This window comes from Sorghum bicolor, chromosome 9 (assembly GCF_000003195.3).
Source record: "Sorghum bicolor cultivar BTx623 chromosome 9, Sorghum_bicolor_NCBIv3, whole genome shotgun sequence".
NCBI lineage: Eukaryota > Viridiplantae > Streptophyta > Magnoliopsida > Poales > Poaceae > Sorghum > Sorghum bicolor.
Window position 1 is genome coordinate 14,772,291 of NC_012878.2, and position 71,436 is coordinate 14,843,726.

General features: G+C 42.6%; 4 protein-coding genes across 15 annotated transcripts; 3 read left to right on the top strand and 1 right to left on the bottom strand.

Annotated features, from left to right (window-relative positions):
• Positions 19,808–23,116, bottom strand: LOC8058284 (NADH dehydrogenase [ubiquinone] 1 beta subcomplex subunit 8, mitochondrial). Of its 11 annotated transcripts, none has more exons than XR_002447643.1 (6): positions 22,684–23,114; positions 22,423–22,608; positions 22,305–22,357; positions 21,793–21,879; positions 20,966–21,684; positions 19,808–20,162 (listed from the first exon to the last, which is right to left on the bottom strand). XR_002447643.1 is itself a non-coding variant. In XM_021447774.1 (6 exons), exons 2-6 carry the CDS (start codon positions 22,541–22,543, stop codon positions 20,130–20,132), a joined length of 390 nt encoding a protein of 129 aa, XP_021303449.1. In that variant the 5' UTR covers positions 22,544–22,598; positions 22,684–23,116; the 3' UTR covers positions 19,808–20,129. The 11 variants fall into 11 exon arrangements, 8 of the variants coding, with proteins under 8 accessions (XP_021303449.1, XP_021303445.1, XP_002440834.2 ...); XM_021447774.1 differs by having other exon boundaries at positions 21,589–21,684; positions 22,423–22,598; positions 22,684–23,116; XM_021447770.1 differs by having other exon boundaries at positions 21,589–21,684; positions 22,305–22,349; positions 22,423–22,598.
• Positions 34,795–41,056, top strand: LOC8066643 (DNA replication licensing factor MCM6). Its single transcript, XM_002439444.2, has 18 exons — positions 34,795–35,000; positions 35,096–35,248; positions 35,663–35,803; positions 36,013–36,175; positions 36,257–36,450; positions 36,533–36,725; positions 36,819–36,896; positions 37,255–37,484; positions 37,860–37,974; positions 38,363–38,437; positions 38,530–38,670; positions 38,794–38,997; positions 39,090–39,251; positions 39,452–39,507; positions 39,591–39,715; positions 39,800–39,922; positions 40,392–40,522; positions 40,628–41,056. The coding sequence occupies exons 1-18, from the start codon at positions 34,924–34,926 to the stop codon at positions 40,760–40,762; spliced, it is 2,496 nt and encodes an 831-aa protein (XP_002439489.1). The 5' UTR covers positions 34,795–34,923; the 3' UTR covers positions 40,763–41,056.
• On the top strand, positions 48,284–52,072 carry LOC8058285 (cyclin-A1-4). Its single transcript, XM_002439445.2, has 11 exons — positions 48,284–48,514; positions 49,275–49,632; positions 49,728–49,861; positions 50,354–50,446; positions 50,545–50,678; positions 50,774–50,849; positions 50,923–50,999; positions 51,077–51,110; positions 51,182–51,331; positions 51,466–51,600; positions 51,694–52,072. Exons 1-11 carry the CDS (start codon positions 48,338–48,340, stop codon positions 51,763–51,765), a joined length of 1,440 nt encoding a protein of 479 aa, XP_002439490.2. The 5' UTR covers positions 48,284–48,337; the 3' UTR covers positions 51,766–52,072.
• Positions 53,987–56,386, top strand: LOC8058286 (serine/threonine-protein kinase RHS3). 2 transcript variants are annotated; one of them, XM_021447312.1, is made up of 2 exons: positions 53,987–54,204; positions 54,438–56,386. In XM_021447312.1, exon 2 carries the CDS (start codon positions 54,486–54,488, stop codon positions 56,193–56,195), a length of 1,710 nt encoding a protein of 569 aa, XP_021302987.1. In that variant the 5' UTR covers positions 53,987–54,204; positions 54,438–54,485; the 3' UTR covers positions 56,196–56,386. The 2 variants fall into 2 exon arrangements, with proteins under 2 accessions (XP_021302987.1, XP_021302986.1); XM_021447311.1 differs by having other exon boundaries at positions 54,444–56,386.

A 71,436-nucleotide genomic window follows, 5' to 3' on the forward strand; every position in this document is an offset into this window, starting at 1 on the left:
CTTTGAATCATCCATGCATCCACTTCATTTAGTTTTCTCATCCACATCATGTTTTGTTCCTTGTATGCATACAATTCATCTGCATCTAAAATAGAATAATATTTCTCACTGCGATCATACTCTTTCATCACTGTTGAGTAAATCTCTATAATGCTCTCATGCTACCCTTGTTTGCTATAGTATATGTTTAGGCTTGGAGTAGTTTCATACATCTCTTAAATAAAGCATGGTGCCTAGTTTAGGAGTGGTGATCTTACTCTCAAAGACTTTTAATTACACGTGGTTAAAATGCCTTCTTGAATCAAATTAGACATGGTGTCTAGGTTGATTTTTGAGCTGATAGTATGCTATAGTACATATTGGAATATTTTTGTTGGACTAACCCCTACAGGAAAATCTCAAATACAAATTGGGAAAGTCCTGATATGAACTTGTACCGGAGATGAAGGGAGACACAACTCACTCGTAGCTATGAAGAAAGAAGGGAGCCACAAAACATGATCCATGATCAAAGCACTTACTCCATGGAGTTGCATTCTCTTGTCAACCACTAATTATCAAGAATTAAGAAAAGATTGACAAGAAAAAAGCATGCAATGTTTTGCACTCTCACCTTTGAGGTTGAGAAGCTGAAACATGAGGAAGAAGGTCAACTCCTCATCGCTCCACACGCTGGTTTGCAATATCTAAATTTACTATTACATTATTTCTATGAGTTTGAGTTGATCCACAATGCCTATATTTAAGAATCAAAACATAAGTTATAAAAATAAAATCAATCCTTTAGAAATAAGTAATTGTGAATAATAAATATGCTACGCTAAGTATGTTAAAACAATTTTTATTGTAGCATAGGAAGTGACCCTTAGCTTTGTGTTACAACAATGCCCTTGTCATTACTTGTATACTCCTTCGGGTATGTGTTGCCCACTAATGATTTGCAGGGATAAAATAATAAGAAGAGCTAAAGGTCCAAGCACAAATAAGACAGAGAACAAATAATGGCAAGAAAGGAGTACAACAAAGGAGACAAGATAGCCAAGCAAGGAAAGTTTCCACAAGATATTACGACTTCAACATGCTTCAATACTAAAGGTAACATCTCTTGGTAAGTGATCATCACTTTCAAAATATCCTCCTTGTTTTTGGCATTCACATAAGTAGAGAGCCCAACATGTTTTGAGTTACAACCTTATTTGATCTAATCTAATTAGCTCAACATGTTTAGTTCTTTATGCTTGTTCCTAAGAATCACTTTCTTGATTTTGTAGTTTTTAATTCAATAATATAAAATATTGCACATCCTATCTTTGGAAGATGATAGTCATAATTATGAAGTTAAATGCATAGATAGACCATCCTTCCATAATGTTGAATAATCTGATCAGCCAAGTGTTTTAATGCTACAAGCTTTCCAATCATTTGTTCCTATCACCCATGTTTAGATTGAGCAAAACACATAAACATCAACTTTATCTCGTTCAATGTGCCAAAGGCTAGAGTTTAATGAACAAACCTTTTGGTTTTGTTGGCGTTTTGCCACCAACAGAGCCTATGCACTTGATCTCTGCCTTGTCTCTATGAGCAGGACACACTTTAGTCAACTCCTTGAGAATCCTACAAATGAAGATCCTAGACCTATGAACATACACACTGAGCGAATATCTTGCTAGCTCCCAGAACTAGTGCTTGACTCCAAGCCATTGGAGAAGCAATAAACATAGGTGACACCATCTCAAGAGGTGCAACTATCATGGTCTCCACCTTTGGGACCAGATAAAGCACCTAAGAATTAACATGGTAAGAGGTCCTGTTCGGAGGACTTAAAATCACCAAACGCCACGCCAAGATGTAACTTGGTATTAATCTACATCTTCCTTTAAGCATATTTGTCTTTCTTAACTGCATTAGTAGTTGCATCTTTATTGGTTATGCATTAGAAAATAAAATAAATATGCATTGCATTGCATTCAGAAAACTACTAAGCCCCATGTATTCAATATGTGATGCAACAGCTTACATATTTATCTATTGTGGTGGCACAAAAATAAGTTTTAGCATATTTGTTTTCCTGTCTGCATACTATAAATATGAAAAGTAAAAAAATATATATATATATATATCCTGCTAAAATATAAATGGGTATAAAAAAGTTCTAGACTCTCAAAGCTTAGAGGTTTATTACGAACGCTTGATCAGTTCCACAAGCTTTGTCGTCTATTTGAGCTTCATAGGCTTCAAAGGATCAAAAAGAACTAACAGGCAGAAGGACGTCCTGTGCCCTGTCGGAGTACTGTTTGCACGAGGCAAGTGTTGTTTCTAAGAGCAAGTACCTACGATACTCTAGGAGGATCAGTACTGTTGATGCAAAAATAGATCTGCAAACACAAAGAGCTAACACCCAATTTCGATATCTAGATGTGCCAGTCAATTTTACCTAATAATCGACAAGGATAAAGATTTGAACACTTTGGTCCCAACAACAGCGATGCGTCTGGATGTCATAGCCAAGAGGTGCTCACGCGGAACTTAAGAATCGTCGAGTATTACACTAGAATGTGCAACTCGCTGAAACAATGAGAACTCGTAAAAAGAAAAGTATATGAATTGATGAAGTCGCCGAAAAGTAGATGTAAACTTGTATTTGATATTGATTGGTCTCTTTCTATATTGCTACTGGGTCTATATTTATACCCTAGCCCAAAGAGTTACAACCAAATACGACTAGGACTAAATCAAGGTAAACAAGACTCTTACATGTAAGGCATACTCGAACAATTATAGAAAAAGAAACAATAACTACCTATTCCTATGTCTACCCTAATTACGATAAAGTCTTCATCGGCTTCTGCCTTAAGTCCTCATTGGCCTCTGCCCCATTGGCACATACAGGCCCTTTCAGCAGCAGTCTCCACGCCCTTCTCCATCGGCATCGGCAACCATAAGGTTTATTGGCAATAATCAGCCAACATCATTTTTGACCTTATACCAATCCTGAATCAGAGGAAATCTCCTACCGATCATTCCCTATCATCAGCACTATCTTTATTGGTTGATCCTCGTCGACATCCTTCTACCACAATACAATAACCTTTCTATCATCAATCGGTCTGTCTCAACTAACTTGACCCGTTCCAAAAACGGTGTCAACACACATGCCCTCCAATTTCGGAGTATTAAATCATTAATGCTCCAAAATTTCCTCCAGATAATGATTGTCTTTGCATAATTATCTTCTCTTTCTTTTTTAACAAAAATCTATTACCAAATCTAGACAAACCCGGCCTTAATTTTTGTATCTCAGTAAACACCATACATCTCTCAACCACCCGTACTCCAATCAACGCTCATAGGGAAAACCGCCCATCGGCAAAGACTTGATATCAAGATACGCTGCTGATGGTTCATTAAAATATTGCGCACAGTGAGATATCCTCAAGATCATGATTACTTGCCATCAAATCACCTGCACAATCCCTTGATTGTCATGCAAACAGTTACCATATCCATCTGAACAACCTTGAATTTCATGGATGCGGCAGAGAGATAAGTCAAAAATGCCCTTACTCTTCTCAACCTATAAATGCATCGTTCCCCGGTACTCATCTTCTACCTTGCCATTCCTCCATCTCCAAGACTCACTCCTCCGGTGGCAATCTCATCAAGCAAGAACTCGTCTCCAACCAACAAGAAGTCCCACGGCAGAGCCCTCAAGCCCTCGGCTTCATCTTCTTCTCTTCTAGGAGAAATGGCAATCAACTTTGATGTCCCCGAGGTTAATCCTGTGTTTATCCTCTCCTTTTGTTACTGTAGCTCCTACTATTCTTGTAAGTTCATATACTCAGTATTTTTTCTTTCTTTTCTTCTGTCCTTTTTTATTCCCCAAACTTAGGAACTGAGTGATAAAATAGTTATTCCCACCGAACAACCGCACATCCAGTGCTTGGGTCTGATGGGCAATCTGGATCCAACCGATATAATATACGCAGAAACCAACAGAATCCCTTTCAGAGCTGAAAGCTTTTCTTTAGATCTATGGAAAGACACCTTCCGATCCTGGCCCAAAACCACTAAGGGATGGAAGGATTGGTTTCTGAGAGTTAGTGGGGCCAATGAAGTATACTGGGCAGAACGCAAACTGGACCAATGCATCAGACTCTCCATTGTCGATATGGAGAAAAATGAGTCGATGATGATAGCAGCCGCTTATTTCTGGTCAGATACCCTGAATGCTTTCATGTTTGGCCATGGCCCAGCATCCCCTAGTCTTGCCGATGTGCTTATGCTTACGGGTTTAGACATCTCAACTGCCGATGATGGTAGACTCTTCAATAGAAAATGTGATTACAAGGTAGACACCTGCAACATCGGCTCTTGGACAGGATATGTCCAGAAGTATCGGCAAACTAGATCAGTCAGCTAGAGAGAACATGCTATCTTCTTCAATATGTGGCTAGATAAATTCATCTTTTGCGGCCGATCGGTAGGGCCGACTTGTGTTTACCTCGCAGCTACCGAGCAATTGGCCAAAGGTTCCTAATTTCTCCTTGGTCAATATCTTCTGAGTTCTCCTTACCATCTTCTCCATCAAGTGACTGAGAAACTTCTACTGGGTGAACCCATCGGCAATTTGGGAGGCCCCTGGTGGTTCATTAATATGTGGCTAAATGCCCATATGCACAAGCGCATGCAGTGGGACTTCTTTGCTCAATAGTTTCCACGAGACATTGCCGAAGATCATGAGTTGGTAGAGGAAGAATCGGCAAGCCGCTCGCCCCTCAACTTGGCGAAGCTATCATAGTTCTTCCCGGGACCGAAGCAAACGAGAATAAAATCGGCAGATTTTTCAAACCTTTTACAATGGCCTTTCTCGGGAACAATGGGCCTGGATGCCTTATGTCGACGAGGAATTCAGATTCCCTCTTCTCTTTCATCCTGCCGATGAAGCGTTGAACAAAGATAATGACTTGATGATGGCCATCATCACTCCTAGGGTGATCCTAGTAAACACATTTGGTAGCGGGAAGAACACCAATGCCACTTATGAGTTCTACAATCCATCGGCACTATCCTGTCAATTGGCCTTTGGTCAGTTGCCGATCAAGCTTTGCTACGCCGACGTAATTAAACCAAGAGAGACAATTACCAGTGGCCTCAACTAGATTAGAGTAGCTCAACTCCCACCGGATGCCGATACGGCAGACATCAATTTGTAGACCTAGGTACCAGCCTCTTTTATCACTGAATCCTACAAGTCATGGTGGTAAGAATGGAAGGGCCAATTGTTCACAGCATCGTCTCATGTATATTAGAATATGATTGACTTTGAACATGAAATCTCCAATGACACACTAAGTCTCCTCCCAACACTTAATTATTTCTTTACTTCTAACTTCATCGGCAATTGGCTCGTTTATTTTGACAGGTTGATGACCCAGCACCATCGGTGAGCAAAAGTGGGTGGCCGTTCAATCTTCAACCAGTGTCCCCGATCTCCTTGATCAGCCATGACGCCCCTAGCTTAGCAGCCTTGATGCATTGAGGAATTCACTTCAAAAAGATGACCAACAAGTGACCAAAGGCCACTCCATCGGTTGCGGCTGCTACTTTAGCACAGGCTTTCAAGGTAAAACATCCTTAATTGTTTTCAACATGCCGATTTCAACTTGTACTCACATTATCTTTTCAGGGTGTATCGACCACGACTAAAACATCATCGGTAACTTTGTCTTACACAGGATACTCTTATTCTTGATGAATTTCCACAAGTAATTTTTTCCTGTCCTGATACTCAACTCACAAAACTCTTGTGCGTCTTGCAGCAACAAACCGGTGCATTGGCATGGGCCCAAGATATTCAATTATCAGGTGCCGATGCCCCCAGCCAACAATTAGTAAAGCTCAACCCAAGAAGAAAGCTCCAACAAGCACTAAGACGCAGCCGAAACGGTAGAAAGCAGCACCGTCTTCTCCACCTCATCTGGCACCCCAAAGTCAAGCCGAACCGGTCGATGCACCTGAGAAGACAATCGATCCATCTGACCAAGGTACGTCATCGGCCATCATTCCTGAGCAAACAACAATCGCCTCTTCTCAAGGTAAAATACTAATCATAAAGTCATTACCGATGAACTCTTATACAAAAATTATTGTCATTCTCGGTATTTAACCAACTTTGCAGCTGAAGATATCTCATCGGTAGATCCAACCAATCAGAGCACCATTCAACTTGTATCTCCCAGCCAAAGGCAAGAAATTGCCTTGAAACAAGTAAGTTACCCGGCCTAGTCGATTCTGCACTATTCATACTTAATCCTGACTAACTTGTTTTCTTTTCCATTTTAGGAACAAGGCTCCCCTGATAGTCTATTTTCTTTCACCATCAACATTTCTGATGATGAAGGGGAACAAGCAAGCTCCTCCCTCATGCTCAGGATCACATCGGCGGAAATCAAATCCAAGCTGGAAGATCTATTGGGTCTACTGCAGCAAGATACAGCTCAACTGGTAGATGACTCCGACCTAGCTAAAGCTATCTTCAACACTCTTCGTGGTCAGATCCCTGTCGATGTCGAACAGGTGCTCTTCCAAGTTGCCCATCTGGAGAGTCGCCAGCTCCAGTACCAAAAAGCTAACCAACACCTTGCCGATAGAACTGCTCAAGCCCATCTTAGAGAGGAAATGTTGCAAGTGAAGCACATCACCGATGAAAAGCACAAAAGCATTGGCACTTTGCAATCTTCAGGTGCTGAATTGAAGCAAAAGATTTCTGATCTATCGGCCAAAAGAGAAGCTTTACTCGCCGAGCTCAAACAAGTTGAAGAAGCACTGACTTAGGCCAAGCAAGAAGAGAGCCAACTCCCAAAGAATCTTCAGCAAGAAAGGGATTCTCAAGCCAGCAAAGCCTTGCAAATGAAGAAGAAGCTCAAGCCAGTGGAAGGCTCAGCCGATGAAGACACTAAAGAGATAGAGGAGACCAACCAAATTCATCTTCGTGCAATATCAGCTATCTAAGCTCTACTAAATCTATAAAATTCTTTATCAGCAACATGTCACCTAAGTTCCTTTAGAAACACTAGTATTTTGTCCAGCCGATAGGATTGTTATCGGCACTTAAACTTCTTATGCATCGACCCAGATACTAGGGTAGTACCTTTTCAAATACTTTCCATTTAATGCTCTGGGAAATTCAACTTCTTCGAGAGTTTCTAGAATGTATGCACTGCCAGGAGGAGATCGACTTATCTGATAGGGACATTCCCAATTAGGGGACCATTTCCTGAATTTTGAACTTTTAGTTCCAATCGGTAAAATTAATTTCCAAACTAAATCTCCATTGGTGAACTCCTTAGCTTTTACCCTTTTATCATACCATCTAGTTACTCTCTTTTTATTCTCCTCAATGTTAATCAAAGATTTTAACCAACGACCCACTAAATCCTTTAATTCATCCTTCATCAGAGTAACATAATCATCGATAGTTAGTTGATCTTGAGAGAATACCCGCCTAGATCCAATTTTGATCTCCCAAGGTAATACAACGTCGTGCCCATATACCAACTGATAAGGTGACACTTTAGTCGCACCATGACACGCCATTCGATAAGACCACAGGGTTTCATTCAACACTGTATGCCATCGTCTAGGGTTTTCTTCAATCTTACGCTTGATGAGTTTAATGATCCCTTTGTTAGAAGCTTCAGCCTGCCCATTAGCTTGAGCGTAATAAGGAGAAGAATTTAAAACTTTAATGCCCATACCGATTGCAAATTCATCAAACTCCCCCGATGTAAACATAGTACCCTGATCGGTAGTAATCATCTGAGGAATACCAAATCGGTAGACAATATGCTCCTTTACAAAATCAATCATATTGGCCGATGTCACCTTTTTCAAAGGAATAGCTTCAACCCATTTAGTAAAATAATCAGTGGCAACGAGAATAAACTTATGTCCTTTGCTCGATGGCAGATAAATCTGACCGATGAGATCAATAGCCCATCTCCGGAATGGCCAAGGTTTAATAATAGGATTCATGGCTGATGCATGCGCTCTTTGAATATTGCCAAACTTTTGACACCCTTGACATCCTTTAAAGTATTTAAAACAATCTTCAAGAATAGTCGGCCAATAGTATCCATTTCTCCTAATCATCCATTTCATTTTAAAAGTCGGTTGTTGTGCTCCACATACTCCCTCATGAATTTCACCTATCAAACTTCTTGATTCATCTCTACCAAGACACCTGAGTAAAACTCCATCCAAAGTGTGATAATATAGCTCATCATCTAGGAGCACATACTTGGTGGCTTGGAACCTAATGCGTCTTTCAACTTTCTTAGACTGGTCTTCAAGTAGTCAATGATCTTTGTTCTCCAATCATCGGCACCGATTGTTGATGCAAATACCTCGAAGATAGGCCGATATCCCAAAGCGCGTTGAGCTAGCTCATTGGCTTCTTCATTATGTAGTCGGGGAATATGCTCCAGACGGAAATCCTTAAGTCCCTTAAACAATTGCAAACATATTTCATAATATGAGACTCAAACCTCACTTCGGCACTCATAAACTCCAACCAACTGATTTATAACAAGCATAGAATCACCAAAGATTTCAATGGCATCGCCATGAATTTCTCTCAGTAACTCTAACCCTTTCACTAAAGCTTGGTATTCAACCTGATTGTTTGTCGATGTAGCAACAATCGGCAATGAAAATTCATACCTTTTTCCTCAGGGAGAAATTAACACTATGTCGATACCTGCTCCCTGGTCACATGTAGATCCATCAAAGAAAAGTGTCCAAGGAGCAACTTCCAAAGAATTTACTGAACTGCAATGCTGCATAACGAAATTGGCCATAACCTGCCCTCTGCCTTAGCCGATTCGCAACGTAGGTCAAACTCTGACAATGCTAGAATCCACTTATCGATTCTACCACTCATAATCGGCATCGACGACATGTATTTGACCATGTCATCTTTGCATATGACAGTACATTCGGCCGATAACAAATAATGCCTTAATTTAGTACAAGAAAAGTACAGACATAAACACAATTTCTAAATGGCCAAATACCTTGTCTCAGCATCCACCAATCTTCTGCTTAAATAATAAATCACACACTCTTTTCCTTCAAACTCTTGAATAAGAGCCGAACCAACAATGGTATCATCGGTCGACAAGTACAATCTCAAGGATTTTCCATGTTGAGGTGGAACCAGTACTGGAGGATTCATCAAATAATTCTTAATTTCATCTAGGGCTAGATGTTGCTCCATCCCCCACACAAACTCCTGATCAGCTTTTAATTTGAGCAAAGGACTGAAAGCCTTGATCTTACCCGACAGATTGGATATGAACCTCCTCATGAAATTAATCTTGCCGATCAAAGACTGGAGTTCTATTTTATCGGCAGGACCAATTACCTTATTAATTGCATCAATAGATCTCCTACTAATTTCAATTCCTCTCTCATGCACCATGAAACCCAGAAACTGGCCTGTCGATACACCAAATGCACACTTATTAGGATTCATCTTCAAACCATGTTTCCTTGTACATTCAAGTATTTTTCGTAGATCGGCTACATGTTTTATAAAATCTCCAGATTTAACCACCACATCATCAATGTAAATTTCCACCAGTGTGTCAATGAACTCATGAGAAATAAAATTCATAGCCCTTTGATAAGTTCCACCGGCATTTTTCAAACCAAAAGTCATAACTATCCATTCAAACAAACCGACATGGCCAAGACATTTAAAAGCAGTTTTGGGTATGTCCTCTTCAGCCATAAATATTTGATTGTATCCTGCATTGACATCCATAAAACAAATAATCCACTGTCCAGCTGCCGCATCAACCAGTAGATTGGCAACCGGCATCAGGTAGCCATCCATTGGCGTAGCTTTGTTGAGATTCCTAAAATTGATGCATACATGAAGCTTTCCATTTTTCTTGTAGACAGGAACAACATTTGAAATCCACTCCGCATACCGACACTCTGAATAAACATAGCTTCAATTAATTTGGTTATTTTAGCCTTAATATTGGGAAGGATATTAGGGTTACATCGGCGCGCTGGTTGCTAATGTGGCTGAAATCTAGATTTAATAGGTAACCGATGTTCAACAATTGATCGGTCTAATTCAGGCATCTCGGTATAATCCCAAGCAAAACAATCTTTATATTCTTTTAGCAAATCAGCTAATTGTTGCTTATACATAGAATCTAACTTAGCACTAATAAAAGTAGGCCTCGGCCTATCACCACTACCAATATCTACTTCTACCAAATCATCAGCCGATGTAAACCCTTGTCCTAACTTTCCATCATCGACGAACCTATCCATTAACACTCTTCATCAGAACCGATTGCTTGGATCGGTGGAATCTCATAATCGGCAACTTTGAGGAAATATTTCTCCCAGGCTTCTCCTCATATGCACCTGGTTCACTCATAAGTATCTGACTCTGCCGATGCAATGATGTAGGAATAATCTCCAAGGATGACTTCAATTTTATCACCAACCTATTGAACAAGGCACTGATGCATTGTGGAAGGGACACAACAGTTGGCATGAATCCAATCTCTCCCTAGCAGTAGGTTGTATGCGCCCTTTCCACTGATAACAAATAAAGTCATCGGCAAGGTCTTACTACCGATAGTCAATTCAACACACACAGCTCCTTTAGCTGGAAACACGTTGCCCTCAAAGTCTTTCAGCATCATATTGGTCTTGGTTAAGTCTTGATCTCCTTTGTCAAGCTTCTGATACATCACATAGGGCATAATATTAATGGCAGCTCCTCCATCGATGAGTATTTTAGAGACTGGCTGCCCATCAACCCTACCTTTAACGAATAGAGCTTTGAGATGCTGCCTCTCATCATCGGATGGTTTCTCAAACACAGCCATCATCGAATCAAGTGCTAATTGAGCTATTTGATTAGGGAGACTAATTTCTTCGTCATCATTAGAGGGCGCGAGAAATTCCATCGACAACATAAATACCATATTAACATCCGCTGATGGACCTTTCCCCTTGCGATCCGACTGCTGTCGACCCTCAGACTTAGAAGAATTTTCCTCTCTGTACAAATCTTCTTGACGTTCCCGTTGCATCCTCCTCCTCTGTGTTCTTGTCAAACCTTCTGGACACCAATGGGGAAGCTTTGTCTTCCAAACTGGCTGATAGCGAACTTCCTTTGACTCCACACGATGAATGTTAAAATCTTTGTAGAATATGAATTCATCGGGAACACGTGCGTTCTCTATCTCTTCAAGTTCTTCTTGATTCCTTGGAAAGTAACCGACGCGTCTACCAAGCCTTTCATGCACATTAAGCCTGCCCCCTAGCCGATCATGAACTGATGCTTTTTCTTTGATCGGCTCATTAGAACGTCGATCGTCGGATTGGAATCTCCGATTTGGTCGATCATATCGTTGGTAACCATTACACTCAGGGCAATCTTCAACAGTCGGCAATTTGATATCTCGTTCCCAACAGTGAACAAAGAACGGGCAATCCCAATGATCTTTATGCCGATTCTATTCTTCCCAACGTCTATCTTCTTGTTGACGCCGATACCGATCCTCACGCTGCTGCCAATTCTCCCATTGTCGTCTATGAGTGATCACAACGCCAGATCGGGGAGGCCGTCCAGAACTACTATTTTCCTTCAACAAACCCTTTCCTTTGGCATCATCGGTAGTTATCTGATGCTGGGGATCTACCGATGCCTTCTCCTCAGCCATTTCTGACATCAAGACCTTAGTCTTACCCTTGGCATCTAACATGTTTGTGGGGAAAGGCTGCTAATCAATTTTCATCGACTTCTGAGTATTATCAAATTTGATTCTCCCAGATTCTATAGCCGATGGCAACTGTTGCCTAAATACTTTGCATTCATTTGTATTGTGCGAAGTTGCGTTATACCATTTGCAATACTTGATTTTCTTCAATTCTTCTGCCGATAGAATCACATGATTAGGTGACAATTTAATCTGCCCTTCCTAAATTAGGAAATCAAATATCCTATCAGTTTTAGTGATATCAAAAGCAAATTTCTCTGGTTCTCTCTGGCCAAAAGGACAAGACATCGGCTTCTTATTTTTCACCCACTCTGCTAAGCCGATGACTGGTTCCTCATTAGAACTTTCTGCCTCATCGACAAATGATACCTTTTTATTCCAATTCTTTCTAGGTTCGAAAGTCCTAGTGTCTTGATCAAAAATTCTCTGCACTAAATGACTCAAACTTTCAAACTCTTGAGAAGCATATTTATCTTTGAGATGTGGCAACAACCCTTGAAAAGCCAAATCGGCCAGCTGCCGATCATCCAGAACCAGACTATAGCATTTGTTCTTCACATCTTGCAGTCTCTACATAAAGCTCTCCACTGATTCATCATTACATTAGCTTAGTCTCACTAAATCGGTAAGCTTCTTTTCATGAACTCCAGAAAAGTAATATTTATGAAATTGTTTTTCTAGATCGGCCCAAGTAATGACTGAATTTGGAGGTAATGAAATAAACAAGGTAAAGGCCGACCCCGACAAGGATGATGAGAATAAACGAACCCTTAACTCATCTCTGTTGGCAGCTTCTCCACATTAAATGATGAACCGATTGACATGCTCCATTGTCAAGGTATCATCTTGTCCAGAGAACTTAGTAAAATCTGGCATCTTGTACCGATTTGGAAGCAAAATTAGATCATATGCAGGAGGATATGGTGTCCGATAAGAATAAGTATTGACTTTAGATTTTATTCCAAATTGATCTCTCATGACCTCTGCTATCTTATCAGGCCAATAAGCATCAGCATCTTGCCGATGCACTGGTTGAGCTTCTGGCACCTGCTGATATACTTCCACGTGTCTCTAGGGTATACGATCTCTAGCAAACATCATATTGGCCATTGCTTGTGGACCACCAATCTGCTGAGTAAGATTCATCGGCTGAACTAACGGTGCCTGATTCTGAAAGCCAGCCTACATATGACCTTGTTGAACCCCTGCAACTTGATGATTCTACTGTGCTGTATGTGGAAAGACCAACTGTCCTGTCCAACCATTACTGGTATTCATCGGCACAAGACTTGCCGATGGCTGATAATTAGTCATCATTGCTGGATTGACATAGCCTGCCTAAGACACAAACCTCTATTATGTCAGCAATGGATTTGCTGATGAGCTTGCATTAGGCATCTGGAATGTTGGCATTTAGAAATTTCCAGTAATTGGCCTCGCAGTAGTTGTCGTGGAATACTGAGGCACTTGAGTCATCGGCGAGACTGGAGGTGCCGATGGCATATGAGCTTTCTCCGCTATGTCAGACATCTGATGCGATCCAGAATTATTTGCTACAAATTCTGGAGGCATACCATATCCCCACCAATTAGGAGGAACTTGACAATTCTGAAATACAGATCCTGACATAGCCAATGTCGATAGATCTATGTTGAGCTGGACCCGTCCCCCTAAAGTCATTGGATCAGATCTCATCGGTGTAGATTGCTCATTAGCCAATCCTACTATACTTGAAAGAGAAGTGACTTCTATACCCGCAACGGCTGAAGGAGCCGATGGAGCTATAACCGATGATAATCCTGGATGATGATAGGCTGGGCCAGCATTAAGTGGTGGTGCATGTCCCTCTTTAAAAGTTCGGACCATAGTGTTATAAACGGTGTTGGACAACACATTGGAGTGATTAATCAAAGCATGATTAATTGCTGAATTAACCATATCTTGCAGTTTACCAGGATTGGGATCAAAGGTAACTTGCCGAGGCAACGGCAAATCTTGCTTTTGTATAACTTCCCTGCTCCTATTCAGGTTGAAGGATTTCAAACAGAGCTGCTTGTATTCCTCCATAGCCCTCTCCATGGCCTGCTTCTATTCCTCCCTGAGATCGACTTCTGTCACGCCGATGACGTTGTCCGCATCAAGTTCAGAAGTAGCCATATCGATCTTCGTTGATTTGTCCCACTGGGCATGTCAAAAGATGTGTTAATGCAAAAATAGATCTGCAAACACAAAGAGCTAACACCCGATTTTGATATCTAGACGTGCCAGTCGATTTGACTTAATAATCGACAAGGATAAAGATTTGAACACTTTGGTCCCGACAACAGTGATGTGCCTAGATGTCACGGCCAAGAGGTGCTCACGTGGAACTCAAAAATCGTCGAGTATTACACTAGAACATGCAACTCGCCGAAACAATGAGAACTCATAAAAAGAAAAGTATACGAATTGACGAAGTCGCCGAAAAGTAGATGTAAACTTGTATTTGATATTGATTGGTCTCTTTCTACATTGTTGCTGGGTCTATATTTATACCCTAGCCCAAAGAGTTACAACCAAATACGACTAGGTAAACAAGACTCTTATATGTAAGACATACTCGAACAATTATAGAAAAAGAAACAATAACTACCTATTCCTATGTCTGCCCTAATTACGATAAAGTCTTCATCGGCTCCTGCCTTAAGTCCTCATCGGCCTTTGCCCCATCAGCACATACACGCCCTTTTAGCAGCAGTCTCCACGCCCTTCTCCATCGGCATCGGCAACCATAAGTTTTATCGGCAATAATCAGCAAACATCATTTTTGACCTTATACCAATACTGAATCAGCAGAAATCTCCTACCGATCATTCCCTATCATCGGCACTATCTTTATTAGTTGATCCTCATCGGCATCTTTCTGCCACAATACAATAACCATTCTGTCATCAATCGGTCTGTCTCAACTAACTTGACCCGTTCCAAAAACGGTGTCAACAAGTACGTCTTCACTGCCCATCAGCAATCTCAACAGACTATGTCAATATCCAGCTTGGGGGAGAGCAACCCCCGTACACCGAGCTAAGTATCCCTTACTCACTTATCTATTTATTCCTAGTGCGTTATGACAAGATAAAAAGATGAATAATCTTAGAAACCCAATAAATGTTTTATCTTTCATAATTAATCTTGCTAGGAGAGCTTCTAATGAATTTGTTAAGATGAACCTCTACAATTAACTTTTAGATGGAGATGATGAATAGTTGCTCTGCCGTAATTCTTGGCAAGTACTGAGTTTTCAACCTTGTACACTCTTGAGTTTTAGGCACAACTGTTTAGACTTAAGATTTGCTCTGAGCCTAAAACTTGTGGGTAGCAAATGCTTGATCTAAGTCTAGGCAGTTGACGGATATGATATGGGAAGGTTTTGAGCTGCTATCAATCTTGCTCCTAGAGATGCTAGAATTCTAGAGAATTTTATTTTGAAAATCTTAAATTGCTACATGATGAGTTCCTTTATGACGAGAGTTTTAAAATTCCTACCACAGCCAATTACTCATGCTTACTAGATTAGGAAAACCTCCACTTATATTTCAACCTATAAGCATTGAGAGTAGTTAAGTTGTGTAGACCCTATGGAACTAGTCATGTAGTTAAAGTCAATATTATGTGCTCTCCATCTATTGATCTTAGCTACTTCTATCCTCAGAAGTATGCAACCACTTTCAACCACCACATTCACTATGTGCTACTTCTGTTCCTAGAAGTACCACCCACATATACGCACTACACTCTGTGTAGTTTCTATCCTGAAGACACGCACCTATGCTGCTCCTACCCTAGGAGTACGCATTCCTTCATTCACCCACACACATTCCACGTCCACTTAGAAAATGTTCTACTCCTACACTAGGAGAAGACACCCAAAAATATTCAATGTCTTATTCTACTTATCCAATAAAGCCCCAGTTATCTCAGTTGATACTCTCGACTGTTGTCATTGCATTAAAAGGGATAGCTGATCTCTAAAAAGAGAGAGAAAAAAGAAGAAAAGAAAGAAAGATGACAAAAGTCACAATGCAAAAGAAAAGAAAGACAGCCAAATCCTTGTTCTCACATCAGGGAAGTATGTTATCCCCAAGGAGCAATTGTAGAATAAGATATTCACCATCAGTTATCACCCCTCATTACCACTTTCATTCTTATCATTCACTTCATTCATTATACTCACATGCACATATGACTTGACTGTATAATTAGTTTCTCTGGATCGATGGTTTAACTATGCAATACATGCAAGTAGGTTTGAATTATCTTTCCCACCTATGAGCTCCACATAAGCCAATTAGAAGTAGGGTGAGAGAGAGAAGGCAACTATGTCTTAGTGATACAAATACCACAATCTGAGAGCAGAGAGAAGGCTTACTCACTTGCCTTAGAGAGGATCCAAAAATACCACATATGAGAGACTGGAAAGTGTCATACAAGGAAACTCTAAGTTTTATTTGAAAATCTTGCAAAACTCTAGAATAATAGTTGATCAAAGAGCGGGTAGCATAGTGCTCGACTTAACTGTTCTGTCTTTCAACTGTCCAAGACCTAAGTGATAGCTATAAGCCCCATGGTGAAAGGTAAAATGAGTGAGTCTTGAGTCAGAATAGTTCATTCTAATCCAGAGGGGAGTCCTTGTTTGAATACTTGTGTACTTGTGAGGCGTGAAAGCATTGTAGCAACTCCTGATCCAAGTTTACTAGTTGGGCTTTGCTAAGGGACTAGCAAAGGATAAGCTTGGGGGAACTTGTTGACGGTCCTTAATTCCTATTTTATATCATCAACTATTTCTCAATATAACATGATATCAACCATAAAGCATAGTTGTAGGGTTTGATTCTAACGAGTTCCACGAGTTTTGGTGTTCTCACTTATTTTGTAGGAAAATGTAATTTTCCATCAAATAAAAGTATGTCAAATGATAATTTGGACTACACCATTGCGACGGGCTCGTCGAGACGATCGAAATGGACATATTATTTGCCATATTTGGAGTCTAGAGTGAAAAGATATTAATTTTACAAATAAAGGAGAATTACCACTAATGGGCCCCACGCCCAAGCAAGGCCCATGACGTAAGAAGAGGCTCATATGACATGATAGAGGCCCAAGAGAGGCACCCCAAGGTGCTCTCTTGAGTAGACTCACATGAGGGATGATTGGAAGGCCCAAGTTGATATATAATAGCCCAACAGAGCAAATGGTGGAAGAATTAGTCCCACATCGTCTGTCCAGAAGAGGTGGGAGGCTTTTCTAGGCTATAAATAAAGAGGTAGACCCCCTCCCTAGGGGCACCATATTATGGAGATCTAGGGGCGCCCCTCGAATGGATAACCTCTCGTCTCTAGAGAATTAAGGCTAAACTTTTCAATGTAGTAGATTAATTCTAGTTGAGAGTTAGGGAGAGCGGCGTTATGTCTGGGTTCTGGAGGAGTCTTCAGAAGAGTCACCAGAGTTCTAGTATATTTTTGTATCTTTTCTTGTAAGACTTATGTGGTAATATATTTTATCTTCTCTATTTACTTTTATGCATTATATTTGATTGGTTAGTATAGTCGTTATACTTTAGCATAGGATCTCTGCCCACATCAGGTGCTCTAGTTATTAATTGTGACTAGAGTAGTCATTTGTAGTAGAGACATGGTGTCTAGACTATAGGTTACCTGAGATTGCACCCAGTTCTACGGATAGTTGTGGTAGCCCCAGGTGGTGACAGCCCTGACGGCCGACATATTCTACCACGTTTGGATACATTTGGATTGGTGTTGTAGGACCATAGTCAGACCGTCCTAGCCTCCTTCTCATCTGTCTGTGGCTAAGTGCTCTGATGTCCCGAAGTGTTATTATGTGATTGCTTTACCTACCATAAATTAGTTATTATAGAACCTTAGTAATAGAGAAGTATTTAGGAATCTTAAACTCTCACGTTGTCCTCTTACTTTAGCTATCTACTCTTTTATCATAGAATTCTCCAGTGTGTGTCATATATGCATAATTCTTATCATCTATTATTTACCCCTACTTTAGTCTAGTTGGTGTATTAGTTAGTAGATACATGATGGTGAACTATCAATATCTTTATCCATTGTTTCCTAGTGGTAAAATATAAATAACGATACCTGGAATACTCCTGGTAAAATGCTACAATGGTTTTCTGTGCGCTTGCAGAATCGTTCATATTTTAACTGTGCATAAGAAATACCAACACTGACCTGCTCAGAGCTATCGACCAAGTTGCTTGGCCTATTTGATCTGACCACCTATCATATCGCTTTAATGATCGCCCTGAAGAATGGCGCTATGACAACCGCGACCACCATCATGACAACACGTCAGAAAGCTCGAGGCCAGACAATTTTATCGCCATCGAACATACTTCCATCCAAAGATAAATGCACTTCTAATATTTTATTTATTTTTTGCATAATATTTTGTATAACATCCTTGACATGATTATTCTTCGAAACAACTTTTAGTTAGCCGACTAGTTTTTTCTCCTACACGAGTTTTCAAGAGCTGGCACTGTCTCCGACTCCTCTCCACACATGAACGAGATCCGCTCTCAGTGTTCCGGGTGGTCGGCAGTAGCTTTCTAGCAAGGCTAGCAATCCTACGCGTGCTTAGACTATGCGCCTCATATTCCAGATTATTGGTTGGATCAGAGCTATTGCAAATTCTAGAATAAATTAACTACTCATGCTAACTTTAATATAACATAAAAGCTAAAAACTTATGTGAGTGCTGATTTTTTTCTCTAGAGTTTATTTGTACATCATGTACTATTTATTCTCTATATTTATTTTTTTAGAGCTTGGTCTAGTCAACAATCTATGCTCTAAGACTCGTCGACCATTCTCTATGCTGTGCTCGGAGACTGCTCTGACCATCGAGCATGTTTACGTTCCCAACCATACTCGAGGACTCATTGACCAATCCCTATGCTATGCTTGAAGACTGTGCTAACCACTGAACACGTTAATGTTCCAACCACGCTCGGAGACTCATTGACCAGTCCTTACGCTGTGCTCGGAGACTGTGCTGACCACCAAGCACGTTTACATTCCCAACCGCACTCGAGGACTCGTCGATCACTCCCTATGCTATGCTTGGGAACTGCTCCGATCACTCTCTAATCACAGCTTGGAGACTGCTCTTCTCAATTATATATAAACTAGGTAGCGTGCCCGTGCATTGCTACGGGACAACTAAACTTTTGTAAAAAAAACATATGGATCACATGAAATTAAATACCGATGTTAAAGTGACATGTAATCCAAAAGGTAAATTTCGTGAAATTAACATAGTCACAGAGAACGCGACGTTGCAGACTCACCTTTCCATATGCATTACAACGGGAGTAAATAATACTTTTATAATTTGAGCATGTAACGTGTTGTATCGTTAAAATGAACGATAATGCGAGTGTGATGTTCGCAATGTCAATATTACAAATTGAATTTTGTGAATGGCTAAAATTCTCATTGATGGTTCACAGTCATTAAGGTATGCATTTATAGTATTGTACATTTATACATAGCCACATAAAATATATATCCAATATAATATTACCATAACAAGATTAATTGATTCTTCAACCTTTTAGAAGTAACATCTCTTTAAATTATCAGTTTACTTCATACAAGACTGGTATGCCAAGGTCACCCTTCTTCATATTTTAGATAGTAACATGCCTTCAACTATATGCCCCAGTATTAAATTATGATCCAGTTTAGTATGTTTTCAATGCTTCGAAACATTGTTCTATTAGTATCTGGTATTAGTAACTCAATGAAATGTAGAAAAATTACTTAATTCAATACAAAAGAGTTGTAATGAATAGATTATAATTCTATTCTACTATAATGGGACCATCATACTTAAGAAGTCACACATCTTGAAATTGCAACAAAGCTACTCACCCTTTCTAGAACACAAGTAGTTACGGGAGGCAAGCAAAATTTCAACATGTTTTGTTTCTATTATTAAAAAGCCATTTTGAGCACCATGTATGTAATATTCATTTTTTGCCAATCATCAGCGTTAATTGTCCCGTGCAAAATACCATATTCTTTCCTACTGCTACTGAACAGGGTCATCTTGACAAAACAAATAATTTTAGGTATGTTTTTCAATTCATGGCTACACCCTATTGAGAAAGAACTCTCAAGGCAATTTGTAATTTCACCTAGAAGCTCTTAACAGATAGCAGCATCTGCTAATTCAAAGGCTAAGTATCATGAAGTTCACTATCATCCACCTGTGCCAGAAGCCAGGACGTAGTTAAAGTCCAGCAGAATTGGTACCCTGCAAACCCTGGAAGCCAAAACCCAAAATGAATATTAGCATCAGTCGCATAGGAACTTCACTACAGCTTCAAGAGAAGTCTACAGCTATTTTGTTGATTACGTAAGGTCTGGTGGTATTGATCTAGTTCACCTACTGCACTGTAGGAATCTACCAGTACAAAATAATGTAAATCGGCCTTACTTATGACGAAAGATAGAATTTTTTTTCCTTGGTCCAACTGCAAAGGTAATGGCCATGGAGGGTACTAACAGTGGCAGGAAGACGTGATCTAGTCAGATAAGTGCTGAATGTGTCTCTTGTCCATCTTCTCACTGCTCTAAAGTTTCAACTATCTGCTAAATGGGCTTTATCAAGTGTCTGGACTCTGAAGTCACATTAGTAGTTAATATATAGTAACTGTTCTAGCCTAGTAAAGTATCTGCTCCAACCTAGATCCACTTTCATCAGGGTAGCCTTTCAGCTTTCAGTCTGCGCATTTGTTTCATATGTATATGGTAAAGAATAATGGGAGCAAGAAAGCATTTGCACATATAGCACCATCTAAGCGCAGCCAGCCTACCAACACCTGATCGTTGAAATCAGGGCATCTAATTTTTTCTGATTGAAAAAAAATCTAATCAGATTCTGTTCTTAGACAGAAAAAATCAACCCAATAAGTCACAGGATGGAACAAACGAATCACATTGGCTGCAATAAGAATTAGACAAGGAATGAACGAATGAGGTTCGGGTGCTCGATTTCGCACAACATCTTTTGTTCTTTTTAGTTGTATTTCGCACAGCACAAAGGGAAGAGAAGGGTGGGCATACCTGTTGGGTCTTCGTCGGAGTCCTTGTCTCTGACGGATGAAACCGAGAGAGTGCTCCAGTGATTAATTTAGCCAATTTAAACACCATGAAAACGCTACACTGTGGTACCCTATTTCTGTTTAATCGGCGGTTGAACCCATTTAATTGACCATTTAGCCCGAATAAAGGCTAAACAGTAGGTGCCTCACACCGTTTAATGTCTAGGAAAACACTGCTTATGAATCTGCTTACCGAATAAAGGCTAAACAGTAGGAGCAAGAGAAGGCTTTGCTCATAGTGAATCTGTTACCTCAATTCCACCAACCCATTTCCCAGTTTTTTTTCCTACAAAATGTTAGCTTACCATAGGTGGAGTGATATCTATAGGCATGCAAAATCACAGACATCTTCTATGAGGGTCCAGATTTTCAACATTTGAAAGCAATATTACCATTTTGTCTGATAGGAACTTTTAAGTAATAATATCTTCTAGTAACTTAACAATAACCCAAGGAGGCAAGTATTTAAAATAGCATAGTAGAAATATAGTTACAGTAGGTGGAGTGATCTCTATAGCACAACACAACAAACACTGAAAGATCAAAATGCAATCAGAGAAACAACAGCTAGCAATGCACACTCACATATGGTATCTTGGAGGCCTTGTCGTTCACAGCAGCAGCCACGCCAAGGGCAGCGAAGAACCCCAGCCCTCTGCACAGCCACGCCAACGCCTCGTACTATCCATCAGCAAACACAGAACCAATCATACAACCAAATCAAACCAATCCACACGCCTATGATGCTGCGCTGCGCACGTATTCGATGACTGATCAGGTCCATACTACCTTGCCGATGTGCGGGGCGAGGCGGTCGATGCAGGGTTCCGGGAAGGGCGTGCCGTTATCCCACAGCAGCTCGTCGTTCACGGGAAGCTGCAACCCAAACAAAACCAAAAAAAATCCCCAGATCCAATCGATTTGAGACGGAAATTCACTGGGCGGGGATGAGGAGAGCACAGTTCATACATGCATTCGAGATTCTGTAGATAAAGCATCGCTGTGCATTCGAGATATTATAGATAAAGCATCGCTGTGCATTAGAGATATTATAGATAAAGCATCTCTGTGCAAAAGTTCAGAATTCATGATTTGAGATTATATCTACCAAAGAAATATTGTCAGAACATGAGAAAATTTGATCATGACTTTCAATGAGCAAGTCAGTATCATGAACACAAGACAAGTGACTCAGTAGTCAGTGCTAAAGGAGCATATCGATACACTGAATATTGGAGTGCAAGAACGAAAGTAAGCTATATACATGAATATCTTTTACTGCAAATAAAGTGCGGGCGTACCTCCTCCTCCTTCTTGAACTCCTCCCAGATGCGTCTTGTTCCACTCTGAAAAACTAAAAATATCCCAGACTCAAAGAAACGAGGAAAAGAAAAGGAAAGCAAAGGGAGCAGAGCGTACGGCCTCTTTGGGATGAAGCAGAGCTCTCCATGGGAGACTCACTGCGGTGGGCGAACTCGACCATGGCGTGGCTGCACCGGCCATCCGAACCAACGGGGGGGCAGCAGGGAGGAGCGTGCATCGATGCCGAGAGGGCCGCGCTCTTCCACTCGGTTGCCGGGCACGGGGAGAACGATCTGTACCTAACTACGCATATTTTCCCCATCGTGAGATGAACACAGCAAACCTAGCTACTCGCCTAGACAAGAGAATGAACTGTACCCTGCTGAGGCGACGGTGGCATGAGATTTAGGTCTCCCCTAGGATCCGCGCACTCCTTTGCTCCCCTCTTGCAGCGCGTGGGGTCGCAGGGATCTCGCGCTCGCTTGTGGCCGAAGGCGGGCGGAGGATGTCCATGGTGGCTGTGTTGAGACGGGCGCCATAGATCGCAACCGACGGAGGCAGTGGAGTCCCTTTCCTACCCGAGATCGACGGAGACAGGTGCCACGGATCGTGCCGCCGTCGTTGCAGGCGTCGTGGGAGGGGAGGCACTGCAGGGTCCAGGGCGTACCAGCGTAGGCGATGGGGGAGGATGGAGGGGAGCGCATGACGCGGATGTGAGGGCGGCGGCCAATTCAGAAGCTGTTCGATGGCATTTGATTAAGTCCGCTCTGCCTGTGTGGCATTTGGAGGGAAGTGAAGGGATCGCAGGAGCGCGGCAGGACGACCGACGGATGTCGCACGAAAAAACTGTCCACTCTTCAGTCTTCTTTAGTCTTTTTAGTTGTAAAATAAGGAGATTAGACTCATATACGACTGAGGAGCGATTTTAATTTTTTAGACTTTGCTACAAGGGTCATACTTTATCTTCCAGCAAGCTTGGGGACTACAACGATACGATGCACCTGGCAATACATTTCTGTGTTAGAATTTCTACGCGGATTTTTTTTAGACCCTAGTGTTGACGGTCCTTAAGTACCAAATATAATCAGCAAATAAATAAAGAAAAGGATCCAAATGCAACCAACACCCAGACTTAGGGTTTTATCTGGCAGAATTCCACGAGTTTTGGTGTTTGTCTATTTCTGTAGGGGGTTATCAGGAAATATAGAAGAAAGGCCCACACGTCGGGTTTACATAGAGATATTAACATGTCGCGCAGTTTTCTATAATCTAGAAGACTCCAGAAGCCACGAGAACAAACGGGAAGGTGATCGGGCCCGGGGGCAGGGCGCCCGCCCTCCCCCCTAGGGCGTCCGCCCTAGTGCAGAGACAAATCAGGACCTGTCTCGCGGATTACGATCCACCGACCTAAAGGATCAAGGATAACCATTCAATCAATGTCGGTTTGATCCGACGACCCAGATTCACTTGAGGGGACTATATAAACAGACCCCCTAGCCCCTACAGGAGAACAAGTTCATCATAAAGTTGAGAGGAGCCCTCGAAGGATAGCCTCTCCTCTAAATAGACTTAGGGCTTAGCATCCAATGTGAGAGTAGAATTAGTTCTTCTAAGTTCTACTAGATTGAGAGAGATAGAGTGGAGGTGTAGATCGGAGGAAGCCCGGCCTGTCGGTGTCTACTCCGAGGTTGTACCTGTGGGATCAAGTTCTTCTAACCCGAGGCTTGCTCCTACGATTCTTCACTAATTCGACTTCTAAATTCTAGTAAGTTCTTGTTTTATTGTTCTTTGGTTTATGAGTTTACTTTAATCTCTTCCGGTTGAGTTCAGAGTAATCATTGCTAGCGTAAATGTGGTGTTTGGGCTAGGGTACTCATAGATATCCCCTGACTAGCTGGACCGTGGTAGTAGTGAGGAACGTGACATTTCCGAGTTACCTTTGCAGCCCACATCTCGTTAACAGGATGGGTAGGGTTTATAGGTGCGGGTCGAACATCCTTTGTGGTGTCTAGATTTCGTAAGCCTCCCCAATAGAACAGTAGATCATCCTTACCAAGGTTAGAACGAGACTACGGTTGCAGTCTTCTCTATACATCGCTCACATCGAGTCACATTCTTTGTAGCCTAAAGGGTAGTAGCAATAGATTTGGTTACTCAGATGCACGCTTTCTCCCAGTGGTAAAAATATAAATACGATACTCTAGATAACCTCCCGGGTGAAATGCTCACCGATATCCGTGCGCTTGCGGATCATTTCCTGATTGTGTTACCAAACATCAACAAGCATTTCTGGTGCCGTTGCCGGAGAGAAAGATGGTTTGCTGAGATAACTTTAAGTCTTGTTATTATCTTGTATTATACTTTTATTCTTTTATTCTTTTATCTTTTTATTTTTTCCATCTTTACGGATAACTCAAATTCCATACCTATTATTGAATTTTTTGCACCTTCGGAGACCAGCCATAGACCATGGGAGTCAACAAGTCCTTTCTTGGCCCCTAATTATAATCTGTGTCCGGAGTTGATTGCAATAGGCCAAAACCAACCCTTTTCTATAGTTGAGGTCCTATCTTTTAATCAAGAAGATAATGAACTTTTAGCTGCACCTAAGGAATCTTTTAATCTTTCTATAAATTCTGGTTTAAACCTAGCCCTACAAGACCATGTTTTTTCTCGATATTTTCACATTGGTCTTAATCATATAACCTTTGATAGAGTCTTTCTTTCTTTATCTATTAGTAAAGGAAGGTATGTCTTCATTCGTGGACATCCTTCTTGCACTAGTCTTCATAAAAAATTCCTAGAGATAGAGAAGGAATCATCTCCCAGACAAGGAAAGGAAGTTTCAATAGCCGATTTCCAAATATTTCAATCCCATGATTCGGCTATCCAACCCATCCTTGAGCTTAATAATTTCTACTATGCTCTTTCTCTTGAACCTCCCGATGATCCTATGAATCTCTCTAGACATCCCATGCATAAGAGTCACCAAGACCACAAGGAGGATCGAGAAGAGCAACATCAATGGCTAGAGGGCATTAAAAATTCATGTGCTATCACCATTGAATGGATGGATAAAACAAACTTGAGAGACAATCCTAGAGGAATTTTAAGCAATCACGAAGAATCATTCTTGGAGTTTGAGAATGAGAGAAACAACACTGAGCATGGAAGTTATTTCATAAATACCTCACCAAGTCCTTGCTCATATGAAACATCTCCCCAATCAATTGGTCTCTCCTACCTTACCACATTTGAGATCTCCAACCCCCTCTTCCTTTCTATTTATAAAAACTTTAAAGGGGCGGTTGTCGATGCATATGTCTATAATAAATATTGCAGATCTCGGTGAGTTGATCTTGATATAGGTCAGCGTTGGAGGGGAAACCACTTCGCCGACATAAATTGATGGTTTCCGAAGGACAAGCTTAGTGTCCTAAAATAAGCACTTATCAGATCGTAACATGAACTTCTAATTATTTGCAGCATTGCCCTGTGTGTTGAGCATATAAAGATAATTGTAGAAATATTCCTTCGGGTACTCTTGTCACTAACCTTTCCAGAATTGGAGCAAGAAGATCGGATGAATGACAAGCACAAGGTATGTCCAACCAATCATCATACAACTTTGAATTAAATTCATCCAATCTTGAATTTTGCAAAATTCAAGCTTGGGGGAAGTACTTCACATGAAAACATCCTTTGCCAAGTTGCTATGTTGGTTGTCCCTACCTTTAAGACATGCTTGATTTGTTAAATGCTAATCACACTACTTCATCTCCACTTGAGTACATCTCTATAAAAGCCATCACGCTACCTTTGTTTATCCTAGTAAGTGTTGGTTTGGAAGTACTGGACATACTTCCATTGGCATTTAAATTAAGCATAGTGCTTAGGTTAAATAGCCTACCTTAATCTGATTAGACATGGAGTCTAGTTTGGTTGTTGAACTAAAAACTGCTTGTGTAGACATTGGTATATTTTGTCGGACTAACCCCAGCAGGAAAACTTTCAATATCAACCTGGGAAGTCCTGAGATACAAACTCACATTGGAGATAAAGGAGACACATGAAGTTTAATGGTTTGCACAAGGAAGACATAGCTCATTCATCATAGAGAGATGATCCATGGAACGAGACAAAGAGTGCCACAAACAAGATACACACCCATTACGAACGGGAAGCTTCCACAAGGTGAGATGGTACCATCACTCTTCAATTAAGGTAACATCTTAAGGTACTTGACTATCGCTTTTATAAGTTTCTCCTTGGTTCTGGCGTTCACATAAAATAAAGAGACAAACATGTATGATTTATAACTCCAAATTAACCAACCCAACTGATTCAGCATGTTTAGTCCTTTAATCTTTGTTCCTAGTAAGCTAAAATGTTGCACATTTAATCTTTGGAAGATATAAGCAAAACATAAATATAGAAAGATTATCTTTACATAAGGTTGAGCAATCTGATTTGACAAATGTTTTAAATGCTACACTCATGATCTTATTATCCATCAACTTTGTTTTGCTCACTATGTTTAAGGTTAGAGAAGAACAAATACACTTTTGGTTCTGTTGGTGTTTTCCACCAACAGGGCCCATGCACTTGATCTCTGCCTTGTCCCTATGAGCAGGTACACTTCGAGCAAGACCTGAAGGAGTTTTACAACTCCCAGACTCCACCAAGTGAAGGGCTTGGACCTACGAGCACAAACACACTGGAGATACTAGACACTCAGGCAATCATTGCCCTGAGATGCTTGAGGACGTAAACTACAACAACAACAACTACTACTACCGCTCTCAACAAAATCAAGGTTGGAATCAACAGAGGCCTAACTACTCAGAGAGGTGATCCAGGACGCCCCGTCATCCCGATCTCCATCGGCATGGTGGACTTCCCAGAAGCACTCTGCGACTCTGGCTCCAGCGTCAACATTATGCCCAGGCTTGCAAATCGGACACTAAGTTTCCCAAAGGGAATATTGAAGAACCTCTGCGTCCGAGGAGGCCATTCTTGAACGCCTCGGGAGCTGTCATCTACGCTAGTGCTGCCAAGATCAGTTTCTACATCAAGAGGAAGAAGGAGACGTTTTCCTTCAAGAACAAGATTACACAAATTCCAGAGCAATCCCGACATGAACCAAGAGGACCAACAGGAGGAACAGGAACAAGCAAATGTGGACCGAGTCAGCTAAGATGGTCACTGCAGTTCAAGGAGGTCAAGATCGTCGACTTAAGTCACCGTTTCTGATCAAAAAGGATGACCCAGCTCCAGATGGCAGATCAGACATTCTGAAAGGTTGAAGGTTATTAACATGGGAGAAGACGAGTATGATCCATCCATCATCCTTGAGAGACCGTTCCTCAGCACCGTTAAAGTCATCATCTATATTGGAATCGGAGAAGTCCACATGCACTTCCCCTCTGAGAAGGTACGCCGCTATTTTACTGACCTTAACTATATAGTTGAAGACTCTAAGCAGGTCAGGACAAGAAGAAGACGACGCCAACCACAACCAGAGGAGGCAAATCATCAAGGACAGATGGGCAGACTACGAAGGAGAAGTGGTAAGGTTTGAAGACATACAGCTTGAACAGAACTGTCCTGAGGAGACCGTAGCACCGAGTCAGATGTGGAGAGAGAAGATAGTTATACATGAAGAGCAGGCGCCGCCGGAACCACCGACTACACCATCTAGTGAATCCCACGACAACTGAGAAAACGGAGAGTCCCGTTCGGAGGACTTAAAAACACCGAGCGCCGTGCCAAGAGGTAAACTTGGTAGTTGTCATTTCCCTTCAAATTATTTATTTTCCTTAAATAGCTTGTTTAGTTAATCGGGTTCATACTATCTTGAAAAGAAAATAAAAATGTTAAAAAACAGTAAGCCCCATGTGAGTATACGAGTGGCACAAAACCCATAAGTACATTCATTGTGGTGGCATAAAAATAAAATAAATATTTTTTCTGCTCTATAAAAAATGAAAATATAAAAATAAGATTGTGATCCTACCAAAGAGAGTAACATTTATTGAGGAGGCTCAACATGATAAAGGCTAAGAGATTTTATGCTAATACTTAACCAGTTCCACAAAGCTTTGTTGTCTATTTAAGCTCCACAGATTTCAAGGATCAAAGAAGACTAGCCGGCGGAGGATATAGTAATCGCTGTTAGGGTGCTGCCGACATTCAAACACACCTCCGTCACCTGCTATCTACATCAGAAAAAATTACGTCAAAATCCAGCTTGAGGGAGAGCACCCCCATTTATCCAGCTAAGTGTTCTACTCACGTTTATACTTTACTCAAATAATAAAAAGATGCATAATCATAAAAATCTAAATAAATATTTTGTGTTGTTTGCTTAGTTTGCTAAATAAATAAAGTTTGCTATGAACCCTCATGATAAGCTTTCACATGAAAATGATGAATAGTTGCTCTGCCATGACTAGTTCTCAAAAATGAAATCTCTCACAAGTTTATGCATGACTGTTATGAATTAAGATTTGCTCTAAACCTGAACTTGTGGGAAGAGTACCTGATCAAAAGTCTAAGTCGTTGACGGATATGATATGGGAAGGTTGAGCTGTTGTTTATCTGTTCCTAGAGATGCTAGAATTCTGGAGAATTTTATCTTTGAAAATCTTTAAAATAACACATGATGAGTTCTTGTATGATGAGAGTTTAAATTCCTACCACAGCCATATATACATGCTTATTAGACTTTGAACCATATATTTACTTTTTACTGCTTATGAGCATTGAGTGTGGTCAAGCTGTGTAGACCCTTAGGAGCTCGTCATGCAGTTAAAATCAAGATTCACTTGCACGTTCACTCATACATGCTACTTCTACTCCGGAAGTACGCATCCACATACATCCACTCATTTCCATCTCCAATCCACCCAAAAGTATTCTACTCCTAATCCGGGAGAGAATAGCCAAAAACATTTTCCTATCCCTGTTATTCCCTGTGAAATAAATGCTCCAGTTATTTTGGTTACTACCACTTGCCACATTATTCTAGGAGATGAGTGCTCTAAAAAAAGAAGAAAAAATACGAGGAAATAAAAAGGGGCAAGCGCCCGGAACCTCGAAGAAAAGAAAAAGTGAGACGAGAGGTAAAAATAGACAAGTATCCGACAGTAGAATTAGGGGTACAAGATACCCACCTGAGAGAAAAAAAATAAAGAAAAAAATATAGAGCATCTCATTCTCCTCAAAAAGCTTCAAAGTGCAAGAAAGGTATGTATCCCCTAAAAAAAGAGCAAAAGTAGAATTAGACTTTCACCAGTGTTATCACCATCATCACCATACACCATTCACTCGCCACACATGCACATCTTGATTTGACTTATTGACTTGTTCTTCTGGATCCATGGTTTGACTATGCAATAAATGTCTTATAAGTATGTATTATCTGTCTCCCACCTATGAGCTCCAGATATCAAAACCTTATTAGAGTAGGGTGAGAGAGAAGGCAATATCACTATGCCTCATACCAAAAATACCACATATTTTGAGAGAAGGCATATACCATTACTGCCTTGGTAAGGATCCAGAAATACCACAAAGGAGAGATTTGAGAGAGTCATACAAGGAATCTCTGAGTTTTATTTGAAAATCTGCAAAAACTCCAGAGCTATAGTTGATCAAGAACAAGAGACATGATGCTTGACTTGACCGTTCTATCTTTTAACTGCTCAAGACACAAGTGACGGTTGCAAGCCCCATGGTGAAAGGTAAAATGAGTAAGTTTTAAGTCTTAATAGTTTGCTCTAACTCAGAGATGAGATCTTGCTTGAACGTATGTGTACTTTTTAGACATGAAACCACTGCAGAAACTCTTGAGTCCATCCTTGCTCGGGGACGAGCAAGAGGTAAGCTTGGGGGAGTTTGTTGACGGTCCTTAAGTACCAAATATAATCATCAAATAAATAAAAAAAACATCCAAATGCAACCAACACCCAGACTTAGGGTTTTATCTGACAGAATTCCACGAGTTTTGGTGTTTGTCTATTTCTGCAGGGGGTTATCAAGAAATATGGAAGAAAGGCCCACACGTCGGGTTTACATAGAGATATTAACGTGCCGCGTAATTTTCTATCATCTAGAAGACTCCAGAAGCCACGGGAACGAACGGGAAGATGATCGGGCCCGGGGGCAGGGCGCCCGCCCTCCCCCCTAGGGCGCCCGCCCTGGTGCAGAGTCCAATCAGGACCCGTCTCGCGGATTACGATCCACCGACCTAAAGGATCAAGGACAACCGTTCAATCAATGTCGGTTTGATCCGACGACCCAGATTCACTTGAGGGGACTATATAAGCAGACCCCCTGGCCCCTGGAGGAGAACAAGTTCATCATAGAGTTGAGAGGAGCCCTCGAAGGATAACCTCTCCTCTAAATAGACTTAGGGCTTAGCATCCAATGTGAGAGTAGAATTAGTTCTTCTAAGTTCTACTAGATTGTGAGAGATAGAGTGGAGGTGTAGATCGGAGGAAGCCCGGCCTGTCGGTGTCTACTCCGAGGTTGTACCTGTGGGATCAAGTTCTCCTAACCCGAGGCTTGCTCCTAGGATTCTTCAGTAATTCGACTTCTAAATTCTAGTAAGTTTTTGTTTTATTGTTCTTTGGTTTATGAGTTTACTTTAATCTCTTCTAGTTGAGTTTAGAGTAATCATTGCTCGCGTAAACGTGGTGTTTGGGCTAGGGTACTCATAGATATCCCCTGACTAGCTGGACCGTGGTAGTAGCGAGGAACGTGACATTTCCGAGTTATCTTTGCAGCCCACATCTCGTTAACAGGATGGGTAGGGTTTATAGGTGCGGGTCGAACATCCTTTGTGGTGTCTAGATTCTGTAAGCCTCCCCAATAGAACAGTAGATCATCCTTACCAAGGTTAGAACAAGACTACGGTTGCAGTCTTCTCTATACATCGCTCACATCGAGTCACATTCTTTGTAGCCTAAAGGATAGTAGCAATAGATTTGGTTAGTCAGATGCACGCTTTCTCCCAGTGGTAAAAATATAAATACGATACTCTGGATAACTTTCCGGGTGAAATGCTCACCGATATCCGTGCGCTTGTGGATCATTTCCTGATGGCGTTACCAAACATCAACACCTGGCACCACATGTCTACATCACCTACTACCACGCTCGGAGACTAAGTGGGCACACTCCACCTTATGGTGAATATGCTTGTTTTTTCAAACCCTATACTTTTCAAAAAAAGTAAAGTGGGCACACTTTGAGGAAAGAAATCTTTTTTCTCAAGAACACCATGCATTATTTGGACAACCTACTTCTTCGGTGTCAATGGCGGTCGACTGTCATCCACACTAGTTGAAGAAGCTCAAGATGACATGTCGAATCATAATACATAGTGCTCGGGGACTAGCTGTGAGGGTATAAACCCCTATACCCTTATGACTAGGTTTGGGCCGAAAGGATTGGCCCATTACAAGATGGTTCGTGGCTTGATCGATCAGCTCAGAGTTTTGCGCAAGGAAGGCAGATGTGAAGATCAAGCAAGATCCTAGTCGGTTAGAATAGGAATTGATATCCAACTATCTATGGTAATTGTAATCGACTAGGATTAGTTTCTAGATTTGTAACCTTGTTCCTCGGACTATATAAGATGGGGCAAGGGACTCCCTCAACACAACTCATAACCAATACAATCAGACGCAACCGTACCTGGATAAAATCTTTGTCTGTGTCTTGTGTCACCATCTAGTTGGTAGCTTGCGCAACTGTCTGCCGACAATCTAGTACCTTGGGCATACCCCTAGGTAGATTGCCGGCCATATTTCGTCGACAGTTAGTCGGCACGATAAGTTTTAGAAAAGACTATTCACCCCCCTCTAGTCCGCTATCTCGACCCTTCACCAGTATGCACTAAATTCAAAATTTCCCATATATACTATTCAAATATATAAGAATCTTTTTGCAAGCCCTTCAAGAGGTATCATCAATTCTAGCATGACAGTTATGAAATTATAGTACTTGAGGTACCATTTTGTAGTATTTAGCATCTCCAACGGTTCTCTAAATAAACTTGCTATTCTTTATTTATTTGGCAAATCTAGAAAATAGACACTCCAACCGTTTGGCAAATGGGTTGCTATTTTTTGGCAACTTGCCATCCGTCAGCATTGCGCGCAGCTGAGTGACTTGCCATCAGTGATTTCGGCCATCGCTGCCTTTTCTCCCGCATAGTGGCTGTAGCTGTTCAGTACATGCAGGTGTTGTTCTGGCACGTAGTGGCTGCAGCTGTCCTTGGCGTTTGCACAGTTCAGATGCAGGTGTAAAAGTTTCTTATGACTTGTGATGTGATGTTTGCAATTTCTTTCTGTCATGCCAGGATGTGTTGTTTGCAATTTCTTATGACTTATGATGGCATGCATCTTACATGCTCCTGCTGTGTGTGGACAAAAAACAAAGCATCAGCCGAGTGCATGTACCAATTGCACGGTTTTGTGGTGTGAAGTGCAAACCCGAACGAATTTGTGTTGTGGCCACGCACGCGATCAATGAAGGAACAAATTAACTGATATGGTTGTTGATTGTGGGCCTTCTTTTTAAGTTTACCAAACCCAATTAACAAACTATTGGAGATAAAAAAATTTCACTTGCCATATGTAAACTTGTCAAATCATAAGATTTGACAAGTAAATTTTACCAAACTGTTGGAGATGCTCAAAAATCTAGTTATAATTTAGTTACTTATTGAAGGACAGTAAAAAGTCCCAAGAATTTAAAGTTTAACCAGCAGCTTATCTAAAATGTTATATTTGTGAATGAAACAAAAGCAAAGTATGTATAAAATATCCCTTCCACATATAATACTCCTATGTTACTAATGAGTAATGACTAAAAACTTTTTGCTCAGGGTTGTTCATGGCGCAGCAAGATAAACTGATCCCATGTGGCTATGTGGACCAAGTTTAACGTTTCTAGACCTTGTGCTAAAGTTCATTCTCGACCCAATAGCAATCATTGGTTCAATTGTTCTCGGACTACGCGGTGACGTCGTTCGGGTCGCCATTATACACGTACAAATACATCAACGCACATAAAGCAATCTCATTCAAAAATCAATCATATCCCTAGTATTATAGCTATCCAATAAGGAAGCAAAGAACACCATTTTGGTGTCTGAGAAACTTAAGAGAAGTATTTCTTGATGTCCTCACACCTTAGCAATTACGGTCAATGTCATAGACATTGCGTTCTCCGAATAAGACTTATTATGAAATGGGACATGCATTTATCAAAACCTATTTTGTTCCTTGTTAGTCATAATATCCACCCCACTTGGAGTACGTTTTGGTTTCTTTTATTATGCTTCTTTTTTTTATTCTTTTGTTATGATTGGCGCCAAATCTTCACGCCAAACACTGTTCATCAGAGAATGCACACAGCCATTTCATTCAACACGAATAATAAAGTTATCCAATGAAATATTATTTTTTACAAAAGAAATCGAAGTAATAATTTCTATAGTAATGGCACAGTTTTGAAGGGAAAATAAAAAGTTTTGAGTTTTTTTTTGAACGTAAAAAATAAAAAGTTTAGGCCTTGTTTAGTTTCCAAAAAATTTTGCAAAATTTTTCAGATTCCCCGTCACATCAAATCTTTAGACGCATACATCGAGTATTAAATATAAACGAAAATAAAAACTAATTGCACAGTTTGGTCGGAATTGACGAGACGAATCTTTTGAGACTAGTTAGTTTATGATTGGACAATATTTATCAAATACAAACGAAAATGCTACTATTCTTATTTTACAAAATTTTTTGGAACTAAACAAGTCCTTAGAGCAACTCCAACAGTTTGCTAAAACTCACTTGACAAATTTATAGTTTTGTCAAGTCTCAAAACCAAATGTCAAGTGAAAAAAGAAGCATTCTCCAACAGTTTGCTATTTGGGCTTGGCAAAAGAACTTGGCATCTTAGGATTTTTTGCCAAAATCACAAAATTGAGTCTCCAACAAGTTGGTAAAACTAGTTGGCAAATTGGAATACACGTGATGCCAAGCGATGGAGGACTTGGCATATTTGTCAAGTGAAGGAGGAATTTGTCAAGCTCACAAAATTGCCAAGTAGCTTTGTCAACTTGTTGGAGGCTGTTTTTATGGTTCTGACAAAAATACAAAAATTGTAGGATGCCGTGTTCTACCTGCCCGTCAGCAACGCCTGCGCTCTTTGTATTGGCGTGTCACAGAATTAATTACTCTGGCCCATTGGATCCCAGCCCATTTCACGTCTTCACACCTCAGCCCACCGCACCAGCCCCACCAGCGATCCTTGAGCCCAAGAAATGAACGCCAACTCCCTTCCGCTCTGCGGTCCCCACGTGACAGAGGCAGTAAAACTGCCTCCGGTCCACGGACCCGGTGCACGAGACCCACCCCGCTCGGAGTCCCTTTTGGCGCGAAGATTTGGCGCCAAGCCGCCGCCTCCTTCCCGCCAAGACCACTCCCCCACCTGCCGCACCCTTCTTCTTCCCCAACCCTATTCCAAACCCTGCTCCAGACGGGAGTGCCAATCTCCAATTCAAAGCCCTATTCCAGACCCTGAATCTTACACAAGCCGCAGTCGTCCGTGATGGAGGCGTTCAGTGGGTTCTACGTGGACGAGAAGGCGGCGCGGGTGGAGAACATCTTCCTCGAGTTCCTGAAGCGGTGAGTCAGCCGCCGCCGCCGCCGCCGGAGCAGCCTTTTTTTTTGGATCTGTCCATCTGACTGAGGCGGTGGGGATGGTGTTCTTGGACTTGCAGATTCAAGGAGTCGGATGGCGCGGGGGAGCCGTTCTACGAGGTGGAGATGGAGGCGATGCGGTCGCGGGAGTCCACTACCATGTACGTAGACTTTGAGCACGTCATGCGCTTCAACGACGTCCTCCAGAAGGCCATCTCCGAGGAGTACCTCAGGTGAGACTAGACTTCCTTTTTACATTTTGGTTTGACCTGATGGAAACTGGATCTGTGAAAGTAAATGGGACAGGTCTGGTTCGGTTCCTCGAATTTGAGATCGAAATTGGTCCGAATTGTTATGCGTTGAGTGGACACCAAGTGGGGGAAATGGGGATGGGGCGATTTGGTTAACCTTTGGGGATTTCTCGGTTGGATTTAATTCAGGACAATCAAAATATGATTCGATTTGTGGAGACTGGAGAAAGAAGTACTAGTTTGTTATCAGCTTTCAAGAACCTGTTTATTTGTTCTTTCATTATAATTAATTAATTGGAAAAATAGAATTTTTTTGCTAAACTTTGCACTTCAATTTGTGACCTTTGTAATGTGTCAAAGTAAGCTCTAACAACTGGCCTCTTCTGTTGTATTCAGGTTTGAACCATGCTTAAGGAATGCATGCAAGAGGTTTGTGTTGGAGCACCGGGCTGGCGAGAACCGTGCCCCAATCATCTCAGATGATAGTCCCAACAAGGATATCAACATTGCCTTCTATAACATCCCGATGCTGAAAAAGTAGGGCCTACTGCCCCAGTAGATCTTATATTTATTTTCTTTATTTCATTTTCAACTTTAGGAGAAGAAAATGTTATTGTCTTGTGATTTAGCATGCTTCATGGATTCTGCAAAGCGATTGTCTTCATCAATTCTCTGACAAATTCTATGTGAATGCTTAATTGCAAGATCGTCAACCAAAAACTTGACTGAAATTACTGTTATGACAGACTGAGAGAGCTTGGGACAGCCGAAATTGGTAAGCTCACAGCAGTAATGGGTGTTGTGACACGGACAAGTGAAGTGCGGCCTGAACTATTGCAAGGCACCTTCAAATGCCTTGACTGTGGGAATGTTGTAAAGAATGTGGAGCAGCAGTTCAAGTACACTGAGGTATTACGTCTGAACATATACCCCATTATCCTTTCACTAATGCATTGTGTCTAATGATGGACTCTTGTATCTTGTTTACAGCCGATAATATGCGTTAATGCAACTTGCCAGAACCGAACAAAATGGGCCCTTCTCCGCCAGGAAAGCAAATTCACAGATTGGCAGCGGGTCAGAATGCAGGAGACATCAAAAGAGATACCTGCTGGGTCGCTTCCTCGTTCCCTTGATGTCATTCTGCGGCATGAGATTGTTGAGAAGGCTAGAGCTGGGGACACGTGAGGAAGCTTCTTTTTTTACTTTATTCCTCTCCTTGGAATGACTTTATTTGACTGAATGTTTTGTTTCTGGCATTTCCAGGGTTATATTTACTGGAACTGTTGTTGCAGTTCCTGATGTTATGGCACTAACTTCACCTGGTGAACGAGCAGAGTGTCGCAGGGAAGGTCCTCAGCGAAAAAATGGAGGTGTTCAAGAAGGTGTAAAGGGCTTGAAGTCCCTTGGAGTTAGGGATCTCTCTTATCGCCTCGCTTTTGTAGCAAATTCAGTGCAGGTATGAACTCTTTTGAGCACAGAAGTTCCATCTCATTAGTGTCATCTTAAAATGTCTTAAAATAGCCATATGTTTTACCTTAAATGTTATTAGGTCGCAGATGGCAGGAGAGAAGTGGACATCAGGGATCGTGACACAGATGGCGATGACAGTGAGAGACAGAAATTCACAGTAAGTTAACTTCACAATCTAAAAACTACTGCTTTTCCATAGAGGAATGGGAAGGTTATTGTTCCTGAAAACAAAACCTGCAGAAGTACTCATGTTTTTTAGATTATCTTCACGGCTGGTTTAACCATGGTTACATATATTTTTTTGTGACAAGTATATGAATGCTCCTTCAAATCTTTTCAACTCATGAACTGTTGAATGCTCATTGTTGATTTGCTATTTATTGTTGATGCATACTGAACTATGCTTCTCTGCAAGTATCTGTTTTCTTGTGGCTGTTGGATGTATTCTAAACATTTGATTTTCGCTTCTAAACTGTTGGTTGTTATATTTATGTTCAAAACCATCTTTTTTGCAGGAAGAAGAGGAAGATGAGGTTGTTAGGATGAGGAACACTCCTGATTTCTTTAATAAGATAGTTGATAGCATATGCCCTACCGTCTTTGGTCATCAAGAAATTAAGAGGGCAGTGCTTCTTATGCTTTTGGGTGGTGTTCATAAGATAACACATGAAGGGATCAACCTGAGAGGTGACATCAATGTCTGTATTGTTGGCGACCCAAGCTGTGCAAAGTCCCAGTTTCTAAAGTAAGCATTGTCATGGCATTTTCTTTAAATCTGTCTTGTTATGCTTTGATGAACTTTTTAGGTATTTGAACTTAGTGCTTCTGCTTTGCTAGATAACACATTTTGCAACAAAAAAATTATAATCGTGCATTTGTGCTGATGAGGAATGTCAGTAACTTGCCAACTTGTTTGTGTGCTACTGAATGTAGTGTTGGTTTTTAGCTGCTTGGACATCTTTTGTTGAATGATAATATGAATTATCTATCTTGAAATGCCAAGTATCTGTGTTACAGTTGCTTTCATTTTTGTTTTACTAAAATAGACCTCATCAAATTGAATTCTTTCCTTCATTAATCATAACGAAATTTAAAATGTGATTTTCAATCCAATTGTCAGGTATACTGCTGGTATTGTTCCAAGATCTGTTTACACATCAGGGAAGTCGTCATCTGCTGCTGGTCTGACAGCAACTGTTGCTAAAGAACCAGAGACTGGTGAATTCTGTATTGAGGTACTACCAAAATTTAGAAATATATTTCTTTTCTCAGAACAAGTATTGTTGAATGCAAACAAAACTTTGAGAAATCTGTACATGCTGGTTGCCTAATTCTAGTGTGGGTGGTAACAATTGCTGAGTTAATAAACAGTGGTAACCATCAAGAAGTTGAAATCCATTCTCTTTTTTTTTTCTGGAATATGCAGGAGAGCTGCGCATCATTGCATTAAAGAGAAATGCATTCTCATAATCCTTTCATGAAAACATGCCTGCTTAGATTCTGATGTGTTTTGTTTGATGCTCCCCTTGCTTGCAGGCTGGTGCCCTGATGTCTGTAATATTTTGTCATGATTTTTTCTCTTAGATTCTGATGTGTTTTGTTTGATGCTCCCCTTGCTTGCAGGCTGGTGCCCTGATGTTAGCTGATAATGGCATTTGTTGTATCGATGAATTTGATAAAATGGACATTAAGGATCAGGTATGTCTACCAAAAGCTTATGTTATATTCTCTTTCTTAATAGTCATTCATGTCAAAAAGTCATCATGGCTTGTTCCTTACATCCATTGTAGGTCGCTATACATGAAGCAATGGAACAGCAAACAATTAGCATAACCAAAGCAGGAATACAGGCAACTTTGAATGCACGAACATCAATTTTAGCTGCAGCAAATCCGACAGGTGGCCGTTATGACAAGTCAAAACCACTTAAGGTAACTCAATCTCATCTCATGTCTATAAAATTTTACAGTGCATATCTGAACATTACATGTTATGATGTGAAAACTAAAAGTTGTTAAAATCTAATTCTTTTTATTTGCTGCAATCTCTTCCAGTACAATGTGGCATTGCCCCCAGCTATTCTTTCAAGATTTGATCTGGTCTACATCATGATTGATGAACCTGATGAAAACACTGACTACCACATTGCTCATCACATTGTAAGAGTCCATCAGAAACGTGAAGAAGCACTTGCCCCTGCATTTAGCACAGCACAACTGAAGCGTTATATTTCTTTTGCAAAGTCTTTGAAACCTCAGGTTTGCCTCTTTAGTGCTCTTCAAAAAGGTCTCTTGAGAAAATGGGCTTCAACTTCTCGTAGACTTATAGTTGTCTCCTTATTTCATTTCAGCTGAGTTCAGAAGCAAAGAAAGTTCTGGTGGAGTCGTATGTTACCCTTCGTAGAGGGGACAGTACTCCTGGAACTAGGGTTGCTTACAGGATGACAGTTCGACAATTGGAAGCATTGATTCGGCTGTCCGAAGCTATTGCTCGAAGCCATTTAGAAAGAGTTGTAAGTATACTAATTCACTTCTATCACGGATCATGTTCTTCATTACCACTTGTCTATCTGTTCTGATGGAATCATGGAATATATTAAGTCACTTGGCCTTTCATGGACAATATGATCAACCTATATTTGATCTTCATGCTGCTTGCATTGGTATTTCCATTACTTTGTGACTAACTTCATTTGGTATTGAAATCTTTTAGGTTCTCCCAGCTCATGTCTGCCTGGCAGTTAAATTGCTCAAGACATCCATCATCAGGTGATTTGGTTGAACTGGTAACCTTTATATGAATGGATGTGCATAATGATTTCACTGATGCGAACCTCATTGATTTTGTGTAGTGTTGAATCAAGTGAAGTTGATCTCTCTGACTTCCAAGATGCTGAAGATGGAACAAATGTACCTTCTGAGAATGATGCTGGACAGCCAGCTGAAGAAGATACTGCTCCTCAGCAGCAGGGTGCAGGTGGGTTTCCAAGTGTTAACTTAATATGGCTGTCTTTTTATTAGGTTGTATCTAACTGTTTTGTTATTTATGTCAAAACACTAGAAAATGACCAAGCAGCGGACAGCGGTAAGAAGAAATTGGTAATAACTGAAGAACACTTCCAGAGAGTTACTCAAGCTTTGGTTATGAGACTAAGGCAGCATGAAGAGTCAGTCAAGAAAGATGGTACTTCTTCTGGATTACTTTGTCTTCTAGCCCTATTAACTCAACCATATCCATGCATTTTTATCCTAGCAACAGTCCAGCTCAAAACCTATACTTGCTTTGCTTAACAAAAGAACTGTGATAGATATCTAAACTTGTTAATGAACTAATGACTCAGCAACACAAACATGAACCATCTTTTTTTGGCTTTTGGGAGACATGATTTCTTACTTGGATTGCAGTTGCACTAAGTGGAAAAGTAATCTGAGCGAACTTTTAAGTCTCTGTTGGACTAAGTAATTATTTTGCAACTTACACTGGATAAATTTCTTGACTATCATCTTATGAACTATGAATGATTCGATGATATATGTAAACACTAGAAACCTCAATAGATTTTCTTCCCTCATGTATTGGATTGTTTCTCTATGCTGTGGCATTCAAGTTATATGCCATTTGTTGTTGCTTATTGGACCCTGTGGTGATGCAGGCGATGGTTTGGCTGGCATGAAGCAAGGGGATCTTATCATTTGGTATGTTGAGCAGCAGAATGCCAAAGGGGCATATAGTTCTACAGCAGAGGTGAAGGAAGAAGTGAAGTGTATCAAGGCCATTATAGAGGTGAGTCCTGCAGTAATTTCCATCCTGAGTGCATTCTAACTAAATGAACACCACACATCCTAGCATGACGATGCACCTAAAATCTTCATGTGTGTACATATGCAGAGACTTATACAGCGGGAAGGCCATCTTATAGTCATTGATGAAGGCACAGCAGCCCCAGCCGAAGATGGCAGTGGCGTAAGAAGAACATCAGAGAGCAGAATATTGGCAGTTAACCCGAACTATGTTGTTGATTAGCAACAGCTTTGTAACATGCTGCTAACTCAAGTCAGCTGATGTGGTTAACGAACATAAGCTGTAGTTCGGGTGATGTGCCTGTTGTGCCCTGGCATTGTTGTACCATCTCCGTCACTGATGTGCTCATTGCAAAGGAGCACATGATCCTCAAAATTTATAATTTGTTTCCTCTTGCTTCTAGGCTTAGTGATGCATGATAATTAGCGTATGTAGTCTGACTATATAATTTTGACCGTGTTTCCCTAGTGAAGTTTCATAGCATCAGCTTGATTTATCAGTCAATGAGTACTGCAATTTCCTATTTGCGTTCGCCCTTTTTGGAATCCATTTAAATGGGATAAAATGTTGCTTATGAGCATTGAATCCTCTGCGTCAGAAGAATAGCTGTGCTAATTGGTGAAGAATGTCACAACCCATTTATTTATTTATTTATTTATTTGATTTGTGAGGAAATCAATTTATTGGCCATTAAACTACAGGCCTTGTTTAGTTTCAAAATTTTTTTGCAAAATGGGTATTGTAGCGTTTTCGTTTGTATTTGACAAATATTGTTCAATCATGAACTAACTGAGCTTAAAAGAGTTGTTTCTCAAATTATAGGCAAATTGTGTAATTAGTTATTATTTTTATCTATATTTAATGTTCTATACATGCGCCGCAAGATTTGATGTGATGGAGAATCTGAATTTTTTTGTAAATTTTTGCAATACCTAGGGTCTGTTTCGCACAGCTCACATGATTTTTTTTGTCAAACACTCTTTTTCAAAATAGTTTCATGAGTGAAGGTATTTTTCTTCTTCTTTTACAAAGACATGAGTTGGAATTAAGTTGAAAAAAAGTAACGTATTTTAGCTCTCTCCCATTTCTTTCTTTCATCTATGTATGAAGCTGCTCGTGAAGCTATTTTACCAAATAACTTTTTCAAAACAACTTAGCTTTCCTTAGAAAATTGCTCATGAAACTATTTTTTCTAAAAAACTTCACTAGTGAAGGCAAACAGGGCCTTGCACTTAGAATTACAGTTATACTTTCTTTATCTTTGGTCATACTATTAAAGGGGTTTAACTATTTAAGGGTTTAAGACAAATAACTTGACAAAGTTGGAACCGAGAGTGATTAGATGCACACCAGCTCAAAGAGTGGTCCTAACGGGTTGAGAAGAGAATGGGTAGCCTTAGTGGCTCAAAAGAGCTTAACCCTTAGTGTGGGGTCCAACTTGTATCACAGGTAGTGACCACTGGAAAAAATCTCAGTTTTCTCTTATCCATATTTTACTTCTTTTGTACTTTTTGAGCGCTTAAGACGTTGATGGGAAAATAGACTTGAATTTGTCTTTTTAGTGTCGTGTTCTAGATAGGTTTCAATTATGCATGCATATCTTTTTTTTTTAAACAATGGCAGGAGCTCTGCCTTTCAATTAAGATAGGAAAAGAGAGTTATATATAAGCAGAGACACTCGAAAGGAGGTTTGAATGGATCCCGGGGTCCTACAAAGACCCTACAAAGACCCTCCCCTAAGAAAAAGCAAAAGCCCTCTTCCTTTGCTCTATGTCTTGCTTAATTCTTTCCGCCACTTGTGACGTCGTTTCTACCGTGTTGTTGAAAATCCTCCTGTTTCTCTCCTTCCAAATATTCCAAAAGGTATAGATTACTACCCCGTTCAGCCGTCTAAGCTCTGATTTGGGCACTTTCCTTGCCGCCTCTTCCCACCATGCTCTGATATGTACGGGGTCGACCGGGAGCTGTTGTTGGAGTTGGGTGAAGTTTTCCCAATAGAGGATCTGATCCCAAACTGCTTTAGCAAAAGGGCACAGTAAACAAAGGTGAAGGCCAGTTTTCAAGGGACCGTTGCACATCGCGCAGTGGTCTTGGTGTGGCCACCCTCTCTTTTGTAGGTTGCGTGCCGTAAGAATTTTATCTTGCACCAGAATCCAGGCGAAGAGCTTACATTTGCCCTCCGCTTGAGCTTTCCAAATGAGTTTTGAATGGAACAAGGCGAGGGAGCCTTTGAATTGTATCCTGTAGGCGGAACGGGCGGAGTAAGTCCCATCCAGGGTCCAGCGCCAGGAGATGGAGTCCTGGACGTCCTGTTGTAGGTGTACATCCTGGATTCGAATCTAGAGAGACACAAATTCCTCTATGTGGACAGCTGAGGAGATTTTCCTCCTTAACGAGCGCATCCAGTTGTTGTTCTGGAGTTCTTGCTGCACCGTTCGATTTTTCCTCGAAGCAAGCCGAAACAAATTCGGGGCTAGGTTCCTTGGAGATTCTCCTTCTAGCCAGTTATGGTGCCAGAAACGGGTCTTTGCGCCATCACCCAAGGTTATTTTGGTTGAGGAGTTGAAGAGTAGGCGGTCAACATCACTACATGGGAGCTCCGAGCCGATCCACGGTTTGGAGTCGTCCACCCATTCTTGCCATAGCCAGCGCAACCGGAGGGCTCATGCATATCTAAAGACCTATTGCTAGTGTTCTATGCCTAAAGACTTGACTTAGTGTGTGATGGTCCTAATGACTCCATTTAGTGTGATTTTACTTATTTCTAGAGCCTAAATGTGTAAGTGGGTTATGTAGAGTTTGAACAGGCTAAGTTTGTTCCTTTAATTTTAGAGCCCTAATTCAACTCTAAGGCCATTTGGTTCTTATGCCTGTTCAAACACTTCGATAACCATGGGTACATATATGGCAAGGTGCTGGACATTCTAATAAGGAAAAGATATCTAGGTTTGCAGTAGGGGTTCATGAATGTTTTATGTCTCTTATTGTTCGAAAAATGTTTTTGAAACTTAGAGACAACTTCAAGCATAATGAATTGCATCCCTCTTGATTGTACCATTTTTTCCATACTAGTAACATTCTAAATATAAATAAATTTAAACCTTATTATTGATTCATAAGGCACAATCTGTTGAAATTATGAGACTCCACGGTCTAGGTGTAAATATGAATCTAATGATTCTCATCCAACAATTGCTAAAGTCATTAGTTCCTTAACAAATTTGTCTTTGATTGCTAAAACACATTTCAATGGCCTGGATGCACTTTCATAGATGTCTATATTTTTTTATAATAACATGGTAATGGGTATTTTCTAATTATGACTTCGAGCTTACTCTACTTCCAAGTTCCGATGAATTTTGAGCTTCATGTAGACAATGGCTAATTTACTTTTTGTAGGAAGGTTAAAGTCTAAGGGTTAAGTGATAAAGAGTCAACTACACTTTTTTCGAGCTTTCTTTGAAATTAACATAATATTATTTATTGTGTCCTCCTGAGTTGTTTGAGATCCAACTTTATGCCAAGCTTAACGAAACGAGACAAAGTCAAAAGTCACTTAAAATCTAGTTTTTATTTCAAATGAAAAATGAGCAGTGGAAGTATTTTTTTAAATGAGCTACCGAACCAGCTCAATAATATTTGGGGTACTCTATTGCCGAGAGAGAGGTCCATAGAGGTACACATAATTCCATATGTCACGAAGGAAGGGACAACCAGAAAAGATACCACCCACCAGCGTGAGTGGGAGCATGGGCGCAGCCTAATGGCATTGGATTGGTGTGGTGAGAAAAGTTTCCGAAAAGTTTTATTGATCCTGTCATTCCTGATCATTATTCTCTCCATACCAAAATAATAAGTATTACAAATAGAAAAAGTTACACAAAATAGATTTTGACACTAAATTTCTCTTACAATATATTGTCATTTTCTAAAGAATAAATATCAATTCAGGGACACTTTAAATACAAATCAATTGATGCAAATTTTATGTACTAAACTTGTATACTGACTAATTGTTGGTCAAACATTATAGAACTTAACTTTTTATGTGCAAAATGCACTTATTACTCTATCATGGAGTTTGTGACATCCTCCACATTTCTTTCTTTTTTGGTCGTTTTACCATGATACCATGATAAATATGCATAACAAGGTACCTTAGGAGACATATGAAAGCCCTAGTTTGGTTTTGGATAATTGATGAAACCCTAGTACTAACCTCTATACTAAGTGTGTGTAGACTTAATGAAGTTGGTACATGCCAAGTGATGGAGCAAGTGATGATCATGGTGATGATGGTGATGACCACAAGGTGATCAAGTGCTCAACTTGGAAAAGAAGAAAGAGAAAAACAAAACCCTATGGAGATCAAGGCAAAGGTATTGCTTAGGGTTTTGGTTTTGGTGATCAAGACCATAGAGGGTGTGATCACATTTAGGATAGATAGCCGTACTATAAAGAGGGGAATTCTTTGGCTAAGCGGTTATCAAGTGCCACTAGGTGTCCTTGTTCATGTGCATGCATTTAGAACCTAGTGAGCTAACTTAACTCCTTCAAAGAAAATAATTGTGAAAATGCTAACACACGTGCACGCTCGTTGGTACACACGTTGTGGTGTTGGCACACTTTGAGAAGGAGGTGGAGTTTCAAGGGTAGAGAGGGGATGGGTTCCTCTCTCCCTCCCGCCGAGCTTGCGAGGCGGGATTCGGCGCTTTTCGAGAAAATGAAGTGCATATTTTCTATTGCGCCGGTGGGAAATTTGGAGAAGTCGCGGGAGTGTTTCTCGCTGAGAAAACACTCACCGGACGCTGGCCACTGAGGCACCGGACGCTAAGTCTGAGCGTCCGGTGCAGACAGTGCCTAGCCCAGCTAGGGTAAGGCACCGGACGATAGGCACCGGACGCTGGCTTGAGCGTCCGGTGGTGCGCGTCCGGTGTGCGGGCGTCTTGGCGACCCTCTCTGCGCACGAGTCCGGTGAGCACCGGACGCTCAGGGTGCGTCCGGTGGCTAGCTTCCGGTGTCCCGCAGGTTTGCGGAACTCTCTGCGCATGAGTCCGGTGTGCACCGGACGCGTCCGGTGCACTGCAGGTGACCGTTAGACTCTGACACGCGGCTGACGTTGGAGCACCGGACGCTGGTGCTGAGCGTCCGGTGCCCCTTTAAGAGCGTCCGGTGACCCCGTTTTTCGCCCAGTGAAAGAGCCAACGGCTCTATTTGTTTGAGGGGCTATAAATACGTGTTTGGCCGGCTTGGGGCTCACACTCTTGGCATTCTAACATACTAGACATCCTTGTGAGCCTAAGCAAACACCTCCCACTCATCTCCTTCATAGATTATACATCTTTGTGAGATTGGGAGTGATTCCAAGTGCATTTGCTTGAGTGATTGCATCTAGTGGCACTTGGGGATCGATCAAGCTGCGGTTTTCTTGTTACTCTTGGTGGTTGCCGCCACCTAGACGGCTTGGAGCAGCGGAGGAGGATTGGCACGAGTTGGTGATTGTTCGTGGCCATCTCCCGGTGATTGTGAGAGGTTTGTGCCTACCTCGGCGGAGAGCCAAAGGCAACATTAGTGGATTGCTCGTGTCATTAAGCTACCTCACTTGTGGGTAGGTTCTTGTGGTGTCCTAGTGAGGACGAGGTTCGTGCTACACCTCTTAGCCACCGAACCACCAAGTGTTGGTCGACACAACGGGGACGTAGCGTGCCGGCAAGCACGTGAACCTCGGGAGAAAAATTGTGTGTCTCCATTGTGATTGTTCATTGGATTTCTCCCGGTGATTGAACTTCATATTATTGATTGGTTCATCCCCTCTACGCGGCGGTATAAAGTTCAAACCATCTCTTTTACATTCCCGCAAACTAGAGTAGCTTACTTACTTATATAGAAACTTTAGGTAGCTTTCTAGTGTAAGTAGTGACATAGCTCTTGTGTGCCTAGTAATTATATCAACTAGACTTGTTGGATAGGTGGCTTGCAAACCCCCTTTAGAGCTAGAGCAAAAAGCTTCGCTTTGTTATTTACTAACCTCTTGCTCTAGTGAGTTTGTAGAATTTTTAAATAGGCTATTCACCCCCCTCTAGCCATATTAGGACCTTTCAACATATCACAATGAGACACTCCTTTAGAAAGCTTATTCACGCAAGTGCAGAAGAAAATGACAAACAAAAGTTCTGAAACTAAATTAGAGAGTATGTATACGGTTGCAAAACAAAACTTAACTAAGTCAAATCATATAATCCATATTAGGCATGTTTCGAATTTTTATTTGATTAAAAAAAGACATACAAAGTAGATTTGATCTTATTGTCATACAACATATTATACATTGTTGAACAATCAATATCATCTTAGACACTTTGAATGCAAATCTATAAAATCTATAAATTTTGTTTTTTTCTTTGTCAAGATACACTTCTTTGAGATGAAGGGAGCGTGCTTCACTCGCTTCTATACTTGCTGCAACAACTGACTTGGGGTCGTCGCAAAAAAAAAATGACTTGGGTAGGTGGGACTCGAGTAGTTGAGGTGCCACTACAACCGCAACCTGAAACTTTTTAATAAAGTTTCTTATTTGCCATTGAAAATTATCTTGGTTCCTAACTTTTTTTACGCCCACCCCCCTATCTACCATCCATTAACATTTTACCCCTATGTACTTCCTCTTATAAAATCTGATAGTTTTCTTTTCCTTACCACTCATGCCACTTGTGCATAATTTATTTTTGGAACAAAGCATACATTAGTACTGTTTAATCTCCTATAATGCAGTATTAAAGGAGCTGTGCAGTCTCTCCATCAAGTTAATAATCTTCTATAGTTTTTTTGAGGGGTTAATCTTCTACAGTTAAGTGCCTTAGTTGGCTATTTAAAACATTGTGATATATTAGAAGAAACCATACAATCACTGTATTGTGCTTGGGCTTCTGTTCCAGATCACCGCATCGTCCCTCTGTCTAGGTGTCTGGCTGGTCGCGCTGCTCAACCCACCAAGCCACTCCTTCGCCTGCACCTCTACTAGTGTCCACCTATAGCCACCCTTCTGTCACAACATAGTGTAGGCACTGGTGTCATGCCACATAATTGTGCTGCGCCTTTGTTGCTAGCGCCATCAAGTCGAGTCACCCCTCTGCCATTGACCCCGAATCAAGAGAGTGGACTAGAGGATATACTTCTGGTTATTCAATGGGTATTTCACGAGAGTTAATATATATTAAATAGGATGATGCGACATAGTATTAACGAAGAGAGATACTATAAAAGTTTATGAGATGCAATAATTTTTATGAGAACGTAATTTGTCCATACTGTTTACAACACATGTGTCTAGGAGAGATAGAGAGAAAGAGCAGATAGGACAGATGGTACTCACAATGCAAGACTCTATCATAGAGTCTAAGACAATTAATTACATATTATTTATGGTATTTTGTTGATGTGGCAGCATTATGTATGGAGCATTAAATATAAAAATAAAAACTAATTGCACAGTTTGCATGTAAATCACGAGATGAATTTTTTGAGTTTAGTTAGTTTATAATTGGACAATATTTGTCAAATAAAAACAAAAATACTACATTACCTCTAAAAATTTTTGGAAACTAAACAAGGCCATAATGTTTAAAAAGTTTTCATGGTAAACACTAGATAGGGAATAAAGACAATTTTTAGTGACAGATAATTATATTTCTCAAACTTTTTTCCCCAAACAAATTGTGGGGCTCCGTATCAAACCGCGGCAGTTCAGAACGTCCGCACCGACTCTGCGCGCCCACTCCACCGCACGGCTCTCCCGCAATGTCGTGCTGGGCAGCAGGGCGCCGCTCCTCGGCGTCGGCCATGGCAGAGAACGCCGGCGCGCGGGGCGCCAAGGAGGCGGTGGCGCGGTCCGGCAAGCGCGTCGCCCTCGGGAACCTCACCAACGTCTTCCGCGGCAGCTGGAAGTCCGGCGCGGCGAATTCAGCGTCCGATGCGGTACGGCTTCTCCTTGCGCGCTGGCACGATCGGAAGCGGGGCGTTATCTGATCGATTCGTTCCGGGAGGTTCGACGCTTGGGTTCTCGTTTGTAGGATCGGACCACGCCAAGCGTAGGAATTTGCCATTGGTACAGCCGTACAGGGAGCATCTGTTGATCAGTTCAATTACTTCAATCAGTTTGGTGTGGCATTTCTAGGGTTTATGCTGTTTTTCCTTCTTCTCGATCTAGTTGATCTAATTAGTAATAACGGCCCATTTTAATCCATCATTTTCTGGATCAATGTAACAACATTTGCTGACGTCTTCTTCGATGAGATACTTGTTCTGTTCCACGGGTCTGTAGACAGTATTGTATTTCAGAGTGTCGTAAGAGATATTTTGGTGTTTCTGGAATCGAGCAACTTAACACTTCAGGTTTTTCATAGTTTTTGGGGGTGCTGGGTGTTTCAGATATACTGGTGTTTCATGCCCATTGCACAGTTTCGAATCTTCTGTTGGTAATATATCGTTTCTCTCGTGAAGTTTATATGCTTACGTAGTTCTCTGTTTTATCATTGTAATCTTCCAATTGAACAACTTCAATAAACAGCTTTAAAGTTTCCTATTACTACAGAATTGCGCAGTTTCGAATCGTCTGTTGGTAATGTATTGTTTCTCTCGTGAAGTTTATATGCTTATGTAGTTCTCTGTTTTATCATTGTAATCGTTCCAATTGAACAACTTCAATAAACAACTTTGAAGTTTCCTCTCACTACAGAAATTGAGTTCTACCAAACCAGTTGATGTCAAGAAGGGATCCTTCGCTTGCCTGCACAATGTGAACACGGAACGGGGTTCTAGCAGAAGGCTGGCCTCTGACCAATTTGATCAGGCAGTATCAGTTCTTCAGAAGAACACATCTCTTCCTTCTGTGCCAGACGTTGTATCAACAGGTTGCAGCTCACCTGGCCTGTCTCAAGATTGTTCAGTCTCCATGGATGATGCTATATCAATATGCAACTCAACAGAAAGCTCTGATCTTCAGTGCCTCAATGATGATGACCCCTCAATGGTAGCTTCTTTGCATTGGTGGGCCAGTGATAGACTTCATTTCTCTGATAGTATGGATGTTGCAGGTTTGTTTGCTTATCCAAATGGGGGCAGTTCGGATTAGAATTTTCATGCAATGCTTAATACATTTTGGGTTTACAGGATTTGTTTATTGTTGCAGAACTCAACTGGAGGAAACATAGTACTATTCCTCTGAAAGCTGATAATATAATTGATCTTGACTGCAACTATAAGGATCCACGGCTTTCTACAACTCTTGCCTGTGAAATTTACGAGAGCTTGCGAGAGGCTGAGGTGATAGAATTTTGCTCATGCTCTTGCCTTTTGATATATATGTGTATACTCAGCATCAAGTAATAACTGGAGTGCTAATATCAACCACTGTCTGAAAATTAAAATACACTTTTGTGCTCAGGTTGTTTTATGTTTGGAATGCAAACACCCGAAGAATTCGAATAGAAGCATTTCAAATTCATTTCCTTTGAACAAAAATTGCAATTCTTAGTGTTCTACAAAGTGTTAGGCTCAGCAGGTGGTTTACTAACACATCTATGGCTCTATACAGTGGCTGGATTTGTTTGTTATTAGATTCATGCAACACTACATTCCATTTAGCAGTTTCTTGATGTAAAAAAAATGGTGTTGTTGTGTTGCAGGACATTATATTGTTTTCACATAATATCCCACTTTGATGAAGCTTGTGTTTGGTTGCTCCTAGTTATCCACTTACTTGCCTCCTTCGTGGGGCAATTGCTGCCTGCATTTACCTGTTGTAATGTTTTGCAGACTAGGAAAATGCCTTCAACAAACTTTTTGGAAACCACTCAGACAGATATGAGCAAAACCATGAGGGCAATGTTAATAGACTGGCTTGTAGAAGTAAGCATTTCCTCTTAGAAAGGAATACATGTTTTTACAGCTAAGTGAACCAATAGTGACCCTCTTGATGTTTGTCATATTGCCTTTTCTCAATTCAGGTCACAGAAGAATATCGTCTTGTTCCTGAAACCTTATACCTCACTGTCAATTACATTGACCGCTATCTTTCTGTCAAAGAGATCAGTCGGCACAGACTGCAATTAGTTGGTGTTGCCTGCTTGCTTATAGCTGCGTAAGATCCACTTAGTTCATTTTAGTCTATTTCTCTTTTTCTGTATTTTCTGTGCTCTGTTCTGATAGTATGCTGTTAATATATTCAAATTTCAGGAAGTATGAAGAAATATGCCCACTTCAGGTTGAAGAGCTCTGTTATGTTACTGACTATTCATACACTAAGGAAGAGGTTCATGTCTCAGCACACTCTTTTCTTTTCCTTATTGTTTCTTAGTTTCATCTTCTAACGCATAGTTTAACAGGTTTTGCAAATGGAAGCTTCTGTTCTGAATGACTTGAAGTTTGAGATGACAGTACCTACAGCAAAATGTTTCTTAAGGTAGTATTATTGGTTTCTGTAATAATGATCATGGACATACTTACTGATACTAAATACTTCTGTTCATGTTAATATAGGAGATTTGTGCATGCTGCTCAAGTTCTTGACAAGGTACACTTTTCACTGTTTTTCAGCTCCTACCAATTCTATATGCTGGTTGATTTTTTTTTTCCTTTCTGCAGGGCTCATCTCTGCATCTTGAGTTCTTAGCCAACTACATTTGTGAGCTGTCACTTCTGGACTACAGCTTACTTTGCTATTTACCTTCATTGGTAGCTGCCTCTGCTGTTTTCTTGGCAAAGTATATCCTTATGCCAATAAAGAACCCATGGGTATATGTCCCTAACCTTATCTTTTATGAATCTTCATTGTTAAACTCAATGTTTGCATTCTTCACCCCCCAAAAATAAACAAACCTTGATGCTTGCATTAGCTAACATTTGCATTTATGCTTGATCGGGAGCAGAATTCCACACTATCTTACTACACGCGATATACACCATCTGAGTTGCGTGGTTGTGTAAGGTTACTGCACCGGCTCTTCCGTCTGGGCCCTGGAAGCAATCTTCCTGCAATTAGAGAAAAGTACAGTCAGCATAAGGTGAGCCTTGTCTACATAAGGTGATTGCTGATGAGAATCATTACTTTGGTACCTACTCTGATGCTAAATGCCCTACCCTCTATCTGCTCACAGTACAAATTTGTAGCAAAGAAGTACTGCCCACCGTCAATCCCTACTAAGTTCTTCCAGGATCTGACAAGTTAGAAGCCAAGATTACTTCTAGTTATTCAATGAAATCTTCCTGAGGCTCTTAGTGCGACATTGATTTGTACAGATAGCTTTGCATGCGCGAGGCCTTGTGTTTAGCAGATAAACAGGTTCACGTGAACTGTAAGTATGTTCACTTTCTTGTGGCATTATTGTTTCAGTGTTGTGCTTTCTTCCTGCATCGTCTTATACTTTGCTGGTGTGGTCTTCTCCCTCTGTATAGAATTTGTATCATACGGTTCTGGACCTTGCTCATAACAATGGTAGATAGTTTGGCTAAAGATAAAGTTGAGTTATTCTCTCATTGTTATCTACATGTTTATTCTGAACATTCTGCTCTGGAACCTGACAAATGTATTATCAGACAGTAGAGTCTGAGTCAATTTTTGCTATTGGGAATAAGTGGGGAGGTATCTGTGGAAAGCAACCGATCATGTTATCTTTGCTAATTCAAAGTTTATTTAAGGCTTATGCTTTAGTATTTGTCTTTTTACTGATAAATTATGTTAATGAGATCTTCACGATCTTGGACGCATGGATGGAAAGAAAAAATAGTAATAGAAGAATGTGTAAAATGTGCCTTTTGGTTACTTGTATATATACATGTCATTTGGGTATCTAAAGTCTAAACTTATATTTGTGTTGTCTAAATCACTCTAATCTACACATACCTACCTAAATTTGGATTTCGAGTGGTACAGTTGACTTATTGGGCATAGAATAGATCTGCATCTTGTTTAGATTTGTTTGTGAACTCTAGAAAAATATACGTACTTGTTAGCAGTGGAAGCTTAATTTTGATAATTGTGAAAAAAAAATGAACATGAGAATTGTTGAAATGATGTTTTGGATGGAACTGCTAGTCATGTAAAACACAAGTTTAAGAGAGAAAATAGCTATTCTTTTTTTATTGCATTAGGCCTTGTTTAGTTCACCTCAAAAACAAAAAAATTTTCAAGATTCTCCGTCACATCGAATCTTGAGGCACATGCATGAAGCACTAAATATAGATGAAAATAAAAACTAATTGCACATTGTAAATCGTGAGATGAATCTTTTGAGTCTAGTTAGTCCATGATTGGACAAAAATTGTCAAATAAAAACGAAAGTGCTACAATACCAAAAACCAAAGAATTTTCGGAACTAAACAAGGCCTATGTTTTTTTGTAGGAGTGCCTTATTAGAATTAATTTAGGATAAAAGAGCACCGTTGGAGCATGCTACCTAAAATTTGAACTCTTATATTTCTTTAGGGATAGTGGAGAGGGGTTGTCTTCTTTATTTAGGAGATAGTAGGTTGTTTTTAAGATCTCATTAAATTATAATTCTAATTATAACTATAGGAGATGTATTGCAGCCTACAACACTTCCATCTCATATAATGCTATTTTCTAGGGGAAAAAAATATCAACCCACAGGGTAAATATAGCCCTCAAACATTTCTGCTTAAAATAAAAGGTAACCTTCTCATGCAGGTCGAGAAAACCCTCAAACCTGCACTATTGTCACACGAGAACCGAGGTTGGTTCTTCGACCTATGCTTTAAGGTCGGTGGTACCTAAATCCTATATTTCATCCATACAAAGGGGTACCATTGAACTGTGAGAACCAAGACTGGTCCTTAGACCTATGATTTAGACCTAGTGCTTTAGTGTGGGATAGGTAAGGGGATTTTTTTTAACCCCATCTTGACTTTTGCTCCTATGGGGAGTATGAGTGCTACTAGGAGCCTGTCTAACGAACTTAGCTAGATGTCCATTCGTCTCTATTTCTTTAGGTGTAGGAGATTGGATATCATATAATAAGTTGAAAATGCTTTTATCTGGTAAAATCTGAACAATCCAAGATAAAAGGGTGAGTTAGGCATAATCTAAGCATCTCTACGACTTCTAGATTTCTAGAGAGAAATGGGTTGGATTGTTGTAGTTTGTGCCTGATAAAGGGAGAGTACGACTTTTAGGTTGAGACGAGAATGAAGAGTACGTAGTATGGTGTGTGTTGACTCCTCTGCATCTTATTTCGTCTACTCTATAAGAGGACTGCCTTGAGACAACACCGGCCACCTCTTAGGTTCCTAGGAAAAGAAAGCGAGACCGACCATGGTGATCACGTGAGCACAACACGCCTCTCTCTCCTCTCGCTAAATTTAGCCATGCATGGCTTCTTCGTCGTCTACTTGCCCTCCATCCCACGGATGTCTCGCAACCCCACGAATCCAAGCCCATGTTTGCAAAGCATTTTTCACTCTTTACCTCTCCCACCAAAGCGCGATCCTCTCGTTTTGGTGCAAACCGATCGACTGCATACCTCATTTTTTTTTCTTCGATCATGTAGAATTTTCTCAGAGCAATGTCAGGGCGCATAAGACCACATTGTGTCGATTTCTCTCATCATTTGCCGCTCAAAGCATTCATCAAGATTAATTTTACTCGTCAGGTTTGTGTTTACTGCGTGGTCACCATCTTATTGCAATGCAAACTATTGATGTGTGATTCTTTTTTGTTTGCTTGGGGTAAGATGATCAATGCATGGGGGTAGGTACCAAATCCTTATATATATATAATTTCAAAAAGATCCTGTCAATATATATAGACTGAGCTTAAGGATGAACAGGATGAAGATTTGTGACACAATAATGCAGGGCTGTTGATGCTTTGCCATGTGTGAAGTTTCAGATAGATCGATTCAGCTAGCTGCCTCCCATCACGGAGCACGGCATGGACTTCAGCCCTCAAAGAAAGAGCGCCGAACGCAATCCCGGCAGCTTCGAACACGATGACAGTGATGATGACTTCGGAGCTGAATCCACCGCCTCTAAGCCGTCTGCGCATTCGCGCGACAGCAACAAATCCAACAAGCCCAAGACGAGCCATGGCGGTTCAACCTACGCGGCGACGACGACGACGACGACGCCGATGCCGCCCCAAAGTAGCTCCGAACCGACAGGTGGCGTCACCGCAGGAGCGACGGCGGGCAATAATAATGCTGACTCCACCAGCGTGGACAGCGGCGGGCCGAGGAGCAGCAGCATGGAGAGCAGCAGCAGCGGCACGGCCGCCTCAGGCACGACGCCGGCCAACGTCCGGCGCCACACCGGCGGCGACAGCCGGTGGGACGCCATCCAGCTGGCCACGTCCCAGGAAGCGCAGCTGAACCTGGGCCACTTCCGGCTGCTCAAGCGCCTGGGCTACGGCGACATCGGCAGCGTGTACCTGGTGGAGCTCCGCGCCACGCCGGCGGCCTTCTTCGCCATGAAGGTGATGGACAAGGCGTCCATCATCAGCCGGAACAAGATGGCCCGCGCGCAGACGGAGCGCGAGATCCTCGGCCTCCTGGACCACCCTTTCCTCCCCACGCTCTACACGCACTTCGAGACCGACAAGTTCTACTGCCTCGTCATGGAGTACTGCAGCGGCGGCAACCTCCACTCGCTCCGCCAGAAGCAGCCCGGCAAGCACTTCACCGAGCCCGCCGCCAGGTTCTACGTCGCCGAGGTGCTGCTGGCCATGGAGTACCTGCACATGCTGGGGATCGTGTACAGGGACCTCAAGCCGGAGAACGTGCTGGTCCGGGAGGACGGCCACATCATGCTCTCCGATTTCGACCTGTCGCTGCGCTGCACCGTGTGCCCGACGCTGGTCAAGTCGTCGTCGGTGCACTCCACCGGGAGCGGCGGAGGAGGAGGCGGGGGAGGAGGAGGAGGCGGCGGCGGCAGCGGCGGCAGCAGCGTCGGCAGAGGAGTGGACGTCGCGGACGGCGACGTCATCACCGCCAACCAGGGTGGCTGCATCCAGCCCTCGTCCTTCTTCCCGCGCATCCTTCCCCGGCGCAGCCGGAAGCCGTCCAAGAGCGAGCTGGGTCTCAGCGGCCCGGCCGCGGTGGAGTTCAACGCGGAGCCGACGGACGCGCGCTCCATGTCGTTCGTCGGCACGCACGAGTACCTGGCGCCGGAGATCATCCGCGGCGAGGGCCACGGCAGCGCGGTGGACTGGTGGACGCTCGGCATCTTCCTCTACGAGCTGCTGCACGGCTCCACGCCCTTCAAGGGCGCCGGCAACCGCGCCACGCTGTGCAACGTCATCGAGCAGCCGCTGCGCTTCCCCTCCGACGGCGCGGCCGGGGGCCCGGCGGTCAGCTCCGTCGCCAGGGACCTCATCCGCGGCCTGCTCGTCAAGGACCCACAGAAGCGGATCGCCTTCACCAGAGGCGCCACGGAGATCAAGCAGCACCCGTTCTTCGAAGGTGTCAACTGGGCGCTGGTCAGGAGCATGACCCCGCCGTCGGTGCCGGACCCGGTCGACTTCCGGCAGTACGGAGCCGCCAAGGAGAAGAAGGCGTCCGACAGCAGTACAACGGCTGCCGTGGAGGCGCCGCCGGCCGGAAAGCAAAACTCCGGCGAGTCTTACACGGATTTCGAGTATTTCTAGGACGTACCTTACTGTCGACATACTACATATTCTTATACGACTTCCATATGATTAGATTACATATCTTGATCGAGGTTTGCCAATAACTTCTAACTTGCGATCGATATACATACAGTATCATGCATTGATCTTGTAATACAATTCTTCCATGTACCATTTGACTGCAAACTAAATTTTGTAAATTTAGCCACGCACCTTCTTGTCATTTACCATTCTCAGCATTGCAGACAAAAAATATTAAAATTGGCATTCTAATAGCTTGCATAATAAATAAGTCCTGGCATTTTGATTGAGAACAAAATTGTCAGGAAGGATTAATATAAGGTAGTCACGCATCCTGATCATAACCATCCTTTTCTTTTTCTTCCCCTTATCCTCTTGTATGTAAATATATTCCTTCGAACAACGCCTTTTTTTTTATAGCTGCGTTAAATTGGGGATGGCAAGAAAATTCCCTTTTTTGATAGGGCCTAGAGCCAAGGACAAAGGTTAATAAGACACTGCCCCGAACCTCCTCAAAAGTTTTAAAAGAAAAAATAAATCATTATATGTTGCCACTCAAAATCAAAACTGGATCGGTTTTTTTGCCTTAAGGGCATATGCCCTCACTCTCCCATTCATTGGATTTGCTTTGAGAAGTATACAAACACATATCTCAAAACAGTTTCGCATTGAGATATGTGTTTGCACACTTCTCAAATCGAATCCAATGGATGGGAAAGTGAGGGCACATGCCCTCAAGGGCAAAATAAACTTTACCTCTTAATTTGCAGCACTGTGGTTTCAATGCACAACATTTTATTGATCACGTGATAACATGGCGTATGGTACATGGTGTAATTTTGTGTTCGCATGTTTCTAATGAGATAATGAGATTTTTTGGAAGCTCTCCACTGATGGTAAATATTCTACAAACTTAGCTTATAGAGCTCAATTCTTAAGGTCAACAACAACCAACTTTGGCACACTCATTTGGAAAGTTTGGGCACCACCTTAATGCAAGATGTCAGATAGGCCCAAGTTGTCCAACACCCCCCCCTGTCGTAGAGAGCAATAAATTGTCCTTCACCTCCTTTGAAGATACTCCATGTGCATTTGGGAGGAACTTGACGCTTTGATACGACTCAGCGACCTCTTATCGTCTTCCTCGTCGCAAACTGAATCTCTTCATCAATTGTGGACCTCCATCTCAACCATACCTTGCAACTCCAGGAAAGGGATACGTTCTCTCATCATCTTAGTTTTTATGGGAAATTTGAAATAAAAGAAATGCTCAAGTTTTCAATCACAAAGAGTCAGCTTTATAAGGCTACTACAGAAAGCAAAAGATGAGACCCAAGTGTGGATCATGGCAAGAACAAAACATCTGCCAATTTTGACAGACCAACATTGAGGGTTTTTCGTTTACATTTTTTGTATAGTTCTTGTACAGTCTTATTTTCAGTCTATTATGGCTCACCCTTTAATATAACAGGTAGTCCTCTTGTCTCATTCGTTTAGAAAAAATCTTTTGCTTTAAACAAGATTTATAGAACAAAATCTAAGATATATAAAAAAAAACTAAGTATTTGGATTCTGGAGTAGAATAAAAGTCAAGAAAGTATTATATATAAAAAAACAAAGACAAAAGGAACATGAAAGAGCATCTAGGCCCCTAGTGATTTCGGTGATTAATGACATTATTGATTACTATGACTAACGTGTGTTTTGCAGAGGCAAAGTCATAAGTAAGGTCATGGTAAATAGGTACTCGATGGACAGGGACGTACATGCCAACTTAATAGTGGAAATCGTTTTGGTTTTTCAAAGGATGGATGGACATCATCAAGACTAGACTAGGTCTAAGTGCCATATGGTGAAGAAGGGCACTTAGAGTAGTTTAGGACTTTGTTTTCCTTTGACCGTACTATTAAGAGGGGCTTTGATCTAGTAGCTTGACTTAGGCAAGGCTTTAGGTTTAGGTGTGGTGCACACTTGGTAAACCTAGCACTAGGCAGCTCAGAGATAGTCCTTAGATCGAGAGGAACCTTCTTCGTTTTGGAGCGATCGCGTTTCGACGGAGTTAGGGTGCCTAAAGGGGCACCGGACGCTGCACCGGACGCTCTGTGAGTGCGTCCGGTGAGGTCCCTAGCCGTTAGAACAGTGCCGTGCTTAGGGTTAGGCACCGGACGCTAGCACCGGACGCACCGGGTAGCGTCCGGTCCCATACCCAGGGAGGTTGCAAGCCTTCCCTGAGCACCGGACGCGCCGGGTAGCGTCCGGTCCCATGCGCAGGGAGCTTGTAAAGTTCCCCCGAGCACCGGACGGTGCACCGGAAGCTGGGAGTTAGCGTCCGGTGACCTGTCAGAGAGAAGTACAGTTAGCCGTTATGTAGCACCGGACGCTCGGTGCAGTGCGTCCGGTGCAACATAATGTGCGTCCGGTGACCCCGTTTTCAGTGGAAAACGGTTGGCCGACCTTTGGACTTCGTGGATAGTATTTATACTCCTCCACCTCGTCCATGAGAGCTCTCTTGCCCATTTGAACATCAGAGAAACTTGTTGTGGAGCAAGAGAGTTGCAAGAGCCTAGAGAGGATTGAGTTTTGAGTGAATTCTTGAGAGAATCCTTCTCTAGTGAGTTCCAAGAGTCAAGTGTGCATCCACCACTCTCTAGAGCCTTGTTTGGGTCAAGTGAGAGTTCTTTGCTTGTTACTCTTGGTGATCGCCATCACCTAGACGGTTCGGTGGTGATTGGAGGCACGAAGACCGCCCGGAGTTCTTGTGGGTGGCTCGTGTCAAGCTTGTGAGCGGTTTTGGGCGATTCACCGCGACGGAGTGTCGAAGAATCAGCCCGTAGAGAGCACTTGGTCCTCGCGCGGACCAAGGGGGAGCAAGACCCTTGCGCGGGTGCTCCAACGAGGACTAGTGGAGAGTGGCGACTCTCCGATACCTCGGCAAAACATCGCCGAGCACTTTCTTCCACTACTCCTTTACATTCTAGCTTTTACTTTGTGCTTTTACATTCTTAGAATTGCCATGCTAGAATAGGATTGGAACTTGGTTGCAAAACTTTTATCCGGTAGTTCTCTAGGTCACACTAGGCACAAGGGGTTGAATTGGAGCTTATAGGTTACTTAAATTTTTAGAGAAGCCCAATTCACCCCCCCCTCTTGGGCATCTTGATCCTTTCAATTGGTATCGGAGCCTAGTTCTCATTATTTAGGCTTCACCGCCTAGAGAAAAGATGTCTAACGGGGATGGACCGCCACCCATGTTCGATGGGGATGACTTCCCGTATTGGAAAACACGGATGGAGTCATACCTTGAGGCATGCGACATAAAGTGCCTAAAAGCCGCGACCGAAGGGTTTACCCCTCCGGAAAGAGCCACCGCTCTCACTCCACAAGAGCAAGAAAACGAGAAGTGGAATGCGAAGGCCAAAAACCACATTTTTAGAGGCCTTTGCAAGGAGGTGTTCAACCGCGTTCGGAGCCACAAAACCGCCAATGCTCTTTGGAAGGAACTTTGTGCGCTCCATGAGGGATCAAAGAGTGAACGCGAGGAACGCTATCACTTAGTGATGAACAAGCTTAATACATTTGAAATGCTTCCCAAAGAAAATGCTAATGAAATGTATTCTCGCTTGAATGTCATTGTAGAGGAGCTAAATGGACTTGGACTCACTCAAATGAGTGCGGCGGATGTAGCAAGGAAAATACTATGTGTGCTTCCCATTGAAAAATATGGGCACATAGTAACGGTGCTTCATCAAGGCGATCTTTCCACCGCTACACCAACCGCCATATTGGGGAAGATCAATGCTCATGAGATGTACATGCACATGAACCCTCAAGATGGCTCCTCATCGGCCAAGAAGGAGAAGAAGGACTTGGCTCTCAAGGCTTCTCACAAGGGCAAGGCCAAAAAGATTGAAGTTGAGTCATCAACTTCAAGTGATGATGATGCATCTATTGCCCTCTTGGTGAGAAGAACTACCAAGATGTTGAAGAAGCTCAACAAGAATGGAGTCAACTTTGACTCCGAGAAGAAGAAGTTCTTCACAAGTAGCAAAAGAAAGCCCATCTCCGAGATGGATTGCTACAATTGTGGTGAACTTGGCCATCTTGCTCACCAATGTCCAAAGCCCAAGAAGGACAAATACAAGAATAAGAACAAAGAGCAAGATGACTCAAGTGATGATGAGAAGAATGAGAAGAAGCAATACAAGAAGAAAGGTGGCAAAAAGAAGGAGCACTACAAGAAGAAGAATGGCAAGGCCTACATTGTTGGTGATTGGCTCACCGACATTGAGAGCTCAAGTGGTGACTCCTCCGGCAATGAAAGTGATGATGAGAAGGTTGCCGCCATTGCCATCGATGCTCCATCACCATCATCTTCACCACCATCTACATCCTCTACACACCTATGCCTCATGGCTAAGGGTGACCGGAATGTACAAAGTGAGGATGAGAGTAGTGAAAGTGATAGTGAATATGAATCACCTTATTATGATGAACTTGTAAAATTTCTTAACAAGTACACAAAAGTCATAAGAAAAACTAGAAGTGAAAATGAAAAGCTTGAACTTGAAAATGACACACTTCTAGCAAAGCTTAAGTCTAGTGATGAGCTTAGAGATCAAAATGAGATCATGACCACTAAGCTCAAGGAGCTCAAACTCTCTCTAAAAGAGCTCAAAGAAAAACATGATAAACTTAAGAGTGTTCATGATGAGCTTATCACTAGATATAGAGCAATGAAAGAAGAGCTAACAACTCTAAAATCAAACTATGACAACCTTGAGATTGCTTATGAACTTGCAATTGAAACACATGTTGCGACTAACAATGTTGCTAAGCTTGATGTAGCCACATCTTGTGATGACTTACTTGTGGAGAGCACAAGCAAATGTGTTGATTGCAAGGGCAAGAAAGTGGTATTGGCCAAGAGTTATGAGGACACTATCAAGCTCAAGGATGAAATTGTTATGCTCAAGAAAGAGTTGCAAGACCAAGCCAAGCACAAGACCATTGTGATTGAGTCACTTGATCAAGACAAGAAGCTTGCATATGAGAACAAGTTACTCAAAGAAGAAAATCAATATCTCAAGCTTGGTTTGATGTTTGACAAGCAAGAAGAGGATGAGACATTCATCTTGGATGAGTTAGCTAGCAACAATGACCCAATCATCAAGAAGCTAACTCAAGAGAACAACAAACTCAAGAAAGAGAAGGAACACCTAACCATGGGGTTAGCAAAGTTCACAAAAGGGAAGGACCTTCAAAGTGAGCTTTTCATGAACACCGTCATGAAGATGGACAAGAGTGGGATTGGCTACAAGGCTCATCAAACAAAGCTCATCAAGTCTCTAGCCACTCATGATCAATCAAGTAAACCAAAGCCAAAGAGATGTTTTGAATGTGGTCAAGAAGGACACTTTGCTCATGAGTGTAAAGCACCACTACCACCACCCTTGCCCAAGCATGCAAGACCATTTGCCTTCAATGCTCACTACATTGTAAGGAAAGACAAGTGTGGCAAGGTCAAGGTTAGCTTCATGGGGCCGCCCAACAAGCAAAAGCCAAAGAAGATTTAGGTGCCAAAGCAACTAGTAGAGAAGGTCAAGGGCCCTAAGCAAATGTGGGTCCCTAAATCTCAAGCTTGATCTCTTGTGTGTAGGTGAACTACAAGACCGGTGGATCACATTGGGTAATTGATAGTGGTTGCACTCAACATATGACCGGAGATCCCCGGATGTTCACCTCTCTTGATGAAGATGTTGACAACCAAGAGAAGATCACATTTGGTGATAATTCAAAAGGAAAGGTCAAGGGACTAGGAAAGGTTGCTATTTCAAATGACAACTCCATCACCAATGTGCTCTATGTGCAATCATTGAGTTTCAACTTGCTCTCGGTTGGACAACTATGTGATCTTGGATTTGAATGCCTATTCAAGAAGAAGGAAGTAATTGTGACCAAGGAAGATGACAATGAAGTGATATTCAAAGGCTTCCGGCATAACAACTTATATGTAGTTGATTTCTCATCCGATGAAGTTGATGTCAAGACTTGCTTATTCACCAAAACTTCACTTGGGTGGTTGTGGCATAGAAGGTTAGCACATGTTGGAATGGGCACACTCAAGAAGTTGATGAAGAAAGAATTGATTAGAGGCTTGAAGGATGTGATATTTGAAAAGGACAAGCTTTGTAGTGCATGTCAAGCGGGCAAACAAGTTGCAAACACTCATCCAACCAAAGCCTATCTCTCTACTTCAAGAGTGCTTAAGCTACTTCACATGGATTTGTTTGGACCAACCACATATGCTAGTCTTGGAGGCAACAAATATTGCTTGGTCATAGTTGATGATTTCTCCCGGTACACTTGGACATTCTTCTTGCAAGACAAGGCCGAAGTTGCATCAATATTCAAGAAGTTTGCAAAGAATGCCCAAAATCAATTTGATGTGAAGATCAAGAAAATTAGAAGTGACAATGGCAAAGAGTTTGACAACACCAAGATTGAAGAATATTGTGATGAAGTGGGAATCAAACATGAGTTCTCCTCAACATACACACCACAACAAAATGGGGTTGTAGAAAGAAAGAACCGGACATTGATCACCTTGGCAAGAACAATGCTAGATGAGTATAACACTTCGGAGAAGATGTGGGCCGAGGCAATCAACACCGCATGCTATGCTTCAAACCGGCTCTTTCCTCACAAGTTCCTAGAGAAGACACCATATGAGTTGCTCAATGGGAAGAAGCCCGATGTCTCATTCTTTAGAGTGTTTGGATGCAAATGCTACATCTACAAGAAGCGCCAACACTTGGGAAAGTTCCAAAGAAGATGTGACATCGGCTACTTGGTTGGCTATTCATCAAGGTCCAAGGCATATAGAGTCTTTAACCACGCCACAAACATGGTTGAAGAAACATTTGATGTTGAATTTGATGAAACTAATAGCTCCCAAGGAGCAAGTGATAATCTTGATGATGTAGGTGGTGAACCATTGAGGGATGCCATGAAGAACATGCCCGTGGGAGACATCAAGCCAAAAGAAGATGATGATGATGTGCAAGTGATTGAGCCACCATCCACCTCACATGTACCACAAGATGAAGACAAGGATGTGAGAGATGCTCATGAAGACACCCAAGTCACTCATGAGCAAGCGGTGGCACAAGCACAAGATGTTGATGCTCCCCAACTAACCCCTCAAGTGGTGCCAAGAAGAACATCACATCTCCTCCAAGATCACTCTCAAGATCTCATCATCGGGAGTCCATCACGTGGTGTAACTACTCGTTCTAGACATGCTTTATTTATTGAACATCACGCTTTTGTGTCTCTTGAAGATGAACCAAATAATATAGAGGAAGCTCTTCGTGATGCGGATTGGATCATGGCCATGCAAGAGGAGTTGAACAACTTCTCTCGCAACCAAGTATGGACACTTGAAGAGCGACCCAAAGATGTAAGAGTGATTGGAACAAAGTGGGTTTTCCGGAACAAGAAGGATGATCAAGGCAAAGTGGTGCGCAACAAGGCAAGACTTGTGGCAAAAGGCTTTTCACAAGTGGAAGGTCTTGACTTCGGTGAAACCTTTGCACCGATGGCAAGACTTGAAGCAATCCGTATCCTACTTGCATATGCATCTAGTCATGATATCAAGTTATTTCAAATGGATGTGAAAAGTGCCTTTTTAAATGGTTATATTAATGAGCTTGTCTATGTTGAGCAACCCCCCGGTTTTGAAGACCCTAGGTACCCCAAGCATGTCTACCGGTTGTCCAAGGCTCTCTATGGTCTCAAGCAAGCTCCTAGAGCTTGGTATGAGAGGCTTAGGGACTTCCTCATTGAGAAGGGCTTCAAGATTGGGAAAGTTGACACAACACTCTTCACCAAGAAAATGAATGGGGAAATCTTCATTTGCCAAGTTTATGTTGATGATATTATTTATGGCTCTACTAATGAAGATTTTTGCAAGGAATTTGGTGATTTGATGTCCAAAGAGTTTGAGATGTCCATGATTGGCGAGCTATCCTTCTTCCTAGTATTTCAAGTCAAGCAAATGAAGGAAGGAGTCTTCATCTCTCAAGAGAAGTACACTCAAGATCTTCTCAAGAGATTCAAGATGATGGATTGCAAGCCAATCAAGACTCCCATGGCATCAAATGGGCATCTCGACTTGGATGAGGGAGGTAACCCTATTGACAAAACTCTCTATCGCTCCATGATAGGAAGTCTACTCTACCTCACCGCATCTAAACCCGATATCATGTTTAGTGTGTGTATGTGTGCAAGATATCAAGCAATGCCTATGGAATCTCACTTGATTGCGGTCAAGAGAATTCTTAGGTATCTAAAATACACACCTTGCATAGGCTTGTGGTATCCCAAAGGTGCAAGATTCCAACTTGTAGGCTATTCTGATTCGGATTATGCCGGGTGCCGGATTGATAGAAAAAGCACATCCGAAGGGTGCCACTTCCTAGGTAGATCACTTGTCTCTTGGATGTCAAAGAAACAAAATAGTGTTGCCTTGTCAACGGCCGAGGCAGAATACATTGCCGCCGGTGCTTGTTGTGCACAAATACTCTACATGAAACAAACTTTGCTAGACTATGAAGTAGTGCTAGACAAAGTACCCTTGTTGTGTGACAACAAAAGTGCCATAAAACTTGCAAACAACCCGGTTCAACACACCCGCACAAAACATATTGACATCCGCCACCACTTCCTTAGGGATCACATTGCTAAAGGTGACATATCTCTAGAGAATGTGGGAATGGAAAATCAATTGGCGGATATCTTCACAAAACCCCTAGATGAAGCTAGGTTTTGTATGCTAAGAAATGAACTTAATGTGCTTGATCTCTCCAACTTCACTAAAAGATAAAAGTTGTGTGTTGAAACTTGTAAATAACTTTTGCTTTGCATATCATGCATACTAAAACTAAAATCCAACTTGTTTGTAGGGCTTGTCTAACATGGTTAAGATAACCCCCCTTGTGTGTGTGAAAAAGCTTAACCTTGGATCAAACTTGACAAGCATTAGTTTACTTTCAAGTATTGCATTACAACTTATATCATTTGCATGCTTGTTAGTTGACCGTTTCTTTTCGGTTATTCGTTGAGCATCCGCTGTGTTCGTCCATAGATAGGGGGAGCATTCAAAGCTCATTGTGATTCTAACCCCTAGCTTTATGGCCATATGATGCTCCTTGGTGTTTTCTCGATCTATTTTCTTAGAAACTACTAAGCCTATGGCTAAATATTTGTGAAAATTTGAGTGTTTGAGAGAAGTCACTCATACCAGTTCCATTTGGTGTTTGTTTGTGTGTCTTTGAAGATGGAACTTGGTTGGGTCAAAGACGGACAAGGTGCTAAGTTGAAAAAGTGCTCAGAGGAGCACCGGACGATGCACCGGACGCTGCCTCTGTGCGTCCGGTGCGGTGAGTGTGCCAGAATGCACTCACCGGACGCAGGAACAGTGTCCCTGCAGCGTCCGGTGCGGTGCGTCCGGTGCTCACCTGGCATGACCTGAAGCACCGGACGCTAAAGCCAGCGTCCGGTGCCCATCGTCCGGTGCGATGCAAATTTGCAACCTTCTCTGCGCATGAGTCCGGTGGTCACCGGACGCGTCCGGTGCCACTTTAAGAGCGTCCGGTGACCCCGCGGCAGGCGCATAAAGCCCGCGCCCAGGAGATCTCGCGGTCGGTTTCTCTCTTTCTCTCTCAACCGCGCCCGTGCCCTAACTCGCCGCAGGCCGCGCTGCTGTTTTCCCTCCAGCGACCTCGACTGATCCCCGTCGTCCTCGGTGTCTTCCCCCGCGCCAGATCTGCTCAGCGACCTCTTCCCTTCCTTCTCCTCGCACAAGATCTCTCACCATTGCGAAGCAGTTAGGGTTTGGATCAGTTCAAGGTACCCTGCCCCCAAGGTGTTTGATCTTATGTGTCAAAGGCAATTGATTTAGGTTTTGATTCCGATCTCGATTGTCTCCTCCTTGCAGCACCTTATGGAGAAGTTTTGCGTACTCCGATGGTTTTCGATCGAGAGATTTCATCCGGAACGTGTCTCGTCCTTGGATCGTAAGCCGTTCGCGCCCGTTCTTTATCTCTTCTTGCGATCTATAGGGTTTTCTCACCTCTAGTCGTTATGGTTTCTTATATATATCCTATCTTGTCTATTCTCTGCAGCGCGTTAATCTCCGTTGTCAGTTGGTTGCTTGTGGACCGTTCGATTGAGTCAGTAATTCTTGCAATGGCACGTTGCAAGAATGTCAGTGGACCGGCAGCAAGCGCAGGGGGTGCCCCAGGGGGTGATGGTGGAGGTGATCCTCCCCGTCGCCTGTTAGCGGCAGAAAAGGGCAAAGGAAAGAAGCTAGCCACCAAGAAGCGCAAGGCCAGCGACAGAGAGGCAGAGGTAGCCGAGGCAGTGGCAGCAGCAGCAGAGGCAGCTGAGAGAGGTGGTCGTGCAGGTACTTTGAGGATTGGGCAGATCTCACGTCCCGTCAGAGGCATGATGTACTTGAGGCCGAGGCTCGACATGGATCACCACCAGGCACCATCATGCTAGGAGGGCAGCGTGTCAGGATCGACGTCTGAGAGTCAGCTCAGGAGGATCCAGACACAGACACAGAGGCAGAGGGACAGGCAGAGGGTGCAGCAGAGGGACAGGAGCAGGAGCAGCCCCTCAGGAGGTCGACTCGCGCGCGTACCCAGGCCACTCCTCGGACTGGTACGCCAGGTCAGTCTACCTCCACTGCTCGTGCCACTCCAGCTAGAGGCACTCCCGCTGCTCGTCAGAGGCCAGTCAGGATTCACAGGGATCTCACCTTAGTGTCAGCTCGCGAGATCCAGTAGCTTCGCTTTGTCTCGTTTCCTACTTGGTTCCCAGCTGCTAGGGATCCCAGAGCCGGTGCCAGGTTCTATACAGTCGTCTAGGAGGACATCTACGAGGCACTGTTTCGCTCTCAGTCTCAGTTCAGGGAGCACAGAGTGATTGACCTCGAGATACTCGGGAACGTGGTCGAGGCAGATATTCGTCAGTATTTCACCTACCTCCACGGACTCCCAGAGCTGCTAGCACTCCCTGGTACTTATTGTGAGCAGTGGGTCAGAGAGTTCTATGCGTCAGTATGGGTGTCTCCGGACCACAGCTACATCCACTACGCTCTGGCGGGGACAGACTACAGAGTGACAGCTCAGAGGGCCAGAGAGGTGCTTGGGCTGCGAGCCTCTCCCACCAGGATTCACCAGTTGTGCTACGGGAACGTCGAGCCCCCTCGTCGTCCTCACGGTGGTGAGATACCATCGGTTGACTTCGTGGCTCCCTGTTTCCGTCCACCTTTTAGGGAGGGCTCCAGTAGGACAGTGAGAGATTTGACACGCCCAGCTAGGATCCTCGACTTTGTGTTGAGGAAGACTCTTCTCCCCAGGACAGGCTACAGAGATGGATTCACTCGCATCCAGCAGTGGTTAGTTGCTCACCTCATCTCACAGACACAGTTTGACTTGTGGGATTTGATCGTCTCAGAGATAGAGGACACCATCTCAGAGAGTTTCAGGGGACGGCGTCAGTTGACGTATGCACATTGGATTACCCTGCTCATTCTTCGTGCCAGACCACTTCCCTTGCCAGCACACTTGCAGAGGGAGTTGACAGAGTCAGACACAGTCTTCCCTCACTACGACCCCAGGCAGATGCTGCGAGCACACCACGACCTCAGAGCTGCACCTCCTCCTCGTGCTCCACGTGGACCGGTGCCCCCACCTTCTCCTAGGGGCACTCGCAGTACAGCAGCAGTACCAGAGACAGAGGAGCAGCAGGACATAGCGATTGGAGCTTTCGCCGATGCAGAGGCTGAGGGAGAGTTTGATTTTGCGTCAGACAGCTCGGATGATGATTATCAGCCGCCAGTGTCAGACCTCCCTCCTAGAGCACACGACCACGAGACAGGGGGCTCTTCTAGTGCTTCAGACCCCGCTCTTCTTGCTATTCTAGAGGGTATGAGGGCAGACCAGCGCCGTGCCGCTGAGGAGCAGGCGAGGAGAGACAGGGACCAGGCTGCCATCAATGCAGCCGTGCAGGCTAGGCAGGATGAGCTCCAGCGTCAGTTTCTCACCTTTCAGGAGTAGCAGCTTGCTTTCCAGGCCCAGCAGACAGCGATGATGGCCGCTCTCATGGCTGCCTCAGGGATTCAGCTACCGCAGATTCAGCTCCCAGGCACTTCGACTGTCAGGCCACCCACTCCTGCGCCTCAGACTCAGAGTCAGTCTCAGCAGCCTCTCCAGCTACCAGCTCAGAGTCAGCCGTTCTCGACGCCACAGCACCAGGTCTCCCAGGGTGCTATTTCTTTAGGCTTTGAGCAGGTACCTCAATTTACTCCTCTCCGCTCCGGCTTCACTCCTCAGTCAGCGTCAGCGTCATAGCTTGTGTGGGACTCAACGACAGATCCGCACCTCAGTTTCACCTGCAGTGCTCTGACTGGTGACCCTACGCCTCCTCCTCTACAGGCCCCTACAGTCTTTACGGCACCAGTCACCACTACAGAGCTTCTGTCGTCGTCTGTAGCATCATCCGAGCAGCTTGCACCGTCTTCTACCGTGCCAGAGCCGACAGCTACCGCGACCGAGCCCGTGCCTGCTTCGTCAGCCGGACTCGAGCAGCCAGCACAGCCTGTGACAGCTCCTCAGCAGACCCGGACTGCTTCGCCAGCACCTGCAGCTTTAGAGGGTCACTCCACCTCCTCCGCCTCGACGACCGACAGTTCAGATGATGCAGCTCGCTTCGAGACCGTGTCGACGGACTCCACTGCTTCGCCTCATCCACCGACTTCTTAGGTTTTTGGCGTTTGATGCCAAAGGGGGAGAGAGTGCGTATGAGAGTTAGGAGTTAAGGGGAGCTAGGAGCTAGAGAGGTTCTTTTATTCTTTTGAGGTACTTTTTGTGTGTGCTACTTTACCATGCATCACGTTTACTTTCATGCATTGCACTTGTGTGTGATACTATGGTTGTGAGACATGACTTGTGGTTATTGTGATATCTTATTGTCATGTGTTTTGGCTCATATTATCTTTGCTTCCGCGTTATACTCCGATGTACTTATGAGCCTTATGTTTATATCCTGTCATATACCACTCATATTTTTGGATGCAGGGTATTGGACTTGGTTGATATAAGCATGACTAATCCCTTTATTCTTATTGTAACATGCTTATTGAAACCAAGTCACTTTAAAAAACCTCAACTCTTTTCATACTCGAGGTTGTCATCAATCACCAAAAAGGGGGAGATTGAAAGAGCATCTAGGCCCCTAGTGATTTCGGTGATTAATGACATTAATGATTACTATGACTAACGTGTGTTTTGCAGAGGCAAAGTCATAAGTAAGGTCATGGTAAATAGGTACTCGATGGACAAGGACGTACATGCCAACTTAATAGTGGAAATCGTTTCGGTTTTTCAAAGGATGGATGGACATCGTCAAGACTAGACTAGGTCTAAGTGCCACATGGTGAAGAACGGCACTTAGAGTAGTTTAGGACTTTGTTTTCCTTTGACCGTACTATTAAGAGGGGCTTTGATCTCGTAGCTTGACTTAGGCAAGGCTTTAGGTTTAGGTGTGGTGCACACTTGGTAAACCTAGCACTAGGCAGCTCAGAGATAGTCCTTAGATCGAGAGGAACCTTCTTTGTTTTGGAGCGATCGCGTTTCGACGGAGTTAGGGTGCCTAAAGGGGCACCGGACGCTGCACCGGACGCTCTGCGAGTGCGTCCGGTGAGGTCCCTAGCCGTTAGAACAGTGCCGTGCTTAGGGTTAGGCACCGGACGCTAGCACCGGACGCACCGGGTAGCGTCCGGTCCCATACCCAGGGAGGTTGCAAGCCTTCCCTTAGCACCGGACGCGCCGGGTAGCGTCCGGTCCCATGCGCAGGGAGCTTGTAAAGTTCCCCCGAGCACCGGACGGTGCACCGGACGCTGGGAGTTAGCGTCCGGTGACCTGTCAGAGAGAAGTACAGTTAGCCGTTATGTAGCACCGGACGCTCGGTGCAGTGCGTCCGGTGCAACATAATGTGCGTCCGGTGACCCCGTTTTCAGTGGAAAACGGTTGGCCGACCTTTGGACTTCGTGGATAGTATTTATACTCCTCCACCTCGTCCATGAGAGCTCTCTTGCCCATTTGAACATCAGAGAAACTTGTTGTGGAGCAAGAGAGTTGCAAGAGCCTAGAGAGGATTGAGTTTTGAGTGAATTCTTGAGAGAATCCTTCTCTAGTGAGTTCCAAGAGTCAAGTGTGCATCCACCACTCTCTAGAGCCTTGTTTGGGTCAAGTGAGAGTTCTTTGCTTGTTACTCTTGGTGATCGCCATCACCTAGACGGTTTGGTGGTGATTGGAGGCACGAAGACCGCCTGGAGTTCTTGTGGGTGGCTCGTGTCAAGCTTGTGAGCGGTTTTGGGCGATTCACCGCGACGGAGTGTCGAAGAATCAGCCCGTAGAGAGCACTTGGTCCTCGCGCGGACCAAAGGGGAGCAAGACCCTTGCGCGGGTGCTCCAACGAGGACTAGTGGAGAGTGGCGACTCTCCGATACCTCGGCAAAACATCGCCGAGCACTTTCTTCCACTACTCCTTTACATTCTAGCTTTTACTTTGTGCTTTTACATTCTTAGAATTGTCATGCTAGAATAGGATTGGAACTAGGTTGCAAAACTTTTATCCGGTAGTTCTCTAGGTCACACTAGGCACAAGGGGTTGAATTGGAGCTTATAGGTTGCTTAAATTTTTAGAGAAGCCCAATTCACCCCCCTCTTGGGCATCTTGATCCTTTCAGAACAAAAACACTGGAACATATTTAATTTAGAATAGTAGTTTGATCCAATAGAAAAGGTGGGCTGAGATACACGACAAAGTTTTTCTAGTGGGACCCACCTATCAAAAATACCGCTACATGTCTAAAAACTACCATACTATGGCCTTGTTTAGTTCTCCAAAAATTTTGCAAAAGTTTTCAGATTCACCGTCACATTGAATCTTTAGACGTATGCATGAAGTATTAAATATAGATGAAAATAAAAACTAATTGCACAGTTTGCTTGAAATTGACGAGACAAATCTTTTGAGCCTAGTTAGTCCGTAATTGAATAATATTTGTCAAATACAAACGAAAGTGCTATTATTCTTATTTTGCAAAATTTTTTGGAACTAAACAAGGCCATCCATGAGAACATTCTAGAAGGTAACCATTTCTGAA

Excerpts from the sequence above, each read along its gene's own strand:
- LOC8058285 (XM_002439445.2), top strand. The coding sequence starts at position 48,338 with ATGTCGTGCTGGGCAGCAGGGCGCCGCTCCTCGGCGTCGGCCATGGCA. Across the intron at positions 50,447-50,544 it reads TAATAGACTGGCTTGTAGAA|GTCACAGAAGAATATCGTCT; the intron begins GTAAGCATTTCC and ends TTCTCAATTCAG. Across the intron at positions 51,601-51,693 it reads AAAAGTACAGTCAGCATAAG|TACAAATTTGTAGCAAAGAA; the intron begins GTGAGCCTTGTC and ends ATCTGCTCACAG.
- LOC8058286 (XM_021447312.1), top strand. The coding sequence starts at position 54,486 with ATGGACTTCAGCCCTCAAAGAAAGAGCGCCGAACGCAATCCCGGCAGC.
- LOC8058284 (XM_021447768.1), bottom strand. The coding sequence starts at position 22,705 with ATGCCACCGTCGCCTCAGCAGG. Across the intron at positions 22,609-22,683 it reads GCCACCGTCGCCTCAGCAGG|TTAGGTACAGATCGTTCTCC; the intron begins GTACAGTTCATT and ends AAATATGCGTAG. Across the intron at positions 22,358-22,422 it reads TGCTTCATCCCAAAGAGGCC|TTTTTCAGAGTGGAACAAGA; the intron begins GTACGCTCTGCT and ends GGATATTTTTAG.
- LOC8066643 (XM_002439444.2), top strand. The coding sequence starts at position 34,924 with ATGGAGGCGTTCAGTGGGTTCTACGTGGACGAGAAGGCGGCGCGGGTG. Across the intron at positions 39,508-39,590 it reads CTCAAGACATCCATCATCAG|TGTTGAATCAAGTGAAGTTG; the intron begins GTGATTTGGTTG and ends GATTTTGTGTAG. Across the intron at positions 40,523-40,627 it reads GTATCAAGGCCATTATAGAG|AGACTTATACAGCGGGAAGG; the intron begins GTGAGTCCTGCA and ends GTACATATGCAG.